General features: G+C 44.2%; 2 protein-coding genes across 2 annotated transcripts; both read left to right on the top strand.

Annotated features, from left to right (window-relative positions):
- The first annotated feature begins 5,606 nt into the window (after nucleotides 1-5,606).
- On the top strand, nucleotides 5,607-6,589 carry LOC126151494 (cuticle protein 19.8-like). Its single transcript, XM_049915945.1, has one exon. It carries the CDS (start codon nucleotides 5,607-5,609, stop codon nucleotides 6,396-6,398), a length of 792 nt encoding a protein of 263 aa, XP_049771902.1. The 3' UTR covers nucleotides 6,399-6,589.
- Nucleotides 6,590-23,163: 16,574 nt separating this feature from the next.
- Nucleotides 23,164-66,246, top strand: LOC126151478 (cuticle protein-like). The gene is made up of 2 exons (XM_049915944.1): nucleotides 23,164-23,834; nucleotides 65,297-66,246. The coding sequence occupies exons 1-2, from the start codon at nucleotides 23,164-23,166 to the stop codon at nucleotides 65,952-65,954; spliced, it is 1,329 nt and encodes a 442-aa protein (XP_049771901.1). The 3' UTR covers nucleotides 65,955-66,246.
- The last annotated feature ends 5,843 nt before the right edge of the window (nucleotides 66,247-72,089 follow it).

The following is a 72,089-nucleotide window of genomic DNA, read 5'->3' as shown; positions in this document are numbered from 1 at the left end:
CAGTTTTCGCCCTTTGGCACTGACTATTTTTAATGTCCAAATAGTGGTGTGATCTTATTAAAACATGATTTTTGAGAGGAGTTTCAAATAATTAGTATCGGTAGGAGAATCTTGGTAATTTTTTGTAGTAGTCAACCACTTGTCACTTTTCGAAAAAAGGATCGAAAGGTGGACAGACAAAGTTTTCTTCTGATTCCCTATTTAATTTAGCATTTTGAGTTTTTGTATCTTGAAACTGAAGGAGGAAAAATTTTTCAATCTTTGTTTGATTTCTACATTTATTACAGGAAATAATAGGAATAAAAAACCGGAAAACGATTATTTTAGAAACCGGTTATTTTGAGGGGTTTTAATAGTCCGGTTGAACTGGCTTTGAAGAAAATCGATATAACAAAAAACTGGATGTTTCAGCCATAACCGCTATCTCTGATAACAGTTGCGTCACGCTATGCGAGAGATATGGCGTGGTAGGTGGAAACGTGCTTCTAAATTGAAGTAGGCCAGACACTACGATTATTTCATGCAAAACTTCTACATTTCACAGAGATTAACCGTCAAATTCTGGATGTATACAGAGTGGTCAGAAACAGTCTGAAAAGCTTGTAAGGGTGTTGCAGGCGAATCTGTACTGAGAAATAACTGTCAAGAAATAAATTCGATACGTTGCGCCGTTTCCGAATTATTTAGCATTCCAGTTAGCCAGTGAGGTCTTGGAGCGCGCAGATTCAAGCACTTGCGTGTTCTAAAATGAGGTAATGTACAGACATCTGTGGATCCGTGAGTTACTATTTGTTAAAATGCAACATTTTTAATATGATGAATTTAAGCTAAATGAGAAAGAGCTACTTTCGTTAAGTTTGAGGAAATCAAACAAACAACACATCTGGCAACAGCGCCTCTGGCAGGCTGCTTAAATCTGCGTGCGCAGCGACCGGATTCATTAACTTCAATGTTAAATAACTCGGAAACAGTGCAACCTATCGAATTGTTGTCTTAACAATTATTTCTCAGCATAATCTCCCCTAAGATACCTTTACAAGCTTTTCAGACTGTTTCTGACCACCCTATACACAGGGTGATTTTTTTCCACCGTTTACAGACTCTAGAAATTGACCGATGAAAGGATACTTAAAGCCGGACGCGGTGGCCGTGCGGCTATAGGCGCTGCAGTCCTGAACCGCGGGACTCTACGGTCGCAGGTTCGAATTCTGCCTCGGGCATGGATGTGTGCGATATCCTAAGATTAGTTAGGTTTAAGTAGTTCTAAGTTCTAGGGGACTGATGACCTCAGATGTTAAGTCCCATAGTGCTCAGAGCCATTTGAACCATTTGAATTTGAAGGATACTTAAATTCGGAAATGCATGTTTCCATGCTAGAGACGAGTCATTCAATCGTACATTGTTACAGAGACTACGGTCTAATACGCGCTGTACCATGCACCTACAGTTACAATATGTGTTGAAAATGGTTTCCACGTGCCTCAACGCATGCGTGTGCGCGCCGTAGCATGTTCCGTCTCACACGTTCACATCGGCCACGCTGCATCCGAACTGTGTCAAAGGCAGCATGAATACGCTGCTCTAGTGTCTCCACATCTGGAATGGGCTCTGTATACGCGATACAATTTTGAGATCGCCCCATAACCAGAAATCGCGCGGGTTGAGATCCGGTGAATGAGCAGCCCACCACACAAGTGGACCCTCTCGTCCGATCCATCGACCAAGGAAGACACGATTGAGATGCGTCCCGACGTTAACGGTGAAATGGGGTAGAGCATCATCATGTAGCAGCCACATAACCCTTCGAATCATCAATAGCAGTTTTTTCCAGCAGGGGAAACAAAGTCACCCGCGAGAAACGCCGGTAGTTCCAGTCTGTTAGGCGACGTGGAAGGGAATCTGGTCCCAAAATACAGTCGCCAATTATGCCGGTCCACACATTCCTGCTGCACCGACGGTTACGATTCACTGTCACCATATCATGGGGGTTCTACATACTATCCTATGGATGACTTATGAAAGTTGAAGATACCACTCCGCGTAGAGGCGGTCTCATCTGTGAATGAGATGGATGACACGCAGTAAGTGATAAGGGTAGTAACAACTGTCATGGAGAATGTTCCACACCGTAGTCAGGCTTAGCCTGTACTGGCGGGCCGGCTGCCTGGTAGTGACACGGAGGTCGCCTTCCACAGTGTTAACCACATTTTTCTCCAAGTCTGGTGTCCGAACATTTCGGGTACGTCCTTCATGATTTCCGGCTTCCTGAAGCGACCCTGTCTCAGAGAAACGGAGAAACCCCCTTGCAAGCACTGAATGCAGGGGTTGTTGTCGGTGGGGGTAGGTCTCCTGATACAGCCTTGCTGCCCGCCGTTCGTTGCCATTTGTCTCTCCGTAAGTAAACACTATGTCGGTAAGCTCTCGATTCGATTACGAAACCATTGTGTATGTCGCTGTATCACATCCACTCCAAGGTAAGTCAGCAAGAGAAATGAATGTGACAACATTACCAATTACTAGGGCAGGAGAAGGCGCTAGGGCATGAGGAAAAGTACCACCCTGGGGGAGGAAACCATGCATACTCTAAGTCTGGGTGCAAGGTACAGCGCGTGTTACACCGCAGTGTGTGAAACAAAGTGTGATTCAATAAATGGTTTCTATCATGGAAACAATGCATTTCCGGAAGTAAGTTCATTAGATTTTTTTGTTCCGTATCCTCCTATCGATCAATTTCTGGAGTTTGTACACTGGAAAAAGTCACGCTGTAGCTCAAACGCAATAGTGCGTGCAGCCGAAGTGAAATGGTGCCAATAATTTGACGAACACCGCGAGGACGTCGGTGATGCAGAGCGGCAAGTAAGACCATTGACATCGACCACAGGCGACAATGCCTAGACAGTCGAGGAAATGATTCGCAGCAGTCACGGAGTACAGAGGTTTTCCACCGATGAGGACGCCCACACAGCGGTTCTCCAATGGCTGAGTGACCGAAGAGCAGATTTCTATCGTCGAGAAACTGAACGCTTAGTAGAACTTTCCACTGCGTGATCTGCTACTGTCGATTTATCAAAAATGTTCAAATGTGTGTCAGATCTTATGGGACTTAACTGCTAAGGTCATCAGTCCCTAAGCTTACACACTACTTAACCTAAATTATCCTAAGGACAAACACACACACCCATGCCCGAGGGAGGACTCGAACCTCCGCCGGGACCAGCCGCACAGTCCTTGATTTATCCGTATTCCGCAGACGACAATTGCTTTTGTGCTCCTTAAGTCGGGTGTTAACGCTCCATTTTGTAATTACTGTGAATGCTTTAAACCAAGAAGAAAGGTGTATGCATCTTTGAAGATATGCAACAGCACGAGTATATAAAATTCCTTGTCCTTGTCAGTGTACACAGGAAATACAAAAACATACTGTGGCTTTTCAAGAACTAATGATTGGTATGGTAGGATGTACAGAGAGGCCAAAGAAATTCAATAGGACAAAATCAACTTTAGCGGAAGAGAAGAAGGATTGAAATAAGACAAATTGTGGACCTTACAAGGGAACCTCCCCATCGCAGCCCCCTCAGATTTAGTTATAAGTTGGCACAGTGGATAGGCCTTGAAAAACGGAACACAGATCAATCGAGAAAACAGGAAGAAGTTGTGTGGAACTATGGAAAAAATAAGCAAAATATACAAACTGAGTAGCCCTTGCGCAAGATAGGCAACATTAAGGACAATCTGCGCACGGGAACGCCTGGTCCCGTGGTTAGTGTGAGCAGCTGCGGAACAAGAGGTCCTGGGTTCAAGTCTTCCCTCGAGTGACATCTTTACTTTATTTATTTTCGCAAAGTTATGATCTGCCCGTTCGTTCATTGACGTCTCTGTTCACAGTAATAAGTTTAGTGTCTGTGTTTTGCGACCGCACCGCAAAACCGTGCGATTAGTGGTCGAAAGGACGTGCCTCTCCAATGGGAACCGAAAACATTTGATCGCAAGGTCATAGGTCAACCGATTCCTCCACAGGAAAACACGTCTGATATATTATATACGACACTGGTAACGGCATGTGCGTCACATGACAGGAATATGTTGTCGAATGGGTAAAAAGATTCTTCTACCTTGCCCGATTTAGGATTTCTTGTGGATGTGATAATCACTCCCAAAAAAGTGATGAAAACATAACGAACGGACAGATAATAATTGTCTGAAAAAAGAAAAATTAAATTTTTCTCACTCGAGGGCAGCCTTGAACTGAGGACCTCTGGTTCCACAGCTTCTCGCGCTAACCACGGGGCCACGGCTCTCCTGGGCTCACATCCTCCTTGATGTTGCATATGTTGCACATGGACTACTCAGTTTATATATTTTGCTTATTTTTTCATAGTTCTACACAACTTCTTCCTGTTTTCTTGATTGATATGTGTTCAGTTTTTCAAGGCCTATCCACTGTGCAACTTATAACTAAATCTGAGGGGGGTGCGATGGGGAGGTTCCCTTGTTAGTGCTAAATAAAACAAACAGCCCCAAATTTTGCCCATTACAAGCTCCACGCAATACGTCGACGTAATTCCGCGATGTTAGATAGCGATCTGACGACGTCACGAACCGACCGCTGCGTGGATACGTGTAAACAGTTCGGTATGTTGCGCTTATTTGAGACTTTAACTGCTTTTTAAGTAGTTAAATCCTGTGAAGATATCACCAGCGTTGGAAGACGAAACGATAGGCAGAGAATTACGTCTTGGACCAAGACCTGATGGCCGTAAAACAAAAATCACCATGAACTATAGATGATTACTTCACACAATTAAAATTTCTACTTACACTTCCTTTTTCGACTACAGTTTGAACACTGTCGTACACAATTATGGAACACAGGTTGCAATTTACAGCATTCTGAATCTCAAAATTATACAGCTTGAATACTACAGTAACTGTCTAACTATTGCATTTTTGAGTTTCTCCTCTATTTAAAAGATTTCGTTTCCGAAGTTACACAGTACCAAGGAGGGCGAAACTATTTTAATTGATAGTAGTAGTAACAGCAGTATCGCTCATCCTGCCGCAAGTCTGTTCCGAAGATCACGTTACGAAAATAAATATGTAACTTATGAATGCCTCGACGGAAGACGTGGCTGAAAAGGATCGAAATTTTGTTTATGGAAATGAACATATATTTCACAAGTCTCCCGCTGCGATTATCGTTATTAACATTCAATTACTGCACACTGACATGTTCTAGAATATCCGTATAACATAAGCTTAAATATTCGTAAGTATGTTCTCATATCGCACCATAAATTTACAGAGTTACAACGTCTGTCTACTATTGTGCTGACCAGTACTTCTTAAAAAGGTTCTGTAGGAGACAATAGTTGTACTAACATGTCATGAGCTGGCTCACAAGAGGGTCACATTTACAAGAGTTACCTGGAATGGCGGTTGTTAACGTCCGTGTAAGTTAGTGCTTTGCTGTAATTTAATTCTGTGTGATTCCTTTGTCATTCTCAAGTCAGGTGACGATTAGGAAATTGCTACTACATCGCACGTTGGTGGCCTTCCTTGAGATCTCCGGTACAATCACCTTGCGACCTCTACACTCTCCTACAGCAATGCCGCCAAGGACGAAGGTTACGCGACGCCGAAATACTTTCTCCCGGCTCTGCCGGACGTTAGACACGTACTTAAGCGGGAGCAGCGACCACAGAGCCACACCACACCCACCTCCCCCGTTGCCAGGACAGCTGCAGCAGTCGCCCGAGATGCAGAGTGTCGCCGTCCTCGCCTGCCTGCTGGCCGCCGCCCACGCCGGGCTCGTAGCGCCGCCCCACCTCCCTGCGGCTCCAGCGCCGGCGCCGGCCCACCTCGTCGCCTACGACCACTACGCGCCGCCCAGCTACAGGTTCGACTACGCCGTGGCCGACTCGCACACGGGCGACGCCAAGACGCAGTTCGAGCACCGCGACGGCGACCGCGTGACCGGCGCCTACAGCCTCATCGACGCCGACGGCACGACCCGCATCGTCGAGTACACGGCCGACGACCACAACGGCTTCCAGGCGGTCGTGAAGCGCGTCGGACACCCGACGCCGGCGCCGCCCAGGGCCGTGGTCGTGGCCGCCCCCGCTCCGGCACCCGCCGCCCACGCGCCGGTGTACGCCGCCCCTGCCCCGGCTCCAGCCCCCGTCGCCCACGCCGCAGTTTATGCTGCCCCCGCCGCCCACGCGCCGGTGTACGCCGCCCCCGCCCCAGCCCCCGTCGCCCACGCCGCTGTTTATGCTGCCCCTGCCGCCCACGCTCCGGTGCACGCCGCCCCCGCAGCTGTTTCGGTCGCCCCCGCTCCCGCCGCCCACGCATACTCGTACCCGGCACCCGCGCACGGTCCCGCGCCTTACCACGGGTAGGCGTGACGCCCATCAGAATTCGTCGTTTTTCTCCGCATAGTTGTCCGTAAGAGAGTTGTATGTTTACATAAACGACCCGTCGCCATCTCGCATACCAACTTCAGCACTGTTGACTCATCACTCTTTTATCGTCCATTACCATGTATTTTCTAAAACGAGCATGTACTGTAAAATAAACTATATTTTCTAAATTCTGTTGTTAAAATTTATTTACTAATTTTTGCTGTTTTCTGTTTGATTTCTAAGCTATCATTTCTCTTACGCAGTCCGGAACAGCGAGAGCCGGCCGCGGTGGTCTTGCGGTTCTAGGCGCTACAGTCCGGAACCGCTGGACTGCTACGGTCGCAGGTTCGAATCCCGCCGCGGGCATGGATGTGTGTGATGTCCTTAGGTTAGTTAGGTTTAAGTAGTTCTAAGTTCTAGGGGACTCATGACCTAAGATGTTAAGTCCCATAGTGCTCAGAGCCATCTGAACAGCGCGACTGCTACGGTCGCTGCGGTAGGTATATTGATGTGCGGTTTTCACAGAAAGGGTTGATAGTTAGATGCTCGTATTTTTAGCCAATAAACAGATTGTAATAATGCTTCGAAAGTGTATTTTTTGTGCAAAGAGACACTTTTTCAAATGGAACAATACCTTTTGGCATTAACAAACTAAAAGTAGGTTAAATTAGAATTTCAGTGGTGTATGTTGTAGAATTCTAGTGCGAGTCGTTTACAAGATATTGTGTTTTGAAAAGTTTCCAGGTCGACACGTGTTTGTGCCATGCAACCTGCGTAACTGTTACGTATGATGTTACGTTTGCTTGCCGGCCGGTGTGGCCAAGCGGTTCTAGGCGCTTCAGTCTGGAACCACGCGACCGCTACGCTCGCAGGTTCGAATCCTGCCTCGGGCATGGATGTGTGTGATGTCCTTAGGTTAGTTAGGTTTAAGTAGTTTTAAGTTCTAGGGGACTGATGACCTCAGATATTAAGTCCCATAGTGCTCAGAGCCATTTGAACCATTTCTTTTACGCCAGCGTAAAGAGAGAATTTTTTACTACTTTATTCCCCTTTTTCGCTTTATCTAAGTAAAGGTAAGGAGGTTTTTCTTAGTTAGTCCTAAGTGTAACTCAATACAACAGTTAAACAACACAGTGCATTTGGTAACAATGAGCTACAGATTTTGTAACAACGGCCTGTAGATTACCCCACAGCGTAAATTTTCCGTTACATTGAAGTACAAGCCTTGTTAACGCTTTGTAATGAACAACATAGAATTCACAACATAGAATTCAAGAACTTGGAAAAATAACCATGTCGAAACGATTTTGACACTGTTTCTGTGCTGCTCATAAAAAGGGGGACAGCGTTACTGGTATTTCTCAAATGGATTTAAGTAGATCACTGCTTCCAGAAACCAAACAGCACCATTCGAGCAAAGAACGAAAGATGAATCTTCATTCTAAGTAGGGTAAATGAGTTACGTGGAAGTTCACATTACCGTGTGACGGACGAAGTCTGAGTAAAAGAGATTATGTATCTTATAACATTTATGTCTAATGTAAGATGTGTGTTTATGTGTAACAAAGAATAGTTCTTTCAAGTGATGTGCCGACAGCGTATCTGAATACGTGTATCTGTATATTTACCTGACCCTGTTTTAAACTGTCTGTCTACTTGGAAGACAGCAACACCAGTAAACCAAAACTACTTAAACCCTGTGTGTGATAATGACAAATTAGAGGTAAGTACATTTAGATCTGCTCGATCTTACTACGGCCCTGTAAATTTGAATAAGTGCAAAAGTGGTCCCTGTGCGAAAATTCATAAACTGTGGTGAAATAAATTTCTTCCATGATATTGGTATTGCCTCAGATAACGCGTTGTCTGCTCTCGGCACTACTAAACTAACTACAGCTGCAGAAGCCAAAATGCAAGCTATTTGACTGAGACACATTTAGAATTTGTTTAAATAAAAACGACTTGGAATTGGGAGGTGAACCATGACTGAGGATAATGACTGTAATATATTACGTGAAAATCTTATTATATTGTGAAACTGTCACGCAACTGTTAAGCCATATCATCAAAATTACATTTACGCAGACGAATGATCTTTACAAAAAAATACAATAAAAAACTTGAGTTTACATACAAAGCTGTTCTCATTAAAATTCGTTCTACAGGAAAAGCGCATAAATACATGAATATTGATTACCTTATTGTGGATCGATGTAACCATACGTAGAAAGATTCTCATCAAAATTTCATAATAATCTTTGTAGGATTTTCTTAATTAATTTTACTTCAAATCTTATTTCCTCCCTAAATCATTAAAACACAACACTGAAATCATTACACTGAATATTTAATGCTAAGCGACTGCCCACTCCGGAGCATCACAACACACACTGCCAGCCTCTGACGCGTTACTCCGGCTCCTCCTGAGCAACAACTGCCTACTACTGCGCGACCTAACATAAGCTCTTTGTTACACGTACTCTGTCTCAGCGATAGCTGCCTCGCAGCGTTCTTTCACTCGTACATCTTTGTAATCGAGATATCGCTTATGCTCTTGGATAATACGAGGTACATTCAAGTTCTAAGGCCTCCGATTTTTTTTCTCCAGACTGGAAAGAGATAGAAACATGCGCATTGTTTTAAAATGAGGCCGCGTTCATTTTCAATACGTCCCAGAGATGGCAGCACCGTACGGCAGATGGAATTTTACCACCAGCGGTGAGAATGAGAACTGTTTTAAATACTTAAATGGCGACGTTTTCCTTACTTGAACAGTGTGCAATCATTCGTTTTCTGAATTTGCGTGGTGTGAAACCAATTGAAATTCATCGATAGTTGAAGGAGACATGTGGTGACGGAGTTATGGATGTGTCGAAAATGCGTTCGTGGGTGCGACAGTTTAATGAAGGCAGAACATCGTGTGACAACAAACCGAAACAACCTCGGGCTCGCACAAACCGGTCTGACGACATGATCAAGAAAGTGGAGAGAATTGTTTTCGGGGATCGCCGAATGACTGTTGAACAGATCGCCTCCAGAGTTGGCATTTCTGTGGGTTCTGTGCACACAATCCTGCATGACGACCTGAAAATGCGTAAAGTGTCATCCAGGTGGGTGCCACGAATGCTGACGGACGACCACATGGCTGCCCGTGTGGCATGTTGCCAAGCAATGTTGACGCTCAATGACAGCGTCAATGGGACTCTCTTTTCGTCGGTTGTGACAATGGATGAGACGTGGATGCCATTTTTCAATCCAGAAACAAAGTGCCAGTCAGCTCAATGGAAGCACACAGATTCACCGCCACCAAAAAAATTTCGGGTAACCGCCAGTGCTGAAAAACTGATGGTGTCCATGTCTTGGGACAGCGAGGGCGTAATCCTTACCCATTGCGTTCCAAAGGAAACTATGGTAACAGGTGCATCCTACGAAAATGTTTTGAAGAACAAATTCCTTCCTGCACTGCAACAAAAACGTCCGGGAAGAGCTGCGCGTGTGCTGTTTCACCAAGACAACGCACCCGCACATCGAGCTAACGTTACGCAACAGTTTCTTCGTGATAACAACTTTGAAGTGATTCCTCATGCTCCCTACTCACCTGACCTGGCTCCTAGTGACTTTTGGCTTTTTCCAACAATGAAAGACACTCTCCGTGGCCGCACTTTCACCAGCCGTGTTGCTATTGCCTCAGCGATTTTCCAGTGGTCAAAACAGACTCCTAAAGAAGCCTTCGCCGCTGCCATTGAATCATGGCGTCAGAGTTGTGAAAAATGTGTACGTCTGCAGGGCGATTACGTCGAGAAGTAACGCCAGTTTCATCGATTTCGGGTGAGTAGTTAATTAGAAAAGAAATCGGAGGCCTTAGAACTTGAATGCACCTCGTAAGTTAAAATTTACAATTTTCATTATATGTACCTATTTCGAACTTAGAAGGCCAAAACTGACATAAATCCTGTCGCAATGACCCAGCATATTTGTGTTAGGAAAAAAAAAAAACAGCTCTTCATGAAGATGTGAGCTGAAGGAAGTCGCAAGCGTGATATAACCAGTGATCAGTCTTAATAGAAAGAACGTTGTGTAATGAATTTTTCATGCATTCCGTGTAATGCTTCAGTTATGCATCAGACATATTGCTTCAATTTGTTTACTGTAACAAAAGCTTGCGCTACTTTTATTCGACCCATTTTTAGCCATTTTAAGCTTGAGAGCCGACTTTAAAAGAATAGAGCATATTACTTCGAACGTTACTTTCTGTTGCATTTTTCTGTATGTGAGCTCTCCTTTCTTCATTGTCTGTCTTACGTGCACCGTATTTCACAACAATACCCGCTTCCGCAGCTGGGATCGCTAGCGCACGCCTGGCTGATGGCGCTGGGCTAGGAGGTAAGCTGGTTCGAATCCTTTGTGGCCAAAGAAATTTTCACTGCGTGTATTCGGCCGGCAAGGAAAGGAGTTGTGATAGCATTAACTCCCGATTACCAAACGTTACTCCAATGATCTGGGTTAAATTCCAGTCCCCACCTGGAGGGAGGACATGTGATACTGTTGATGGTGATCAGTTCGTCGAATGATAAGTCGGCGGGATCTTGGTGCTATTTCAGAGGAGTACACACACCACGACGAAAGTGGCCAAAGTACCCGAAGGAGGGAAACTCTTCCCGATTAGGCGGCTACACTCACCCGTACATTGTCTCAGCCAACAATGCCATATGGTTAATTGTTTCCGGGACGAAATTTTCACTCTGCAGTGGAGTGTGTGCTGATATGCAACTTCGTGGTAGATTAAAACTGTATATCGGGCCGTGCTTCACCGACTGAGCTTACTAGCGTAAGGCAAAGGTCCAGAGTTTGAGTCGCAGACTGGCACACAATTTCTATCCGACAGGAAGTTTCAACTTATTGTTTGTTTTCTGTCACAGTCTTTTCTATCGTGTCACTCTTGTTCTATTCATTTTGGAGTATTTTAAGTAATTACTATGGTCTTACTGCTTGCACGACTCATGGCTTCGTTCAGTTTCCCACTTTATGCTAATAAAACTACTCCATTACAAAATTAGTCTACACATAATACTTATTTGTGTTACACAGGCCGCTAACTTCGGATGAGATGGGAGACACAATGGTTAAGACTCTGGTCTTGAACAAACCAGGGACTGTTTTGTATTATTTCCACAAAATTATAGGTGACATGGGCATCCGTAGAATCTTTTCCAGGAGGAGGCAAGCTTCAAAACTTGCCAGTTTTTGTATAACTAATTCCACACACCTCTTCGCTGGTCGTGGGGCTCAGTTCAAAACCGGACTCATCACTGAAGACAATGATCCAAAGAGATTCTAGGCCGAAGACGTGTCTGGAGATGCCCCAGGCAGCGATGGGATACCAACCTGACTGTCGATAGCCATGCGGTCCGACAACCAAAATTGATGGCCCGGAGTATCATTTCTTTTCGTAGCAAGACTTCTTTGGTTGTCAACCGCCGTAATCTTACAGCCCAGCGGTACGTCGACAATATTCTACGTCCCGTTTTGTTGCCCTTCATGGCAACCCATCCTGGGCTTCCATTTCAGCAAGATAATGCCCGGCCGCACATGGAGAGAGTTTCTACTGCTTGTCTTTGTGCTTCCCAAACCCTACATTAGCCAGCAAGGTCGCCAGATCTCTCCCCAGTTAATAACGCTTGGAGCATTATGGGCAAGGACCTGGAGCCATCTTGCGCATCTGATGCGCCCACTGTGCAGAATTTAGCACGATATCCCTCAGGAGGACATTTAACAACTATGTCAATCAATGCTAAGTCGAATAACTGTTTGTTAAGGACCAGAGATAGGCCAACAGGTTATTGACCCGCTCAATTTGTGAAGGTCTCTCTCTCTTCAATAAATCATCCAGTTTCTCTGAAATTGTAATTATTTGTTTGTCTGTACATCACATCTATCGATTTCCGTCTCATTCGAATAATTCCTTCATGCTCCGTCTTTTTTTGTCTTGTGTCAGTGTGTCAGTGTGTATTTTTTTTCAGAGTGGACTAATACACACATCAAAAAAAGTTTTCCCTCACCCCAATTCCCAGAACTCCTGAAGATAGACACTGATTGTGGGTACTGTATCACAGAGGCAGTCCCTTTGAATGTTCAGAGATGTCACAAAACCCGCCCAAAGATGTAAACAACCATGCATGAGCAGCGCCTATTAGACCAATTCCAGTCATTCCACCAGGAGGGAGGTACACAGCTCGTGGTGTCTGTAGTTCTACAATGTCTAGACGGTCAATACCGCGGTTCGATCGCGTCCGCATTGCTACTTTGTGCCAGGAAGGGCTCTCAACAAGGGAACTGTTCAGGTGTCTCAGAGTGAACCAAAGCGACGTCGTTCGGACATGGAGGAGACACAGAGAGATGCGAACTGTCGATAACACGCCTCGCTTAGGCTACTACTGCAGTGGGTGACCGCTACCTGCGGATTATGGCGCAGAGGAACCCAGACAGCAACGCTACTATGTTGAATAATGCTTTTCGTACAGCCACAGGACGTCGTTTTACGACTCAAACTGTGTGCTCTAGGGTGCATGATGCGCAACTTCACTCCCAACGTCCATGGCGAGGAATTCCACATCCTAGATCTACAGGAAGCCTTTGACACAGTTCCCCGCTGCAGACTGCTGACGAAGGTCCGAGCATACGGTGTAGATTCATAGATATGTGGGTGGCTCGAAGATTTTTTAAGGGGCTCCGGAACGCCCTATACTTTCAATGTTAAAATAACGCTTAGAAATTACATCTTTCCTCACAAAGTATTTGAGGTAGTAAGTTGAACTTTTTACAGATTATTTATTGGAATATGGACTACAACTTAACACAGGGATTTTACAAAATTTTAGTTCAGTTGATAAAGATGATTTTTTTTCAATTCTAATGAAAATTCACAACATTTTTTTGCAATTTTTTATTTCTATATTCAAAAATATACAGTTTTTTGGAAAAAGGCTGTGTTAAATTATGCAGAAGGTACTGTGTAACATTTACTGAAAGTTTGAAACAAATATGTTTGGAAGATCCCTAGAAAACATGTTATTAGTATGAGAAAATAAAAGTTTTGGGAATCGAGCGACAAAGATTGGATTAACTTTTTAGTGCATTCCAGGTCCATAGGATGGATTATCTTCATCCTCTGCAAGCTCCTCCTCCAGCTTCCTCTTGTTCCTCCTCCTCTTTACTCTTGCTTGTATTTCTAGACTCTTTACAGCCCTGTCTGCAGCCCGAAGGCGTTCCTTGTCTAAAGCAAGCATCGCTCGTACCACGTTAGAACCTATCTTCATTCCCATATTTCTAAATACCTTGCACCTTACAATGTTGCCATCATTGAAAGTCGCAACAGCAACTTTACTTTTACTCATTACTATACTTCAACAAAACAGAGACTCAAGAAACAGAATTAATTACGAATATTTTCGAGATAACGACAGAGTAAATAAACATGAAACAATCGACAATCACACCAGCGGTATATACTGAACCATCACAGGTTAGCCATAACACATACTTTATCTCACATCACTAAAATGTACCTGATGAACACGGACGTTAATAATAACACCATTTGACAGCAGTTTAACAGCGCCACAGTGGGTCACGCCCATGTAGAACACATTTCAAAAAAAATTTAAAAATAGTTGTAGTCTTCGGAATTGAATAAATTATATACCTATTAAAAGGTAATAATCTGCAGATTCAGAAAACGCAAAAAAGTAAAAATTGAACTTTTCATGTTTTGAGCCTTTCCGGAGCCCCTTAAGTAACAGAACCCAGTGCGTGCACCCTGGCGGCGAGTGTTCATTGGAGACGAGGGTATCGTCTGGAGTGCGGCAGGGAAGCGTGATGTGACCGCTTTTATTTTCTGTAGATAGCCTGGTGGACAGGGTGAGCAACAATTTACAGGAGTTTGCTGATGCCGCTGTAATGTACGGAAAGGTGTGCCTGGTGTTGCAGTGTGGAAGGAATTACGGAAACGGCCGTCATTCAGACACTACAAATTGGAATTGTTGCAAACCTTAAGAGAAAGTGACAACGAAACTGAGTTTTGTGTAGAGACGATGAAACTTCCGGCAGTTACATTAAACACAGGTGTGTGCAGGGATGGCAACCTCGTTAAGAAGATTTGAAACGACAGACGATGTAAAAGAAAATTCGCAGTGCGCGATTCAGCAAAAGGCTTATCGAGACTGCTTTCGAAAGTGGAAACGGCGTTGGGAGCGTTGTATCAATTGTGGAGGAGAGTATTTAAGAAGACCACGCACAGCAAGTAAAAGCTAAGTGTAGAAAAGTTTTGTGGACAAAGTTCCGGAATTTTTTGAACAGACCTCGTACTCACTAGGGACAACAGGGTTTTTCCACAGTCCACTCAGGTTACCGCTTCTCTAAGATTTCGCGACAGGGTTTCACTGTAACAACGTCCCCTTTATTTGAACGATTCCCATTCAAGTTACAATAGCTTCTCCATTACACTTTCGTGAGGGTAGTACCTATCAGTTGCGATTTCAAACATGCATCTGCGAATTCGATCTGTGTCTTACCGACCTTACAAGGAGCGCAACCATACTGCAAAGAAATTAAGTTAATACGTTAGCCCACTCTTTACCCGCAAGTGTGTCACTAACGTGTGCGCAATCAGAATCCAGTAACTCACCGTAGGTGTCCTTCCTTGAGTTCTCGGGTACATTCACCTGGCGACCTCTACACTGTCTCAATGTGCAGCCACCAAGGTCTAAGGTAAGGCGACTTTCTCCTGTTTCAGCCGGACATTAGACACGTAATGAGGCAGGAGTAGCAGCCCCTAGCACTGTACAAAGCCACCTCCTCATTACCAGGTACGCCAACTGGTTTCCGACCAATCCTAAGCAGCAGTAACGGTGCATCCCGTAACTTGACTCGCGTGCCGAATTTCACCGAGAGTGGGTGAATCCGGCAGTCAGTGTGACGACAGACGAGAATGAACGTTTCGGTGTGTTATCAAGAAGCATAGTTTCCCGTGGCGACGTTCTATTAAATGCCTACCCTATTGTAGAAAGAAATATCACTAGTTCATACAATGTAAGCTTTCACGGCCGGTATTGTCTTCACTTAAAACTTCCACGCTGATAGGCCGTGGTCGAAGTATAAAACTCTCTCCTGACGTTTCGTCTCCGACTGCGGGAGACATCCTCGGAGGTAAAGCGGCAAAATGCGAACCATTTGGCAGACTGCCAGTAAGAGACCAGCCAGATGGTATCGCTATGTCGATGATACGTTCGTAGTATGGACACACGGAGCAGAGGAGTTGGATGCCTTCCTGACACATTTAAACAGCATTAATCCGAAAATCCATTTCACTATGGAGACGGAAAGGAATGGGCAATTGAATTTCCTGGATGTGTCTGTGATTAAACGACGGGACGGAACGTTGGGCCATAGGTGTATAGAAAGCCCACACATACTGATCGTTATCTACATAAAGATTCAAACCACCACCCTAGACAAAAAGGTGTAATGAAAACTTTGTGAACCTGTTTATTTAAAAGATGAGATTGAACATCTACGGTCAACTTTCGTGAAGAATGGCTATTCTAGCAAGGATATAGATCGAGCACTTCGCTAGAGCGAAGAGAACCAGGAGTAACGACGAACAACAGTCGCCCAAGGGCAAAGTTTTTCTTCCGTTCATTAGTAAGGTCACGGATCGCATTGGGAAAGTTTTAGGCAAGTATGGGGTGGAAACTATTTCCAGACCCACTACGAAAATAAAAGAATTTTTAAGGTCGGCAAAAGATGCACGGCACCCTGTGGCTACACCGAGGGTATATAAAATTCCTTTTAGTTGTGGACAGGTTTACATCGGTGCCACAAAGAGAAGTGTGAACACCCGTCTTGTTGAACATAAGAGGAATTACCGCCTGGGTCACACGGCCTTAGCGGAACATGTTTACCAGGAAGGTGATCATGAAATAAAATTCAGCGACACGAGCGTCATATCAAAAACCTCGCAATTATTATGCACGCTTGTATAGAGAGGCTATCGAGATTGATAAACATCCTAATAATTTTAGCAGGAAAGACGAAGGTGTTAAACTGGATAAAATCTGGATGTCATCGTTGCACCGCGAGCGTGACGGTCGATTACTTTCAATCGAGAATGCTGGCATTACCAGAGACAATCTCAAAGCCGACGCCACGTGATCGACAGTGGCGCCCTCTGTACTGCCTATATAATCAGCGCTTCGTCGAGTTCTCTTCGCAGTTCGCCACTGTACCTCCGAGGATGTCTCCCGCAGTCGGAGACGAAACGTCAGGAGAGAGTTTTATACTTCGACCACGGCCTATCAGCCCGGAAGTTATAAGTGAAGAAATATCACTAGATTCGACACGTAGATCCACTCCAGCATCTGCAGCTGCAAAGCAGAGTGAACTATTACAGTACATTATTCCTTACACTATCCCGAACTAGACCCGAACACCCTGATACGAAAGTGGTACGACAGTGGTATGTAATCAATACAATGTTGCGCAAAACTGAAGGACGAAAGTAACTTGCGCATGATGTGCTACTGCTAAGTAACATAGCTCGATGAACCTTGCAATGTACATAGAAAGAACTGTTACGCTATAGCACAGAAGATAACTGAAACGAATAGGCAATGAGACGAACAGAAATGACATATTTATTCAAAGACACCCCGATTTGTGATGGTCCCCTGGACATCACGAAAGGTGGGACATGGTTCTTAATAGGACGTGTGATCACCTTGGACGACAATGCATTCATTTACTGTACATCTAGTACGTACTCTGCAAACCACAGTACGGTGTATGGTGGAGCGTACTCGTATCACTTCTAGTCATTTCCTTTCCTGTTCCACTCGCAAACAGAGCGAGGAAGAAAAGACTGTCTAAAAGGTCTCCGTACGTGGCCTAATTTCTCGCATGTATCTTCACAGTCCTCGTGCGAAATGTAGGTTGGCGACAGTGGCATCGTTCAGCAGTCAGCCTCAAATGCTGGTTCTCTAAATTTGGGCAATAGAATCTTGCGGAAAGAACGTCGTCTTTCCTTCAGGGATTGCCAATTGAGTTCACAAATGATCTCCGTAACATTTGCATGCTGATCGAACCTACCGGCAACAAATCCATCAGCACGCCTCGGAACTGTTTCCATGGCGTCCTTTAATTCGACCTGGTGGGGATGCCAAACACTCGAACAATACTCAAGAATAGGTCACACTAGCTTTCCTTACGCCGTCTCTTTTGAGGATGAGCTACGCTTTCCAAAAGTTCTCCCAATAAAACGAAGGCAAGCATTCTCCTTCGCTACTACGAACTTGACGTGCCAATTCCATTTCATATAGCTTTGCAACGCCATGTCTACAGGTAGATATTTAATCTAAGTTACACTGCCAAGCTGCACCCTGCCAATGGCGTATTCAAATATTACAGGACGGTTTTTTCTATTCATCCGCGTTAACTTACATTTTTCTTCATTTAGAGCAACCTGCGAGTCATCACTCCAACTAGAAATTTTATTTAAGTCGTCATGTATATTCCTACAGTCGCTCAACGGCGATACTTTTCCGTACATCACAGCGTCATCAGCAAACAGCTGTAAATTGCTGATCACCCTGTCCGCCAAGCCATCTGCAGAAAATAAAGGCGGTCACATCACGCTTTCCTGCGGCACTCCAGACGATACCCTCGTCTACAATGAGCACTCGCCGTCTATGTGCACGCACTGTGTTCTGTTACTTAAAATATCTAGGAATCTAAACCGTATGCTCGGACCTTCGTCAGCAGTCTGCATTGGGGAACAGTGTCAAAGGCTTTCTGGAAATCTGGGATGTGGAATTCGCCTGCTGTCCTCCATTTATAGTTTGTAGGGTATCACGCTCAGTTTCGCACGAGCTCTCATGGTTCCATGCTGGTCACAATGTTGGTAATGAGCTCTTGTGGTATGGTGTACCATTCCTTCATCAGAGCGGTGGACAACTACCGAACGGACGCATCCCACAGGTGCAAGATGGGATTTAAGCCAGGGAACGGGCAGGCCAGTCAATTTGTAACATGCCCGGGAGTACAAACGGCGGGGGGGGGGGGGGGGGGGGGGTCTCTTTAACTGGTTGTCGCTTCACGTGACCGCGCTCCCTGTCCACACCACGTACCTGATAATCCTGCGGCGGTCGTATTGTTCTGCTCCACGTTGCTGACAGACCTGCCTGAAATTATGTATCTAAATATGCCAGCAGGTTAGGGGAGTCACTCACCATCAAACACAACACTGTCCTACGTCTGGTATGAACATCTATATTCTGAGACGATATGAAAATCACAGGTTGCATTGTTTACACTCTGAGTCACAAGTGTTTATGCCAACTTCTAGATAATTAACTGTCCACAATATCCCTTGGAGGAGGGTACGTGTAACCGAACACGGCGCGGATGATTGTTAATGATGCGGAAGACGAATGATCGAACAAAAGTTCTTACGCTCGCCACGCATACAGAGATTTCTTTTGGTACCAGTCCTCCTTGAAACTAGTAATGATATAACACTGCTTACTGCATAAATGTCACAATCTAGTTTAGGGACAACTTCACCTTCACAGCATTTATTTGAGTATCCAATTTGAGCCAATTTGAGTATTGTAAATGTTTCATGTGTTTTGTTTATTATTTTGAGTTTAGTCATAATACACTCCTGGAAATTGAAATAAGAACACCGTGAATTCATTGTCCCAGGAAGGGGAAACTTTATTGACACATTCCTGGGGTCAGATACATCACATGATCACACTGACAGAACCACAGGCACATAGACACAGGCAACAGAGCATGCACAATGTCGGCACTAGTACAGTGTATATCCACCTTTCGCAGCAATGCAGGCTGTTATTCTCCCATGGAGACGATCGTAGAGATGCTGGATGTAGTCCTGTGGAACGGCTTGCCATGCCATTTCCACCTGGCGCCTCAGTTGGACCAGCGTTCGTGCTGGACGTGCAGACCGCGTGAGACGACGCTTCATCCAGTCCCAAACATGCTCAATGGGGGACAGATCCGGAGATCTTGCTGGCCAGGGTAGTTGACTTACACCTTCTAGAGCACGTTGGGTGGCACGGGATACATGCGGACGTGCATTGTCCTGTTGGAACAGCAAGTTCCCTTGCCGGTCTAGGAATGGTAGAACGATGGGTTCGATGACGGTTTGGATGTACCGTGCACTATTCAGTGTCCCCTCGACGATCACCAGTGGTGTAGGAGATCGCTCCCCACGCCATGATGCCGGGTGTTGGCCCTGTGTGCCTCGGTCGTATGCAGTCCTGATTGTGGCGCTCACCTGCACGGCGCCAAACACGCATACGACCATCATTGGCACCAAGGCAGAAGCGACTCTCATCGCTGAAGACGACACGTCTCCATTCGTCCCTCCATTCACGCCTGTTGCGACACCACAGGAGGCGGGCTGCATGATGTGGGGCGTGAGCGGAAGACGGCCTAACGGTGTGCGGGACCGTAGCCCAGCTTCACGGAGACGGTTGCGAATGGTCCTCGCCGATACCCCAGGAGCAACAGTGTCCCTAATTTGCTGGGAAGTGGCGGTGCGGTCCCCTACGGCACTGCGTAGGATCCTACGGTCTTGGCGTGCATCCGTGCGTCGCTGCGGTCCGGTCCCAGGTCGACGGGCACGTGCACCTTCCGCCGACCACTGGCGACAACATCGATGTACTGTGGAGACCTCACGCCCCACGTGTTGAGCAATTCGGCGGTACGTCCACCCGGCCTCCCGCATGCCCACTATACGCCCTCGCTCAAAGTCCGTCAACTGCACATACGGTTCACGTCCACGCTGTCGCGGCATGCTACCAGTGTTAAAGACTGCGATGGAGCTCTGTATGCCACGCAAACTGGCTGACACTGACGGCGGCGGTGCGCAAATGCTGCGCGGCTAGCGCCATTCGACGGCCAACACAGCGGTTCCTGGTGTGTCCGCTGTGCCGTGCGTGTGATCATTGCTTGTACAGCCCTCTCGCAGTGTCCGGAGCAAGTATGGTGGGTCAGACACACCGGTGTCAATGTGTTCTTTTTTCCATTTCCAGGAGTGTAAATCATATTGTTATTTTGGACAGTACTTCCATTATGTTAATCGGTAGAGCAACCCTATCATTTCTCACTACATTAATGAAACTTTCCTTTATTTAACTTATTTATCAAATTAAATTATTGCAGGTGCCAAACTCTTTTCTACTCTACTTGCAGGGTCAATTACAGTCAGTTCGCGTTTCTTTTTAATCCATGTGCAACAGCAAAAGTCGGAGTTAGAATAGGGGGGGGGGGGCTTAGAGCACCATTTACATATGTAGATTCTAGAAGAATTTAGTGTTAAACACACTGCTAGCCCCGGCACCTCGCAAAATTACAGTTCACAGTTCACAATTGTACGAGCGTGCGCGTAGCCGTCGCGGCGCCGCCGATTGTTGATGATGCGGAACGCGATGACCGAACGCACGTTCTCACGCTCGCTACAAGACACTGGCACTTGATTGTACTCTTTTATGGCAACTAATCTTTCCTAATTCACCTTAGTTCATTCTGAGGGACCGAACACGGCGCGGATAATCGATGCTGTGCGACATGCAACGAGAGGATACAGAAATACGTTATCGGCGGCACCGCTCATTTTTAATTACATCATTACGCACTTTCCTCTGAATCACTTCCACATTTCATCACCTTACTGTAATAGCACTTGTAGTACCACTTGAACTTCCATAATAACAATGCCTCTCACATGCAGAGCTACCCAAGACACAACGTAACAGTTCCGTGTTCTGCGCTCGACTCTGCAAATGCGCTGCCCGCAAAGATACTCCGCAACTAAGCCAGCGATATAATACGCTTACACATTCAACGAATAGCCAGCTGTTCCATGAGCTCCTCAATCTGTGCTGTTCGGTGCGGTCGCTAATTGTCATCCATGAAAATGAAGTCAGCGCCGAATGTACCCCTGAAAAGACGCACATGGGGAAAGAGTAATGTGCCAAAATAGCGTTGGCCGATAACATGTTTAAAGATTTCGAGCTCAATAGCAGTATTATGCCTCCCCAGGCCTGGACCATGAAAGCGATCATATTCGACAATGCTGTATGTACCCTCATATGGCAAGAGGTGGCAACAACTAATACACCCAGGAACACTGTCCCTCATTTTGAAACTTCTGTTGATGCTGTTAGCTCAATTTAAATTTTGCTGCTTAAAATGATTAAAAATGCGTAATCTGTGAACCGTTCTGTGATGGGAGATATAGATACAGAAAACAGAAATATTCCAGCTGACGTATTTAGTATTCTGCAGGATCCCACTCCAAAGATATTATACCCTTCTTTTCTACATCATATATTCTTACAGATCCTGATTGTACCTTTGGGATTTGTGTCATGGATAGAGCGTATTCTCATGATTAAGAAATATGTTCTGTTGTATTTTTCAACTGATAATGATCGTTGGTATGTTTGTTGTATACTGAAATGGATGGAGACTAAATACTTTTATGCAGTATACTTTAAATAATTAAAGCATTAAATAAATGTGGAAACAAAGAAGTCCATTGTATGCAGTACTTCATTTTCCGTCGGTTGCTGTACTATATTCTTTCTTTCTTTCTTTCTTTTCAAATTCTTTTTGTGCTATTATTTTAATTCTGTTGCTTAAAACATTTATATTCTTTTTTACGACCATATAGTCCTCTCTTTGGTTTCGGCAGAACAATTGTATAAACGTTGGTGTCTGACTACAAAAATTACAACATGAATTAAAAATGTACTGAACTCGGCGAAAAGATATTAGTTATTACCTTTTGTTTATTATTTATCTTTCTGCGCAGGTAAGCGAATGTATATTAACAAATTCTTCTAAACGTTAGTACTTCAACATCCTGCCATATCGATAAAGTTGCACCTAATGGCGAATTATAGTTTCCATTCATTAAACTGCTGCCACTGGCGGACGAGTTGGTAAATGTTTCTTATCTAACTACTTTGCTTATCAGAGGTTGAAAATATCGCTTCAGTTGTTCAGCGCTCATAGGCAGAACACCGCGCCTGGTACACGCGGCGTTCGGGGACCATAGCACAGCTACGACACCTGAAGATGGGCTTATAACAGTCCGAAACCGGTCGTGTGAAAATAAAGAAATTTGCAACTGAAGCGGTATTTTCAACCTCTGCTAAAATGCTCAGTTGCGGATGTTCTTCCAAAAGGATTGTTTGTACTTTGGTTATATCTTCGTGAAGACGGAGACAATAATGAAAAATGAATCCACGGTGAATTATTTTTATGAGCTGTGGATTAGTTATAGCAGAATGTGTCAACTCATTCTTAAAAGCTTTACTTATTTCAGAATTACCGATCTGATTGATAAGAACTTCGGAGGCAGAAGGTGAAACGATATTGGAGCTACTGCTGCTGTGCAATATTCCATCGCTATTGATCGCACCGAGCGCAAACGGATATCTGAATCCTTAGCTATTGGCCTTTCTGGAAAATTTGGAGTATGTCTCGTACATTCTCTTCGGTGACCTCTACACTCTTTCACAATGCAGCCCCCAATGACGAAGGTGACGTGACACAGGATACTTTCTCCCGTCTCTGCCGGACGTTAGACACGTACTTAAGCGGGAGCAGCGACCACAGAGCCACACCACACCCACCTCCCCCGTTGCCAGGACAGCTGCAGCAGTCGCCCGAGATGCAGAGTGTCGCCGTCCTCGCCTGTCTGCTGGCCGCCGCCCACGCCGGGCTCGTAGCGCCGCCCCACCTCCCCGCGGCTGCAGCGCCGGCGCCGGCCCACGCGGCCGTCTACGACCACTACGCGCCGCCCAGCTACAGGTTCGACTACGCCGTGGCCGACTCGCACACGGGCGACGCCAAGACGCAGTTCGAGCACCGCGACGGCGACCGCGTGACCGGCGCCTACAGCCTCATCGACGCCGACGGCACGACCCGCATCGTCGAGTACACGGCCGACGACCACAACGGCTTCCAGGCGGTCGTGAAGCGCGTCGGACACCCGACGCCGGCGCCGCCCAGGGCCGTGGTCGTGGCCGCCCCTGGTCTGGCGCCCACCGCCCACGGTCCAGTGCACGCCGCCCCCGCCGCCGTCCCTGTCACCCATGCTGCGGTTCACGCCGCCCCCGCAGCCCACGGTCCTGTGTACGCCGCCCCGGCTCCCGCCCCCGTCGCCCATGCCGCTGTTTACGCAGCCCCTGCCGCCCACGCGCCGGTGTACGCCGCTCCCGCTCCCTCCCCAGTCTCCCACGCAGCTGTCCTGGCCGCGCCTGCTCCTGCTGTCCATGCGTACACGCACCCGGCACCAGCGCACGTTGCTGCAGCCCATGGCAGCCACCTCCCCTACCATGGGTAGAACAATAACGTCGTGCACAACGTCAAGTCAGCACCCTGTATCAAACCACTACGTAAAAATGACAGGAATTTATAATTTTTGTCATTGTTTATTTGTCATTACGTACTAATAATTCATATCTTGTACTGTACAAGCAAGTTGTGTAAAATAAATCATAAATTACAAAGTAACGTTCAATGTATTTCTTACTTGCATTATTTTCCTTCTTTTCAAATTCTGTTAGTCATTTGGGGAATCCGCAGCTCGTGGTCTAGATGCCGGCATGGTAGCTCAGGGTGTTGGGTCAGTGAGGTGGTGGCCCTCTATAAAAAAAAAAAAATAAAAAATAAAAAAAACATGGTTAAAGGAACCAACAACGATCAACTTGAACGGATGTCATGTGACGTCCGCCCTGACCAAACGCAACGAACAATGCCGAACAAATTAAAGAAAAAAAGTGGCTAGCGTTGCTACCTCTGGATCGCGGTGTCCTGGGTTCGATTCCCGGCAGTGTTTGGGATTTTCTGAGCCCAGGGACCGGGTGTTTGTGTTGTCATCATCATTCATGAAAGTGATTGAGCACCCCATGAACCAAACATCACAATCATTTTGGGAACTGGCTAGTAATTATCCATCATATACTGAAAAAAAATGGCTCTGAGCACTATGGGACTTAACATCTATGGTCACCAGTCCGCTAGAACTACTTAAACCTAACTAACCTAAGGACATCACACAACACCCTGTCATCACGAGGCAGAGAAAATCCCTGACCCCGCCGGGAATCGAACCGAGAACCCGGGCGCGGGAAGCGAGAACGCTACCGCACGACCACGATCTGCGGACTCATGTACTGAGTCCATCAATTTGAAGACATAAAGTCTATCTACGAGTTATCGATCATATTTTTCGCTTTGTAAGGCATAATTTAGAAGTATTGTGTAGAGCTGTAAAAGGACAATTATTAATAACCCACTGGGGGAAGGTGGAGGACAGAATAGTGAAATGAGAGTAAATCGAAGAAAGACGAAAATGATGAGAAGTAGCAGGAATGAGTACGGCGAGCGACATTGTATCAGAATCTGAGATCACAAAGTAGACAAAGTTGCAGAATAAACTTGACATTAGAATTGGAGGTCATAAAGTAGACGAAGTTAAGGAATTCTGCTATCTATGCAGCAAAATAAAGCATGATGGTTGGAACAAGGACGACATAAAACGCAGACTAGCGTTGGGAAAAAGGGCAATCCTGGCCAAGAGAATTCCTGTAGTGTCAAACTTTGGTCTTAATTTGAGAAAGAAATTTCGGAGATTGTACGTTTGGAACACAGTAGTGAAATATGGACTGTGAGGAAACAGGAAGAGAAAAGAATCAAACCATTTGAGATGTGCTGTTACAGAAGAATGTTGAAAATTAGTTGGACTGATAAGGTAAGGAATGGGGAGGTTCTCCAGAGAATAAGCCAGGAGAGGAATACGGGGAAAACACTGAGCAGAAGAAGGGACAGAATAATAGCACAACTGTTAAGCCATCAGGGAATAAGTTGCATGTTACTACAGGGAACTGTAGAGCATAAAAACCGTAGAGGAAGACAGAGATTGGAATACATCCAGCAAATAAATGAGGACGTAGGGATGAAAGAGCTACTCTAACAAGGGAACCTCCCCATCGCACCCCCCCTCAGATTTAGTTATAAGTCGGCACAGTGGATAGGCCTTGAAAAACTGAACACAGATCAATCGTGAAAATAGGAAGAAGTTGTATGGAACTATGAAAAAAAAAGCAAAATATACAAACTGAGTAGTCCATGTGAAAGATAGGCAACATCAAGGACAGCTTGCACTGAGGAGGTTCGTGGTCCCGTGGTTAGCGTGAGCAGCTTCGGAACGAGAGGTCCGTGGTTCAAGTCATCCCTCGAGTGAAAAAAATTTTATTTTCAGACAATTATCAAAGTTCAGGCACTCACACATAATCAACTTCGCTCTCCAAGATTCCAGGACATGTTTTGATTTGCTTGGACATATGCAGGATTTGACGGTCTACACACGGAAACATTTGAAAATGTAAAAAACATATGTTTTGACAGAGCACAGGGAAAACTGTGCGACTGCGAAACTGTTGCATTCATTTGTTGCAGTTTATGTGACAAACTCTTATGTTTTCATCACTTTTTTGAGAGTGATTATCACATCCACAAGGAAACTTGAATCGGGCAAGGTAGAAGAATCTTTTTACCCATTCGCCAGGTGTGCAAGTTAGGTGGGTCGACAACATATTCGTCATGTGACGCACATGCCGTCACCAGTGTCGTATAGAATATATCAGACGTGTTTTCCTGTGGAGGAATCGGTTGACCTCTGACCTTGCGATCAAATGTTTTCGGTTCCTATTGGAGAGGCACGTCCTTTCGTCTATGAATCGCACGGTTTTGCCGTGCGGTTGCAAAACACACACTGAACTTATTACAGTGAACAGAGACGTTAATGAATGAACGGACAGACCGTAACTTTGAGAAAATAAAGAAAGTAAAATTTTAACTCGAGGGAAGACTCGAACCAAGGACCTCTTGTTCCGCAGCTGCTCACTCTAACCACGGGACCACGGCGCTCATCAGCTCATGTTCTCCTTGATGTTGCTTATCTTGCACAAGGACTACTCAGTTTGTATATTTTGCTTATTTTTTTCATAGTTCAACACAACTTCTTCCTGTTTTCTCGATTGATCTGTGTTCAGTTTTTCAAGGCCTATCCACTGTGTCAACTTATAACTAAATCTGAGGGGGGTGCGATGGGGAGGTTCCCTTGTAAGATGAAAAGGTTGGCGCATTCGAGTAATTCGTGGCGGGTCTCATCAAATCAGTCAGAAGCCCGATGAGAAAAAAAAGAAAAAATCGATCGGAGTTATTCAAGTGGCTCTAAGCACTATGGGACTTAACATCTGAGGTCATCAGTCCCCAGGAACTTAGAACTACTTAAACCTAACTAACCTAAGGACATCACACACATCCATGCCCGAGGCACGATTCGAACCTGAGACCGTAGCAGTAGCGCGGTTCCGGACTGAAGCGTCCAGAACCGCTCGGTGACCGCGACCGGCTGCAGACGGGATATCCAGCGTCACGAGACACAGCTCTGTCTGTAAACAGGACGATCTGCTTAACGTGATTTTGCGCTCTCAGCGCTCTCCATCGGCAGGCGTGAGCTAAATTTGACTCACAAACAATACAGCCTGTCCAGGAAAATGAACGCACTTAAAATTCTCACGTTTGCCGATTGAAACGCAAGTTTCCTTCCTTGTCCATACGCTAACTATGCCTGTCTGTGGCGTATATAAATAAAAACTTGAGCGTCTGTCCCACAACCCTTCAGAAAACGCGCATGTGAAAAAAAATTAGATGTAGCAGGACTCGAACACTTCTGTCCCGTCTGTCCTGTACTTGGTTCTACACCCACTAAGCTAGGCTGTAGCTTCATGATGAGCGACTTTGAATTTAATATTATAGCATTACAGGCTTTAACTGCCGACATGTTACCAGTTTACATTTGATTGTAACACATCCCAACGACAACAAGAGGTTTTTCACGAATCTTCTATATGCCGTTACCTTAAAACGGCTTACTCTCATAATACGCCAGTTATAATGCGATAATAACTAAATACGAAAATTCCTCAACCGCCAATATGAGGTTCCCCGTCATTCTACCATAAGTACAACAAATCGTACAAGAAACGATTCGTTCTCAAGTCATTCAATGTGCTGGTGCTTAGGAAACAGCATATATTGCATGGGGGCTTAATTTTAAATACTACTGCAGATATTTTTTAGTAGCAGTAGCGATTACGCAAGTCTCGTAAACGGCTGGCCCTGACTAGTTTTAGTACGCAATCTGACTGCTTAGAATGACAACAAAGAATGTAAGGAAATTTCTGTTAGCACAATTAATTAATTAAGTCCCCAGCAACTATAAAACCTACGAAACAACAAACACAAGTGTAGCTGTTCTGTATGTGGTAGTATGACTCAACGCACATCTGGCACGGTTCTTCTTCAACAAGACAAGAATTTTTAAATAGCAATTATACTGACGTGATAAAAGAAAATTACAAGTACTATAACTGTGCAAGAAAACCAAAATTACACTCTAATACAAGAACACAAGCCAGATGCTTTGTTGACTGAACCTGTAATGACACATTATTCAGGACACACAAATAAATAAACAACATATTATTTATTACCTTCATATATATTGACGAAAAGCACTCAGATCATTACAATATCTCCATTGGAATAACATCTGCTATCTCTCCCATCAAACCACTGCATAAAACATGGAACAACACTCTCCACTACCACATCTCACTCTGACTTCACGACAAGCAGTGTCCACCACAACTTCTCGGCAAGAACTGCTTGCCGCTACGTCTCAATAATCACTGCCAGTGGAGGCGGCGGAACAATACTCTCTGGCGCTGTGGCTCAGTGTAGCCACCTTTCAATATTCATGGTATATACGGTATACCATAATTCACCGAATACGGACTTCCACTGAGGACGACAAATACAAGATGGTGTTTTGCTTTCTGCGGGCCTCAAGCTTACTGCTTTTGATGCAGGGAGCGTTCTTGCTTCCTATTGGTTCTACTTTACGTGACATGACCCATAGCCGAAATATCGCATAAATTATTTTGTGGTCTAGTCGACTTGTACGCCACACTTAGCGACCGCTCGGCCTCATGCAGGGCCCACAGGAAATCAGTATTTACTTCGAAAAGTACCCACTAAAGGTTTTAACTTTGTTGAGTGAAATCGGGAATTTGCATGCTTTTAAACACCCAGTCAAAAATTATTATCTTCTGAAGCAGTTACTCGCTCCCCGCCAGAGACGGCAGCTGTCATTCGTAAGACCTACAGTATCAGGTGCTGTGACGTATGCGCCACGGCCTGTCTTTCTCGCATAGCAGTGACGTCACAAACCTGTAGCGCGCCGCTTCAACGTTAGCTAACTCGTCCTGTGTACCGACGTATTCAGAACTGAGGTGTCGAAGAGTTCTGACGCAAAGGGCCGTATGTCTCGTAGGCATGGAGAGTGGGTCTCTTTTTGCAGGCACTTCCAGAAGAAAACAGCAGAGGGCGGCGCCAGCTGGACTCTCTGCCGGCCGCTGCGACCGAGCGGTTCTAGGCGCTTCAGTCTGGCACCGCGCTGCTGCTACGGTCGCAGGTTCGAATCCTGCCTCGGGAAAGTATGTGTGTGACGTCCTTAGGTTAGTTAGGTTTAAACAGATCTAAGTCTTGGGACTGATGACCTCAGATGTTAAGTCTCATAGTGCTTAGAGCCATTGGAACCATTTGACTGTCCTCTGAATGGACTATTGACCATTAAAACTTTTGCTGAGATATTTACTGCTTCGTCCAGTCTTCACACTATCACTATATCTTGTTTTATTTAGCTTGTCATGCCAAAAGGTTTTCTATAAGTAGATTGTACAGCACTTTTACTAATTTTATCGTAATTTTAAGGATGTAATTGTTGCTACATATTATATTATACCTTACGTCTTCCTGTGCGCCATGCACCTTAGCGACGTGAAAACCATTTGAATTAATGACCATGTATAACCTGTTTTAACCATTGACTTTCTAATAATTTTCCCCGTAGTAGACCCTACCTGTATTATTTATATTTATGAAAATCTCCATATTTTGTCTTACACACTTATCTGAGAATTATATCATTTTTTGGTAGGAATTGTTTATAAATCGATCCTTATTATTTTTTGAAGTGATGAGGAATGAAGATAATACTGTTTTAGAAGTTACAGGCAAGTGCAACGCCATTAGACATTTCTCACACTCATACAGTGTATCACTTCTCTTCTTCCTTGCTCTGCACACTACACAATTTCTGAAGTATGTTTTCTTGATGAGACTGGAGGGTATAAGGTTAAGAAAACAAACCGATTGCTTATAACTCGCAAAACATCAAAAGAAATCGTGTTATATAACAATAAACAGACAGATTTCTACATCTACATCTACATCCATACTCCGCAAGGGTATGCCGGAGTGTACCTTGAGTACCTCTATCGCTTCTCCCTTCTATTCCAGTCTCGTATTGTTCGTGGAAAGACAGATTGTCGGTATGTCTCTGTGTGGGCTCTAATCTCTCTTATTTTATCCTCATGGTCTCTTCGCGAGATATACAGCGTGTTACAAAATTTCCATGTTAGAGCTCATTTTAGTTTCGTCAGTATGTACTGTACTTATTCGATTCACCGCCATGATTTCATACGGGATACTCTACCTGTGCTGCTAGAACATGTGCCTTTACAAGTACGACACAACATGTGGTTCATGCACGATGGAGCTCCTGCACATTTCAGTCGAAGTGTTCGTACGCTTCTCAACAACAGATTCGGTGACCGATGGATTGGTAGAGGCGGACCAATTCCATGGCCACCACGCTCTCCTAACCTCAACCCTCTTGACTTTTATTTATGGGGGCATTTGAAAGCTCTTGTCTACGCAACCCCGGTACCAAATGTAGAGACTCTTCGTGCTCGTATTGTGGACGGCTGTGATACAACGCGCCATTCTCCAGGGCTGCATCAGCGCATCAGGGATTCCATGCGAAGGAGGGTGGATGCATGTATCCTCGCTAACGGAGGACATTTTGAACATTTCTTGTAACAAAGTGTTTGAAGTCACGCTGGTACGTTCTGTTGCTGTGTGTTTCCATTCCATGATTAATGTGATTTGAAGAGAAGTAACAAAATGAGCTCTAACATGGAAAGTAAGCGTTTCCGGACACATGTCCACATAACATATTTTCTTTCTTAGTGTGTGAGGAATGTTTCCTGAAAGTTTGGCCGTACCTTTTTGTAACACCCTGTATGTAGGAGGTAGCAATGTACTACTTGACTCCTCGGTGAAGGTATGTTCTCGAAACTTTAACAAAAGCCCGTACCGAGCTACTGAGCGTCTCTCTTGCACAGTCTTCCACTGGAGTTTATCTATCGTCTCCGTAACGCTTTTTCGATTACTAAATGAGCCTTTAACGCTGCTCTCCGTTAGATTTTCTTTATCTCTTCTATCAGCCCCTTTCTGGTACGGATCCCACACCTGTGAGCAGTGTTCAAGCAGTGGGCGAACAAGTGTACTGTAACCTACTTCCATTGTTTTCGGATTGCATTGACTTAGGATTCTTCCAATGAATCTCAGTCTGGCATCTGCTTTACCGACGATTAATTTTATATGGTCATTCCATTTTAAATCAAATGGTTCAAATGACTCTGATCACTATGCGACTTAACTTCTGAGGTCATCAGTCGCCTAGAACTTAGAACTAATTAAACCTGACTAACCTAAGGACATCACACACATCCATGCCCGAGGCAGGATTCGAACCTGCGACCGTAGCGATCGCTCGGCTCTAGACTGTAGCGCCTAGAACCGCACAGTCACTCCGGCCGGCCATTTTAAATCACTCCTAATGCCTACTCCCAGATAATTTTTGGAATCAACTGCTTCCAGTTGCTGACCTGCTCTATTATAGCTAAATGATAAAGGATCTTTCTTTCTATGTATTCGCAGCACATTACACTTGTCTACATTGAGATTCCATTGCCATTCCCTGCACCATGTGTCAATACGTTGCAGATCCTCCTGCATTTCAGTACAATTTTCCATTGTTACAACCTCTCGATATACTACAGCATCGTCCGCAAAAAGCCTCAGTGAACTTCCAATGTTATCCACAAGGTCAATTATATATTGTGAATAGCAACGGTCCTACGACACTCTCTGCGGCAAACCTGAAATCACTCTTACTTCGGAAGACTTCTCTCTACTGAGAATGACGTGCTGCTTTTTGTTATCTAGGAACTCTTCAATCCAGTCACACAATTGGTCTGATAGTCCATATGCTCTTACTTTGTTCATTAATCGACTGTGGGGACCTGTATCAAACGCCTTGCGGAAGTCAATAAACACGGCATCTACGTGGGAACCCGTGTCTATGGCCCTCTGAGTCTCGTGGACGAATAGCGCGAGCTGGGTTTCACACGATCGTCTTTTACGAAACCCATGCTGATTCCTACAGAGTAGATTTCTAGTCTCCAGAAAAGTCGTAATACTCGAACATAATACGTGTTCCAATATTCTACAACTGATCGACGTCTATAGTCTATAGTTCTGCACACCCGTTCCATGTCCCTTCTTGAAAACGGGGATGGCCTGTGCCATTTTGCAATCTTTTGGAACATTATGCTCTTCTAGAGACCTACGGTACACCGCTGCAAGAAGGGGGGCAAGTTCCTTCGCGTACTCTGTGTAAAATCGAACTGGTATCCCATCGGAGCCAGCGGCCTTTCCTCTTTTGAGCGATTTTAATTGTTTTTCTATCCCTCTGTCATCTATTTCGATATCTACCATTTTGTCGTCTGTGCGACGATCTAGAGAAGGAACTACAGTGCAGTCTTCCTCTGTGAAATAGCTTTGGAAAAAGACATTTAATATCTCGGCCTTTAGTCTGCCATCCTCTGTTTCAGTACCATTTTGGTCACAGGGTGTCTGGACATTTTGTTTTGATCCACCTACCGCTTTGACATAAGACCATAATTTCTTAGGATTTTCTGCCAAGTCAGTACATAGAACTTTACTTTCCAATTCGTTGAACGCCGCTCGCATAGCCTTCCTCACACTACATTTCGCTTCGTGTAATTTTTGTTTGTCTGCAAGGCTTTGGCTATGTTTCTGTTTGCTGTGAAGTACCCTTTGCTTCCGTAGCATCTTTCTAACTCGGTTGTTGTACCACGGTGGCTCTTTTCCATCTCTTACGTTCTTTTTTGGTACATACTTATCTAATGCATATTGTACGATGGTTTTGAACTTTGTCCACTGATCCTCAGCTTTGCAGTGGTATAGGAGAAGAAACACTAATAAGCTATTAGCTGCTAGGGCTGTCTCACTGTGTGGTGAATTATTTAACAAACCAAAATCAAAAATGCTTCTATCGTAGCACAAATAAGGCGAACTTCAAAGGCATTTATATGGAAACAAATATTCGCGCTTTTTTTCCTTGTTAGTATAGTGCCCATGTCGTGCAGTATAATGGATCGTTTCAAGTAAAGTAACATGATACATGATGTCATATAGTATCACATGACACTTGCCATCACGTCATTCAACAAGGCAATTGTCAGGCCATGTTTTTTTCCTTCTTTTTTGGTTCAAATGGGTCTGAGCACTATGGGACTCAACTGCTGAGGTCATTAGTCCCCTAGAACTTAGAACTAGTGAAACCTAACTAACCTAAGGACATCACAAACATCCATGCCCGAGGCAGGATTCGAACCTGCGACCGTAGCGGTCTTGCGGTTCCAGACTGTAGCGCCTTTAACCGCACGGCCACTTCGGCCGGCCTTCTTTTTTGTCACCAGCCTTCTGACTTGTTTGATGCGAACCTCCACGAATTCCTCCCGTGTGTCATTCTCTTCTCAGCTGCAACCTATGTCCCCAATTAAGTGCTGAATTTATTCCAATCCCTGTCTTCCTCTACATTTTTTACCTTCTACAGCTCCTTCTAGTACCGTGGAAATTATTCCCGATGTCTTAATAGATGTCATATCATCCAGTTCCTTCTTCTTATCAATGTTTTCCGCATATTCCTTTCCGATTCTGCTCAAAACCTCCCCTTCCTTTACCTTACCAGTCCACCTAATGTTCAGCACTCGTCTACAGCATCTATTCTTCGATTCTCTTGTGCTCCGGTTTTCCCACAGTTTTTGTTCCACTACCATACAATGCTGTGCTCCAAAACTACGTTCTCAGAAATTTCTTCCTCAAATTAAGGCCTGTGTTTGATACTATCAGACTTCTGTTGGCCAGGAATGCAATTTTTACCAGTGCTAGCCTGCTTTTGGTGTCCTCCCTGCTCCATCGGTCACTGGTTATTTTGCTGCCTAGGTAGCAGAATTCCTTAACCTAATCTACTTCGTGACCAGTCCTAATGTTAAGTTTCTCGCTATTCTCATTCCTGCTAATACTCATTACTTTAGTCTTTCTTCGATTCACTCTCAATCCATATTCCGTACTCATTAGACTGTTCCATTCAGCAGATCATGTAAATCTTTCTCACTTTCATTCAGGACAGTAATGTCAGCAACGAATCGTATCATTGATATCCTTTCACCTTGAATTTAACTCCACTCCTGAATCTTTCTTTTATTTCCATCATTGCTTCTTCGTAGTACAGAATGAACAGTAGGGACGAAAGATTACATTCCTGCCTTATATCCATTTTAATGAGAGCACTTCGTTCTTCGTCTTCCAGTCTTTATTATTCCCTCTTGGCTCTTGTATATATTGTACAAGTTATATTTTACCCGTCTCTCCCTATAGCGTAACAAAGGTTTTCTCAGAATTTCGAACATCTTGCACAATTTCTCACTGTCGATCGCTTTTTCGGCTCGACAGATCCTGTAAACGTGTCTTGATTTTTCTTTAGTCTTGCCTCCATTACAAACTGCAACGTCATAATTGCCTCTCTGGCGCCTTTACCTTTCCTAAAGCGAATCTGATCATCATCCGACACATTTTCAATTAATTTTCCATTCTTCTCTATATTATTCTTGTCAGCAACTTGGATGCATAAGCTGTCAGATTGATTGTGCGATAATTATCTTATTTGTCTCTCGCAGTCTTCGGAATTGTGTGTCTGATATTTTTCCGAAAATATCAGACACACTATACACCAACGTGAACAATAATATTCTTGTCACTTCTCGCAATGATTTTAGGAATTCTGATGAAATGTTATCTATCCCTTGTGCCTTATTTGATCTTAAATCTACCAAAGCTCTATTAAATTCTGATTCTAATATTGGACCACCTATCTCATCTGTATCGATTCTGTTTCTTCTCCTATCGCCGGCCGCGGTGGTCTAGCGGTTCTGGCGCTGCAGTCCGGAACCGCGGGACTGCTACGGTCGCAGGTTCGAATCCTGCCTCGGGCATGGGTGTGTGTGATGTCCTTAGGTTAGTTAGGTTTAAGTAGTTCTAAGTTCTAGGGGACTTATGACCTAAGATGTTGAGTCCCATAGTGCTCAGAGCCATTTGAACCATTTTTTTTTCTTCTCCTATCACGTCAGACTAAGCTTCCCCCTTATAGAGGCCATCAATGTACTCTTTCTACGTATCCGCTCTGTGAAATTCCTATTGCAGTTCTAATTTTAACACTTCTGCTTTTAATTTGACCGAACGTTGTTTTGACCCTTTCTACATGCTAAGACAGTCCTTCCGACATTCATTTCTTCACATTTTTCATGCAGCCATTTCGTCTTAGCTTCCATGAACTTCCTATTTATTTTATTCCCCAGCAACTTGTATTTCTGTATTCCTGAACTTCCCTCAATATTTTTGTTCTTCGTTCTTTCATCAATCAACTGAAGTAGTTCATCTGTTACCCAAGGTTTCTTCGCAGTTGTCAACTTTGTACCAGTGCATTTCTTTCCAACTTCTGTAACTGCCCTTTTAAGAGATGTCCATTCCTCTTCAACTGCACTGCCTACTGAGGTATTCCTTATTGCTGTATGTATAGCCTTAGAGAACTTCAGGCGTATCTCGTCATTCCTTAGTACTTCCGTATCCCACTTCTTTGCATATTCGTTCTTCCTGGCTAATATTAAACTTCAGCCTACTCTTCATTACCACTACATTGTGATCTGAGTCTATATGTGCTCCTGGGTCCACATTACAATATTGTATCTGATTTCGGAACCTCTACCTGACCATGACGTAATCTACGAGTAACTGGAATTTTCCCCTGTCTCCCGGCCTTTTCGTAGTATACGTCTCCCTCTTGTGATTCTTGAAGAGTATTGGCTATTACTATCTGAAATTTATTGCAGAACTCAATTAATCTTTCTCCTCTGTCATTTCTAGTACCAAGTCCGTATTCTCCCGTAACCCTTCCTTCTCTACATTAATCTACAACTGCATTCCAGTCCCCCACGACTATTAGATTTTCGTCTCTCTTTACGTACTTTACCCGTTCAATATCGTCATATGCTTTCTCTATCTCTCCGTCTTCAGGTTGCAACGTCGTGATGTTTATCTGAACTGTAGTTGTCGGTGTTGGTTTGCTGCCGATTCTGATGGGAATAACCCCATCACTGAACTGTTCACAGTAACGCACCCTCTGCCCTACCTTCCTATTCATACCGAATCCTAGTCCCGTTACATCGTTATTTGCTTCTGTTGAAATTACCCTACACTCATCTGACCAGAAACCTTTGTCATTTCACTTACTGACCACCACTATATATCGATTGACGCTTTGTATTTCACTTTTAAAATTTTCTACCTTCCCAAACACTTTCAGACTTCTGACATTCCACGCTCCGAGTCGTCCTTTTGTTGCTTTTCTGTGTTTTTCTTGTGGTCATCTCCCCCTTGGTTCTCTCCTCCTGGAGATCCGAATGGAGGACTTTCTAGAAGCATATAAATTTGTTCTTAGTCACTTTACTATTCATGTAACAGGTTGTGAGTCAAAAAGAACTCACTCCACTGGGAAAGTAGGGTTAACGCGTAAAGAAGTATGAATATGTCAAGATGTTTCGATTTAAACGTCTCTGAAGCTGCCAGATAAGTCAAAAAGTTAGCTTTCTTCTTTTAAGTCCCTACGTCTGCCCAATGTGCTATGATAACAGCATTTTGTACTATGGTTCGTAACTTCGACATTAAACGACCGTAGCTTTGCGACAGATGGTCATTTTTGTTGACTCGGGCGACGAGTGTTCCGTTGTAGGTTTCTTTCATTCTCTTTCGAACCATGTTGTTTATCGTGGGAACAGATAAAGCTTTCACAAAATAACAGGACAACTGTTAATTAACTTCTTATAAAATCCGAACTGGTTCGTATAAGTTTGAAACTTAGAACTGGCGCACGTAAAAAAAAAAAAAAAAAAAAAAAAAAAAAAAACACGTGTTTTACACGTAAAATACGAATGAAGCTAGATTTTTTACATCGATTTTTCAGTTTATTCGTAAGAATGCATTTTTTATTTCTTTGGTTCACTTTATACCGTTTCCGTGTATTCAGTTCACGTAAGAAAGAATTTTACGTGCTACATTTAGCTCGACTTTAAACCATCGATCTCGACAACAAATAAAGAATATTGGATAAAAAAAATTCGTTTTGACTTTATCTATTTATCTACCTTCGTGCAGAATTTCAACCGATTCGTACGGGTTTAAAATATAGTAGGGCCGCACTTCAAATACCTCCCAGGAAAACGAGCTTTTGTACGTAAAATCCAAACGAAGCCACATTATTTCAAATGATTAAAACTTAGTTTAAGATCCGAGACACCGGTGGACCAAAACCCTGGTAGAAATTCAAACACTCGAGCAGTACTCAAGAATGCGTCGCATTACTGTTCTATACGCTGTCTCCTGTATAGATGAGCTACACTTTCCTAACATTCTCCCAGTATATCGAAGTCTACAATTCCCTACTACTGACCTTCCGTGTTCGTTCCATTTCATATCGCTTTGTACCGTTACGCCAAGATATTCAACCAACGTGACTGTGTCAAGCAGCACACCACTGATACTGTATTCGAACACTGTGGGATTCCTCTCCTACTCATCTTCATAAAGTTATGTTTACCCACATTTAGAGTAAGCTGCCATTAATCAGACAAAATTTTTTTAAATCCAAGTCTTCATCCGCTGACACATTCACGGACAGTGTACCGTTGTCAGCAGTAAGTCGCAGATTGCTGCTCAGCCTCCGTCAGATAGTTTATGTACATAGAGAAAAAGAGGTATTCTATAAACTTCCCCAGGACAACGTACTGGTTTGTGTTACTTGCTAAGTCTTCGAGGCACTCACTCACGTATCTGAGAACTTACTCCGTTCGCTCGGTCCTACGTTAACAGTCTGCAGTGGGACACTGTGTCAAACACATTCCGCAAATGGACGAATATAGTATCTATCTGCTACCCTTTTTCCATCCTTCGCAAGTTATCTTGAGCGAAAAGGGCAAGCTGACCTTCGACCAGACGATGACAGGAACTTTTCTATCTTAAGAAAATTTATTACATTCGAACTTAAAATATGCTCAAGAAGTACGCAGGAAAATGCTGTTAAGGATACTGGTTTGCAATTTTGCGGACCTATTGTTTTAGTCTCCTGGCATACCGTCGCAACTCTACATCCGAATCACTTCAGCTAGAGGAAAAGAAATTCGTTCGATACGTTGTGAAACACTGTTCATTAAAAAAGAGACAGAATGCACATAAGTCCCATTTGCAATTGGTAAAACTTTCTAAGGGCTAGATCCCTCAAATATTTTTTTTATTTACAAGTAACTGGTTTCGACAGACTTTGCTGTCATCTTAAGGTCTTCGAAAATTTTTGTTATAAAATGTGTTCATTCGGAGTTGGACCTGACACAAAGTTGTCATGCAAATGTAGCACTTTATAGAAAATTTTGTCATAAATAACACATTTAAAATCAAAAAGTACCTAATGCACATGGCCATGTCATATGCGTGGCGCTCACAGATCACTGTTACGTCATAAAAAAAAATGCAGAATGCAAGACAGCTTGACATGAGGGCCAATTAAAAATGTACACATTTTATAAAAAAAAAAAAAATCGAAGTCCTGAAGAGACAGCAATGTCTGTCGAAATCGGTTGTTTGGGAATATAGAAATATTTACGCGATATTGGCTTTAGAAAGTTTTTACCAAGTAAAACAGATCGCTCCTTCTGATTTCTCAACATGAGAAGATTCAGCCATTAGTAATTGCTGTGGCGTAATCACTGAGTATTTCCTTCGGTGCTGCTACAGCTTGCTTCAGCAGTGTCGTGTACCGGACTGTCATTGTCTGCGAGCACGTGCGGGCTTTTTGCACACGTTACACCCCACAGACGACCTTCCTTCCATTTTGGACTGTCGCAGACACATTCACCTCAGAGACGACCTCGCGTGCTTCGCTGCAGTCACTAGAGGCTAAAGCCCTGTCCAACACTTTCTCAAGTCTGAGCGCGACGATAAACTTAATACAAAGAACTGTCAGTAAAATAACGATTAGTCGCGTCTCAAATACAATAAATGTGATTAGCGAAAGGGACGTTAGGAAAAAAAATCACGGAAAGACTATTGTAAGATAAGCCGTAATATAAATCTGAAATTACAAGTTAAAAGTAGACTCAATCCTCAGGTTCTGTCAGAGGTCTTCTTTGGATAACAGCAGAATAGCGGAACTGGAAATCTCCTCCTAAATACACTCTAAAACAAACAAAACGACGTGTCACGAAAGAATTGTTCGAATGGGACGGAAATCGGTAGATACTCTGTACATGCACAGAAAACAAAGGATTACAATTTCTGAAAACTGTGTGATTTACTCAAGACAGAGAGCTTCCAGAATTTAGGAAGTCAAAAACTTATTGGTCACCTTTGGCCCTTATACAGGGTGATCCATTGATAGTGACTGGGCCAAATATCTCACTAAATAAGCATCAAACGAAAACACTACAGAGAACGAAACTCGTCTAGCTTGAAGAGGGAAACCAGATGGCGTTATGGTTGGCCCGCTAGACGGCGCTGCCATAGGTCAAACGGATATCAACTGAGTTTTTTTGTAAATAGGAACCACCATTTTTTATTACATATTCGTGTAGTACGTTAAGAAATATGAATGTTTTAGTGGGACTACTTTTTCGCTTTCTGATAGATGGCGCTGTAACAGTCACAAACTTAAAAGTACGTGGTATCACGTAACATTCCGTCAGTGCGGACGGTATTTGCTTCGTGATACACTGCCCGTGTTAAAATGGACCGTTTACCAATTGCGGAAAAGGTCGATATCGTGTTGATGTATGGCTATTGTGATCAAAATGCCCAACGGGCGTGTGCTATGTATGCTGCTCGGTATCCTGGACGACATCATCCAAGTGTCCGGACCGTTCGCCGGATAGTTACGTTATTAAGGAAACAGGAAGTGTTCAGCCACATGTGAAACGTCAACCACGACCTGCGACAAATGCTGATGCCCAAATAGGTGCTTTAGCTGCTGTCGCGGCTAATACGCACATCAGTAACAGACAAATTGCGCGAGAATAGGGTATCTCAAAAACGTCGGTGTTGAGAATGCTACATCAACATCGACTGCACCCGCACCTTATTTACATGCACCAGGAATTGCATGGCTACGACTTTCAACGTCGTGTACAGTTCTGCCACTGGGCTCAAGAGAAATTACAGGCCGATGACAGATTTTTTTGCACGCGTTCTATTTAGCGTCATTCACCAACAGCGGTAACGTAAAGCGGCATAATATGCACCATTGGGCAACGGAAAATCCACGATGGCTGCGACAATTGGAACATCACCGGCCTGGGGCGGGTTAATGTATGGTGCGGCATTATGGGAGGAAGGATAATTGGCCCCCATTTTATCGATGGCAATCTAAATGGTGCAATGTATGCTGATTTCCTACGATTTCCTATCGATGTTACTACAAGATGTTTCACTGCATGACAGAATGGCGATGTACTTCCAACGTGATTGATGTGCGGCACATAGCTCGCTTGCGGTTGAAGCGGTATTGAATAGCATATTTCATGACAGGTGGATTGGCCGCCGAAGCACCCTACCACGGCCCGCACGTTCACCGGATCTGACGTCCCCGGATTTCTTTCTGTGGGGAAAGTTGAAGGATATTTGCAATCGTGATCCACCGACAACGCCTGACAACATGCGTCAGGGCATTGTCAATGCATGTGCGAACATTACGGAGGGCGAACTACTTGCTGTTGAGAGGAATGTCGTTACACGTATTGCCAAAAGCATTGAGGTGGACGGACATAATTTTCAGCATTTATTTCATTTATGTAGTATTTACAGGTAATCACGCTGTAACAGCATGCGTTCTCAGAAATGATAAGTTCACAAAGGTACATGTATCGCATTGGAACAACCGAAATAAAATGTTCAAACGTACCTACGTTCTGTATTTTAACTTAAAAAACATACCTGTTACCAACTGTTCGTTTAAAATTGTGAGCCATATGTTTGTGACTATTACAGCATCATCTATCAGAAAACGAAAAAAGTGGTCCAAGTAAAACATTCATATTTCTTTACATACTACACGAATATGTAATAAAAAATGGGGGTTCCTATTTACAAAGAAACGCAAAAAAATGGCTCTGAGCACTATGGGACTTAACTTCTGAGGTCATCAGTCCCCTAGAACTTAGAACTACTTAAACCTAACTAACCTAAGGAAATCACACACATCCATGCCCGAGGCAGGATTCGAACCTGCGACCGTAGCGGTGTAACCTCCCCACAAAATTTCACGTGACAATATTATATAGAAATGGAGCCAAGAAGCAATATCGTCCCCACAGAAATATTTAAATAAAATATAATAATAAATGGGACCCAAGAATAACCTCCTTGCAATGAAATGTGCTGACAAACGCAATAAAAATGTGAAATTCGCAATCTGACTCTGGTGTAGCTTCCGCAAAATAATGAAAAACAATTCAGTACTAATGAAACTTCAGTGATAATGATAATTCAATTAAACCGAAATATCGGTCTTTGGCCCTGTGCACATCAGAATTAAATTCTTACCTCATTGTAACTGCTAGTCAAATTTCTGCTCTTATTCTTGCGCACAGCTTGGAGGAACTGCATTGCAAATAATAATATTCCTTTTTTTTTTTTTTGTAATTTAACTGAAATTTGTTTAAGGGAAGTGGAACGAAATTTAGTTCAATAAAATTGCTTTTGAAATCATAATTATTATTGGGGCACTTGTTGGAAATTAATTACAATAAATGAACTTTAAATTATGTGATGATTACCTTAATTAACAATATACCTCATTCAGCATCTTGACCAGTGTTGCCGACAGACTACATCACACAACCGCACTGGGCTGCTACTACTGACCGACTGCTCTGCATGACGGCTACTACAGAACTGCTCTCAACGACAACTAACTGAGTACTGCCCTCAACTAGACAGAGCTACAGACTCGCAACGACTGACCGACAGACTGAGAACCGCTCGCAACACTCGCGCGGTCAAGCGCATACTCTCTGGTCACAGATGCTACAATGCCTCGCCATCGCTGCTATGTTACATACGTGTTTCAGCGGTCGCGCGGCTCCAGACTGTAGCGCCTTTAACCGCTTTTTTTCTATAAAAACTGTCTATTTCCAAATTTCTAGTATAAGCCAATAATGCACCTTTAATGTTTTGTGTTTTGACACTATTTCGACACACAATCTCAATGTCACATAAGTTCTGTACATTAGCTTATAAGTTGCAAAAACTACTCTCTGAAGTAGAAAAAGTACACATCATAAATATAGTGTAAAATCTTAAATAGTATCCTTAAGGTAACTACAATACATCACTGTCAACACAGTCTTCTTTTTTATATTAACCAACGCCTATTCCTTCAAATACAATTTTTAACATATTACCGAACTTTTTCTTGTGATTCGAATAGCTTCTAATTTTGTGAAACTCACACAGCATGTGTACCTTGAACTCTATGATACTATCGGATCCCAATTTGTTAAGGACGTAGTTAACAAAATTTCCCAGCAACCAGTGCACAGCGTTATTTTTTGCTTCTGGGAAATAGCGTGCGTGAGGCCTGTGTATCAATGACAGCGATATATATTCAGGGGATGTTCTTGTAATCAGAGCTATTTGCTCTCTGACCCACTTCCAACTATTCATGTGACCACTGCAAGTATATCTGTGAATTACTGTGTCAACTAGATGGCATTGTTGACATAAATTTGTTTCACCGAGTCCGGTTGCGTGCAGTCTTTCATTGGTGCTAACTATGTTGTTAACTGTCTTGTACCATGCCGTTTTTACGTTAGACGTGAGCACATTAGAACTAATGTTTTTCCAAATCCCAGTCCACTCAATGTTTGGAAACTGTCGTTCTATTTTGTTTCTTCCTTCGCTTTTCTTTCGTTCCCGCATTATGGCTCTCGATGTTAAGTGTCGTGAATGCCTGAGTTCGACACTGACATAACTAAACTCAACATAGAAAATCCTCACGTGCTGTAAGCGACTGTTGATATTCTGCACGTCAATCGGGGGAAGCAGGCTTGGCCACCACGGCCGGCAAAGAAACGGAGTTGATATCCGTTTGACCTATGGCAGCGCCATCTAGCGGGTCAACCATAGCGCCACCTGGTTTTCCCTTTCAAGCTAGACAAGTTTCGTTCTTTGTAGTTTTTTCGTTTGAGGCTTATTTCGTGTGATATTTGTCCTGGTCACGAACAATGGACCACCCAGTATAAGCAATTAGTCGACTTGCCGTTGACTGAGTTGTTAGATGTCCTCCTGAGAGATATCGAGCCAAATTCTGTCCAACTGACGCCATGGATTGTCAAAATCGAGCTGGTTAGCAGGCGCTGCCCATAATGCTCCAAACGTTCTCAACTGCGACAGGGCGATGCAGCTCGTGTACGGGCGGACATTACCTCGCTGTAATGTAAGCCTCGTATACTTGCCATGAAGGGCAACAAAACTGGGCGTACAATACTGTCGACTTACCGCTGTGCTGTAACGGTGACAGCTAAATGGGTCCTGCTATGAAAATAATTGGCTCCCGAGATCTTCATCCCTGGTTATTGGGCCGTATGGCGGACGACAATAAGGTTGGTATCCCACCTCCGTCTGGGGCGTCTCCAGACACGTGTTCGGCCTGGAGTCTTATTGACTCCAGTAGAATTTGTAAGTAGGTTGTTTATGTTTTTATGTTGGTAACACCACGTAGCGCTCTGTATGAAAATACCTGACTGTGCTGTGTGCTGTGGCTGGTTGGTTTTGCTAGAATATTCGCTATTGTCGTGTTGGGCCGTTATATATATATATATATATATATATATATATATATATATATATAGTAGCAGCGATAGCGAGCCATGACAATCTCTGACCAAAGAGCTGTAGCGCGAGAGTTCAGTTGCATGTAGGGAGTCAGTAGTTGCGAGTTAGCAGTTGTGTGTGAGGAGTCTGCGGGCGTCGACACGGCTCTATGGTCGGGATTCAGGACGAGGTATATTGTTAAATAAGGTAATGAAGCAGCATTGCGCTCATCTGATAATGTAATGGATCTTAAGTGTAATTAATTTGTTCAAGAATCGCCCCAATAATAATTTTGTTTTCAAACCAAGTATTTTAACAAAACAAACATTTTATTGAAAGAAAATTTCCTTTGCTTTTCCTCCAAGAATCAATTTATCACGCTGGTTATTGCACAGGGCGTAAGGTTAGCGCAGCTGGCCTTATAAAATTTATCAGGTTTAGCATAACGTTAATTTTGTGGGGACTTAACATTTTTGCACATTTTTATTATCATTGACTTTTATTACTGTGGGAAGCTAACATATGAGATTATTTGCATTTTTTATTCAATTCATATCATTTAAAAATAATTACCGGGAGGTTACACTTGGCTCTATGTCCATTAACATTTAAAAAATATCTTCATTTACATTTTTGTGGGGAGGTTACAATATATATATATAATTAAGGTAAATACATTGATTGTTCTCTATCAAAATCTTTCATTTGCTAACTATGCCTATCAGTAGTCAGTGCCTTCAGTAGTTACTAATCTTCTATTTAGCTGGCAGTATTGGCGCTCGCTGTATTGCAGTAGTTCGAGTAACGAAAATTTTTCTGAAGTAAGTGATTCATGAAAGGTATAGGTTATTGTTAGTCAGGGCCATTCTTTTGTGGAGATTATTGAAAGTCAGATTGCGTTGCGCTAAAAATATTGTGTGTCAGTTTAGTGATTATCAGAATAAGTAAAGAGAGAAATGTCTGAGTACGTTCAGTTTTGCTCAGCTGTTTGAAAATCAAATGACGTAAGAAGTTTACCAGCACAGTAATTTTTCTAAGGGGACGTTTCACATTGTCTTCAGTGCAGCGTCCCACTTCGAACTGACCCCCGAGGAGCAGTAAAAACGTATCTAGAGATGCCCCAGGCACCGGTGGTATACCAGTCTGACTGTCGCGTACCGTAGCGTCCGACAACCAGAGTTGACAACCTGGGTGCCGTTTCTGTTCAGGTAGTATAGCCCTTCGGATCTCTTCCGCGCCATCGTTACAGCACAGCAGTATGTTCTACGCCCCGATTTGTTGCACTTCATTGCAAGCCATCAGGGGCTTACATTTCAGCAAGATAATGCACGCCCGCACGTGGCGAGAGTTCTATACTGCTTGTCTTCGTGCATGTAAAACTCAACCTCGACCAGCAAGGTGTCTGAACCTCTTCCCAATGAAGAACGTTTGGAGCATTAGGGATTTTGAAGATATAACACGCCAATTGGACAGAATTTTGTACGATATCCCTCAGGAGGAAGTCCAACAGCTCTGTCAATTGATAACAAGCAGAATAAATTCTTACGTTAGAGCAGGGGCGGTCAGGAATCCTGCACGTGTGCGGTGCACTTGCACGTGTGCAGTAAACAGGTGTTCTGCGTGCACACAGGGGCAAGCTGGCCACCCGCTTCTCTCCCCTCCCCACCATACCGTCTCTCCGCTTCTTCCTCTGTAATGCGTTTTGTTTCCTGGCCTGCTTTATTGAATGAAGGAATAAGGTTAGTACGAGTGCTTGAAAGAAATCATGGTTTGAAAGAGTACCTATTACCTACGATACGTTGTATTTAATTATCACAGGTGGAGTTTACAATACGTTTAATGTCTGGAACAAAATTTCTACATACAGACAAACGCAAACAGTTACGTAAATTTTCATTACTGATGTTTACTCTTAACCGAGACTTATTAATTTTCATAACAGAAAAAAATCTCTCGCAAACGTATGTCGAGGCAAACATATTATCTTCGCGGCTTCACGACGGAGACGAGGAAACTCTTGCTGTGGAAAGTTGTGATAAAAATCTGTTACACGTCTTGCCAAAAGGAACTTGTCTCTCATACGAGAATTACGCTGTAGAATCTACATTTGCAAACTGGGATGAATATCATCTACAGCAACAGCAAATTGTCTCGAGAACTATTCAAAACCTTGGGATAAGTATGATATATCCCCAAATCGCTTGAGAATTTCCTCTTTTATTGCACTAAGTACGGGAACATATTGAAATTTATTATAATGGCGTTCAATATTAAACTACCGCTGACCAGCGAGAATACTGTTATTTCGAATTTTCACCTTTTTGCACAAAGAAAAAATGATTCTCTCATTCCTTTTGAAAAGATAGCAATTCCTTTTTAAAAGGTAGCAAATCTCCACTTCTCAGTTTCCTTGATTCACTCTGCATTTTCCGGTTCTTGAAATACAACGTTCACTACGTAGTGGTTGCTTCGCTTCAACGTCCACAGCTTAGCCTGGTACTACACTGCCGCACCCTGCCAGCTGTCACCACAGTCCCATTCGACGCCTGCACGCGAGCAGCACACGTGCAGCGCTGTGTGCTCATGAGCCGCGTGCAACGTTTGCCCGCCCCTGCGTTAGAGCCAAAGGTGCACCAAAGCGTTTTTGATTTACTCAAATAGTGACGCTCTTTTTCTTGGGAAAAAAAATCATCCAATTTCTGTGAAACTGTTATCATTTGCTTGTCTGTACATGTAAATCTCATCTATCAATTTCCGTCCCTTATGGTTAATTCCTTCATGGTGGGTGGTTGTTTATTTTTTAATTATTATTCTTTAGAGTGTATTTCCAATAGCGATCCATTTTCTTCATTCTCAGCTCACTGGGAGCCTGGATGAAAGTAGCAAAGTTCTGCAACAGTTCTCTCATCAGTATGGACCGTAAGATTTAAAAGATGTGCATAGTAACCGGTAATAATAGTAAAATTTTTTATTGTATTCTGCTTCTGTCATTTTAACTGGTGGCGTGAGCAGTTACGTAAACTACTCCGCAGTAAAAAATGGCTCTATTACGCTGGGCTAGGAACGCCACCACGGTACTGCTCAGTTAGAGACGTCTGCTTTCTACCACAAACGCGACAATGGGAGGAACGGGGGCACTCAGCTGCCATGGCCAGTTTTCATGAACATTGTATCACTTCGTGGTAGTTCTTGGGAATAAAACCCATTTTTCTCTGAATCCTGGCATTTATCATGTACAAAAAGCAAGCTTAAGGACGACGGCACTGCTGGAGCAGACAAATCGGTGCCGAACGAGAAGCAGCGCTGACCACTTGCATCGACTCCGCATCGAATTCTCGAATTATGGATTCTGGCTCTTTGCGCTAGTCTCGCCGGAACGTTGGTGATAATTAAAATTACTGGGGCAGCGTATTAATCTAGACATTGACGGCTGTGGATCTGGTTTCTGAGGGTCTTGTGCAACATTTATGCCCTTGTGCTTTATCAATAAATGCCGTGCTCTGTTGCCAACTGGCTTCGAGCTAACCAGTTCTACAAATATTGGATTTATAAATCTCAAAGACTGAGTGCGTTCGAGAGTCAACATACGGAGCGACTGAGTAAAAAATGGCTCGAGCACTATGGGACTTAACTTCTGAGGTCATCAGTCCCCTAGAATTGCTTAAATCTAACTAACCTAAGGACAACACACACATCCATGCCCGAGGCAGGATTCCAACCTGCGACCGCTCGGCCACACTGGCCGGCGCAGCGACTGAGCATATTAAATGTATGCTCCCCAAAGGACCGCCTTCAGCGTTTCGAGGGACCTCGTAATAGACTTTTACCATAAGTTTTTTTTACAACTCTGCATCCGCTTGTGTGTTCAATTTCCCAAATGCGAAACAGCACACTTCTTAGAAAACTGTTTATCTGAGTTTTGCTCCTCACGTCCCATACCGGGTGAACGTCCGAGCTCGCGAACTCCGTCAAAGAGGCGAGAGGCGCGAAACGTTTGTAGGAGCCGGTTCCGCCACGTGCCGAGACAATGACGGCCAGCGTAAACCAGAGAACAATGCAGCGGCTCACCGCGGCGGCCGCGCTGAACAATAAAAGCGGCCCGTCCCACGACCCTGGGTCTAAATCAAGGAGCAGTTTAGCAGACCTGTCACTCTGTGGACGGACCGCCGACTATGTTACCACGCGTGCCAACGAAACGCCAGCACGGGCTGTAATGGACAGCGGCCAGTGCGTTCGACAGCCTATCCCCCAAGAAACGCTTCGTCCTGTTGACTGGACCCCTAAACAAACGTATTTCGTAGGTCAGTCGTAATAGCAGTGGCTGAAGCCCATCCAGATTGGCTTATCTCACTGGTCACCAACGACAAGACGTTGGCGTTATCAGTAACCTAGTTCGTCTAAATAGTGTGAACGTCAGAACCATACAAATGTACGAGAGACTGTGAGGCAAAGTTCTACAGTTTGATGCCTCATTTCTCCTATATCATCACCAAATTATTATTATTATTATTATTATTATTATTATTATTATTATTATTATTTTATACGTAGAGCATTTTGTGCAAATGGCATACACAAGTCAAAGGGGAATATAACCTGACACAGCGGATGCGGAAATAAATACATTTGTATGTTAAATACATAGAAGTACACTGAATAATGTCCTAATCCTATCAAATAATTACATCTAAGCTAATTTATGCATACAGACACAGTCCTTAAATCACATTAGTTCAGCGCCATCACTTCAGGTTATCTTCTTCGCCAGGCTCTCAATACAACTGGCTGATGAGCGCAGGATAGTGCTGGAACAATCCGAACAGAAAGCAGCAGAAGGAAAATTTTTATAACTGGCGTTTCAACTCAACGCACACGTTGTTTAACGAAGAGGTAGATTTAAGCCAGACAGAATGATTTGCTAGTCTGCTTACTATGTCAACCACTAGACATTACAATTTTTTAAACTCTTTGTAAAATAAGCCGAATTTCTTATAGTTTTAAGTTCTTCTGGCAAAGCGCTACAAATTACTCTCAGCTAAGTTGCTTTTCTGTAATTACCAAATCACAACTGAAAGGAATCTTTATTTAGGTAGGTAATCATTAGAAGGGTTACACCTTGTGCAGAGTTATGAACGTAGTTTATTTTATTATTTCTCAGAGACGTTTGGAATGAGTTATGATTTTTTAAATAGAACGTTATTTTTTTGAATCACGTAACTAATGTATTTGAACCAACAGTGTCAATTTGAGCCCGGTATATATTAATTTTAGTGAGGGAGCTAGAAACGTTTAAAGTTTTAGAGGCGGATGAAACACGCTGTGTATACACTGGTCAGCCAGAACATTATGACCAACGACCTACTATCGATATAAACCCGACCAGGCGATAGCAGCGTCACCCGGCGAGGAATGACTGCTGGTCAGACATACGAACGGTTCGTGTAGTATCAGTTAAGAGTGCTGACCGTGTGTACAATGGGAAGGCACGTGATCTGCCTCAGTCTGACCGAGAGCAGTTTGTGATGGCCCGGAGGCTCGGCACTAGCATTTCGGAAACTGCACGATTTGTCGTGTGTACGAGGAGTGCTGTGGTAAGTGTCTTCAATACGTGGCAAAACCAAGGTGTTAGGCGGCCATTCTTCATTATACACTCCTGGAAATTGAAATAAGAACACCGTGAATTCATTGTCCCAGGAAGGGGAAACTTTATTGACACATTCCTGGGGTCAGATACATCACATGATCACACTGACAGAACCACAGGCACATAGACACAGGCAACAGAGCATGCACAATGTCGGCACTAGTACAGTGTATATCCACCTTTCGCAGCAATGCAGGCTGCTATTCTCCCATGGAGACGATCGTAGAGATGCTGGATGTAGTCCTGTGGAACGGCTTGCCATGCCATTTCCACCTGGCGCCTCAGTTGGACCAGCGTTCGTGCTGGACGTGCAGACCGCGTGAGACGACGCTTCATCCAGTCCCAAACATGCTCAATGGGGGACAAATCCGGAGATCTCGCTGGCCAGGGTAGTTGACTTACACCTTCTAGAGCACGTTGGGTGGCACGGGATACATGCGGACGTGCATTGTCCTGTTGGAACAGCAAGTTCCCTTGCCGGTCTAGGAATGGTAGAACGATGGGTTCGATGACGGTTTGGATGTACCGTGCACTATTCAGTGTCCCCTCGATGATCACCAGTGGTGTACGGCCAGTGTAGGAGATCGCTCCCCACACCATGATGCCGGGTGTTGGCCCTGTGTGCCTCGGTCGTATGTAGTCCTGATTGTGGCGCTCACCTGCACGGCGCCAAACACGCATACGACCATCATTGGCACCAAGGCAGAAGCGACTCTCCTCGCTGAAGACGACACTTCTCCATTCGTCCCTCCATTCACGCCTGTCGCGACACGACTGGAGGCGGGCTGCACGATGTTGGAGCGTGAGCGGAAGACGGCCTAACGGTGTGCGGGACCGTAGCCCAGCTTCATGGAGACGGTTGCGAATGGTCCTCGCCGATACCCCAGGAGCAACAGTGTCCCTAATTTGCTGGGAAGTGGCGGTGCGGTCCCCTACGGCACTGCGTAGGATCCTACGGTCTTGGCGTGCATCCGTGCGTCGCTGCGGTCCGGTCCCAGGTCGACGGGCACGTGCACCTTCCGCCGACCACTGGCGACAACATCGATGTACTGTGGAGACCTCACGCCCCACGTGTTGAGCAATTCGGCGGTACGTCCACCCGGCCTCCCGCATGCCCACTATATGCCCTCGCTCAAAGTCCGTCAACTGCACATACGGTTCACGTCCACGCTGTCGCGGCATGCTACCGGTGTTAAAGACTGCGATGGAGCTCCGTATGCCACGGCAAACTGGCTGACACTGACGGCGGCGGTGCACAAATGCTGCGCAGCTAGCGCCATTCGACGGCCAACACCGCGGTTCCTGGTGTGTCCGCTGTGCCGTGCGTGCGATCATTGCTTGTACAGCCCTCTCGCAGTGTCCGGAGCAAGTATGGTGGGTCTGACACACCGGTGTCAATGTGTTCTTTTTTCCATTTCGAGGAGTGTAGATGTCGGACGTCGTAGGTTGGGCAGACTGGTAAAACAGGACAGGCGGTGAACTGTGGCGGACTTTAATGCTGGGCAGTGCACCGAACACTCTTAATAATGGGCCTCCACAACCGACGACCTGTGCATGTGCCAATGTTAACACAGCATCGGCGATTACGACTGAAATGGGCACGTGACCATCAGCACTGGACAATGGCGCAGTAACAGAGCGTTGCATAGTCTGACTAATACAGATGCCTTGTTCGTCACGCCGGTGGGATGGCGTGAATCCGTCGTCTTGCAGGGGAACAGCTCCTTCACACCTGTACTGTGGGTCGGAGACAAGCTGGATGCGGCTTCATTATGCTTTGGGGAATATTCACGTTGGCGTCCGTGGATCCAGTGGAACTCGTGCAAGGTGCCATGACGGCCAAGGAGTATCGTACAGTGGTTGCAGGCCACGTACACCCATTCTTGACGATCGTGCTTCGCATTTGCAGTGGCATTTTTCAGCAAGATAATGCATCATGGCACAAGGCCAGGAGTGTGATGGAGTGGTTCGATGGACACAGTGGTGAGTTCTAATTGACGTGGTGGCCACCCAACTCGCCAGATCTGAACCCAGTCGAACACATCTGGGATGTGATTGAACGTAATGTCAGAGTTCGTCTCTCCCCTTCCCGGAATTTACGAGAATTAGGTGACTTGTATGTGGGGATGTGATGCCAACACTCTCCAGCGACCTACCCAGGCCTCATTGCTTCCATGCCACGACGCGTCGCAGCTGTTATCCGTGACAAAGATGGACATACCGGCTATTAGGCAGGTGGTCATAAAGTTCTGGCTGCTCAGTGTAACTGACTGTTCAGATAAGCGATGTCGTGTACGTTCATGTAAGTGAGGTGTTCAGACGAGTTCCCACTATGCTCAATGCACAACTCAATGTACTTTTTCATCAAAATTTCAATTTTATGTCACTGATGCACATTATAATTCTAGTTCTCATTCTCGAGCAAAATTAGTACTTAGTGTTTAGCACGCAAACACTTTGCCATTTCTGTTTCGTTTGTTTAAATATAGAATTTTGCAAAAACAGATATGTCTTATGGGATAACAGCAATCAGTGATTTTTTAATGTTACTTAAAATCCGTCTTGATTGCAAAAGAATTTTTTATTATTCATATGACCGGTTTCGGTTCATTCAGAACCATCTTCAGATCTGTAAAAATAATTATACTAATTTACTATTTCACGGAAGCAAATGTTTTTCATCCTATCTAATCAACATCAAATGTACCAGAACGTACCTGATATTTCAGTTACAGGAGTAACCCGTCCAAATCCAGCAACTTTCACATGCTACGTCACATGAAATTGGTTGGCAGAGTGCACGTCATTTATATTAATTATAACACTATAACCGACAGGTGGCGTCTGGTACATCTGTTACATTCCATTTGTACATACTGTATTCAGTAGATCTTTTTTATATTCCCGCCACGGGAACCACGGAAGCAGACCGTAGAGGAAAACAAGTTCACACCAGCACCATAGATATATAAATCGCCCCATGCTTTTAGATCGTATAAAAATGATAATTTTACTGTTTTTTAATCCTGACAAGTACAGATTTTAACTTTGACATCTACATATTTTAACCAAATATTTTTAATATAAAAAAGATCTACTGAATACAGTATGTACAAATGGAATGTAACAGATGTACCAGACGCCACCTGTCGGTTATAGTGTTATAATTAATATAAATGACGTGCACTCTGCCAACCAATTTCATGTGACGTAGCATGTGAAAGTTGCTGGATTTGGACGGGTTACTCCTGTAACTGAAATATCAGGTACGTTCTGGTACATTTGATGTTGATTAGATAGGATGAAAAACATTTGCTTCCGTGAAATAGTAAATTAGTATAATTATTTTTACAGATCTGAAGATGGTTCTGAATGAACCGAAACCGGTCATATGAATAATAAAAAATTCTTTTGCAATCAAGACGGATTTTAAGTAACAATATAGAATTTGTAGATGTTTTCCCAGTTTCCAATAAAAAGAAAGTTAGATTACGCAGTTACTAACTAAAGTGATCGCTAGTCTCGTACGTGGGAAGAAATAAACGATCAACCTTCTCAGAATATTCTCCATGTTCGTTGGAGCTTCTCAGGATTTAATATCGCAGTCATAAGGAGGAAACACGTAACATATTTTTCATGTACTCTTGTGACGGTACGACCACAGTTAACTTCATGCATGAAGGCATCGGTATTTTCTTTGTAACAAACACATGAAATACGTCCATTATTGTTGTTTAATTAGTCTGCTGATTGGATCTATCAAATTACTAGTACATTTCTTTATTGTAACATCAACTAATTTCAAGCTTAAAAGGAGTCTCCGGCTTTATACCGTCACAGCTATTCAGAGTCACCCCAAGCTCAGGAAATGAGCTTAGGGAAGCCGATGAGGAAATCAGGTATTGCCGTTCTAGGCAGGTCCCAGTGGAGGTGGTTTGCTGTTGACTTCCTACGACCTGTCAAAGTGTCAACTGTGTGTCGGAGTTGGGTGTATGTGATGAGTGTTTGTACCTGTAGTGTCGGGTTTGAGTTTTTATGGATGAAGGGAAGGGAGTGGTTGAAACCCGATATCGGCACATAGCCTGCTCCTCTCTAATATCACTGAGGGACCCACGAAGCTTAACATCCCCATTCCAGGGATGAATCATATTCAACACATATTCCCACACTTCATGATAAAGTGCGGAAAGGTTTGGAATTTAATCCAGGACGTTGGTGCAAGACTGGTGATCAGGAACTTTACAGCATCACCTCAACTCCACATGCTGGCCAGATATTGGCTGCTAAAATCTGTAATCATTGTGATTCGGACCCGTGTACCTCCGAACCGAGGACCATTGCACAAGCACAAGCATGGAACTCATTCCACGATATCTTAAACACGTGTCCTGTCATCCTGTCTCTTTCTGTCAGTGTTTTCCGTGTGTTATTTTCACATTCTTCGCAGAACCTTATCTTTCCCTGCCTGATGTCCGCCCCGATAGCTGAGTGGTCAGCGTGGCGGATTGCCGTCCTACGGGCCCGGGTTCGATTCCCGACCGGGTCGGAGAGTTTCTCCGCTCAGGGGCTGGGTGTTGTGTTGTCTTCATCATCATTTCATCCTCATCCAGCGCGCAGGTCGCCCAATGTGACGTCGAAAGTAATAAGACCTGCACCAAGGCGACCGGACCGGCCCCGCAAGGGGCCTCCCGGCCAATGACTTGTTGTTGTTGTTGTTGTTGTTGTTGGTTGGTTTGGGGAAGGAGACCAGACAGCGGGGTCATCGGTCTCATCGGATTAGGGAAGGATTGGGAAGGAAGTCGGCCGTGCCCTTTCAGAGGAACCATCCTGGCATTTGCCTGGAGTGATTTAGGGAAATCACGGAAAACCTAAATCAGGATGGCCGGACGCGGGATTGAACCGTCGTCCTCCCGAATGCGAGTCCAGTGTCTAACCACTGCGCCACCCTGCTCGGTCCGGCCAATGACGCCAAAGGCTCATTTCCCTGCCTGATCAGTCAATCTGATGTTCAACATTTTTTGTTGCATCACATCTCACTTCCATGTAATGGTTTTCTCCAAACACATAATTTGAGAAATTTCTTGCTCAAGTTAAGGCCTACGTTTCATATCAGTAGGAGTCTCTTGGTCTGGAATGCCCTCTTTGTCGGTGCTAGTCTGCTTCTCACATCGTTCTTGCTTTGTTCAGCATAGGTAATACTGTTTCCAAGTTCTCAGAATTCCTTATATTCGTCTGCTTCATGACCATACATTTTAATGTTAAGTTTCTCGCTGTTCTCATTTCACCTACTTATCGTTCCTTATGTCAGCTTCCGGTTAACTGTCAGTTCGTTTCTGTACTCATTAGACAATTCATTCCATTCAACAGGTCTTGTAATTCTTCTTCGCCTTCACTGACGACAACAATGCCATCGGCGACTCTTATTATTGGCATCCTTTCGCCCTGAATTCTAATCCCACTCTTAAGCCTTTCTTTTATTTCCATACTGCTTCTTCCATGCATATATCGAACAGTAGGGGTGAAACACCGCATCCCTGTCTTACAACCTTCTCAGTCCGAAAACTTCGTTCTTGGTCTTCCAGTCTTTGTGTTCTCTCTTGTTTCTTATACATATTGTATGTTACCCATCTCTCCTTATAGCTTTCTACTATTTTTCTCAGAATTCCTAACATCTTGCACCAATCTACACTGTTGAACGCTTTTTCTAGGCTGACAAATCCTACGGGCGTTGGAATTCTTCGGACTATACTTTTCCTAAATTCTGATGGTATGTCTCCAGTCTCATACATTGTACACACCAACCTCAATAGTCTTTTTGTAGCTGTTTGCCCCAATGATTGTAGTTTTATTTCATCTCACGTCTTCGAAAGCTCTTTAAAATTCTGACTATTATTTGGATCCCCTATGTCTTCCATACCTAGTTCAATTTCTTCTTCTATCACGTCCTCCATTAAGTTCATCTTCTTATAGAGGCTTTCAGTATACTCTTCGCTCTCTTTGCGTTTAACAGTGGAATTCACTCTGCACTCCTAATGTTGCCGCCTTTGCTTTTAACTGTAATGAAGACTGTTTTGACTTTTCTGTATGTGAAGTCAGTTCTTCCGATGACCATCACTTTTTCGGCTTCTTTGCATTTTTCCTGCTGCCTATTTGCCTTGGCTGCCCTACGCTTAATATCTCTTTTATTCCTTAGTGACTCTGAGCACTATAGGCCTTAACATCTGAGGTCATCAGTTCCATAAAATTAGAACTACTTAAACCTAACTAACCTAAAGACATCACACACATCCATGCCCGAGGCAGGATTCGAACCTATGAGTAGCAGCAGCGCGGTTCCGAAGTGAAGCGCCTAGAACCGCTCGGCCACAACGGCCGGCTGATTTGTATTTCTGTATTCCTGTTCCTGATCATTTCTGTGCTTCCTTCTTTCGTCGATCAGTTGAAGCATTTCTTCTGTTACCCGAGGTTTCTTCGTTATTACCTTCCTTGTGCCTGTGTTTATGGATGCCACATTTCTGATTATTCTAGACATCTACGCTCCTCTTCAACTGAACTGCCTATTCTTTACCACAGTATTCATATCCTTAGAGAACTTCAAACGTGTCTCATCATCCCTAGGACTTCAGTGCCCCACTTCCTTCCACATATCTAATTACTGATCATTTTCTCTGACGCTGGCGTTGATTATTAAACATAGGTAATTTAACACATAACCTCAAATGCGATGTTCATCACCCATATCGCAATCAATCAAAAATGCTTTTGAAGTGCTCATCACACGATGGCCCTAACATTCCCTTTGTCTATCATTAATTTAAAGAATATAATAAATTCCGAAAAATAACCAAGTGTTTTGAGCGATAAATACGAGTTATTAGTTGCTATCAAGGAGGCAGTAACAGACAGGTTGAATTAATTGGTGATATTACACGATCTAGTATGAAATGTCCCACAAAAAGATGAAGTATTGCCCATAAAAGTAAGGCATTAAGCACTGCTGCCACAATTAGTACCGCTAGTTTCAAGTTAAAGGGTTGAAATTACATTTTTTCTGAATAATTAAATACTAATAGAATCTGGAATTTATTTTTTTATTTTTGTTTAGGACGCTAACGCAGCAATTTAATTTACAGGCAGTTTACACAACTTTATAACTCACTATTTGTTTCACGTTTCATGGCCCAAACGTAGTAGTGGTAGGAAATCTTACCAGAAATGGTTTTGTCTCCATCTGAAACAAAATTATATCGACTGTGGGAGTCATTAACAGAAATATGTGACAGGATCATTGATCAGTTAGTACTATTTTATTTATTTATTTATTGCTTGTTTAGCCTGATCAGATTAGAGCTTACAGCCCTCTCCTACATCTGATTAGGAACAACACATACAAAATATACTACAAAACAGTCACAAGAGTAATAATAATAATAATAATTAGAACTAGTAATAATAATAATAATAAATGAAGTTAAGAAAGATACTGATTAGCTTAGCACACTTGACGCAGTGTTTAGAAGTGGAAGGGATAATGAAGGAGGACAAGACGTTAATGACAGTGAGAACAGCTTTTAAAAAATATATTGGCGTGGTGCGAGGAGGACTTGTGCTATGGGAATTGTTTACAAATTTACAGTCGATAGGCAAAATAATGTGAACACCTGTACTTACTTGGGAATGGTTTATTTAATGAGGGGCTATACCCCTATTTGCGATTTTCTTGGAATACTGGCATGTAATTATTGTATAGTCTCCAGTGGAATGCCACACTTCAATCAGAAACTCTTCTAACTCCTATAGCAACGAGGGAGGTGTAAATCTGCTCCGGAGTCTGCGCTCCAATACCGCCCACAGTGGTTCGATAATGTATAAGTCTGGGGACTGTGCTGGCCAGGGAAGACGCTGCAGTTCAGTCACATGCTCCTCAAACCACAATTGTACTGTATCGTCCTGAAATATGTCATCATTGTTGGGGAACAACGTTTGAATCATTGCTGTGCACCTGATCACCTAAAATGTTCACATAATCGTTGACTGTAACACGGCCTTTGAGAGTAATGATGGGACCAGCAGAATACCACGATATGGCTGCCCACAAAATCACTCTTCCATTTCCATGCTTAACCGTTGGAATCAAGCAATCAGGATTGTAGGCTTCTTTTGGCGTTCTCCAGACGTAAACCCGGCCCGATGTTGGAAATAACGAAAACGCTGATTCGTCGGACCATATGACGTGTTCCCACTGATCTGCCGTCCAGGATTTATGCTCCTGACACCATGTTTTATCCTTCTTTGTGCTGGTTGTCGTCACTAATGGTTTCAGTATATCAGCTCGTCCATGAATATTCGCTTTATGGAGTTCTCGGCGGACAGTGTCGATAGATACGAGGTCTCGAAGATGGTTACTGGTCTCTGCAGTCACTTTAGCCGCCGTAGTTTTGTCGTGTTTTTACACAATTCGTGTTAGCGTACGACGACCTCTGTCGTTTAGTTTTGATTTGCGCCCATGAACCGTGATTTATTTTCAAAGAATATTCTTAAGAATCTATTTTATTTACTAACGATTCATCAAGACCATTAACACATTTAATCACACTATGTAAGCATGGAAGTAGTTGCCACGGAGTAAGTGATGAAAACATAAGCAAATACCTTTTAACAAATGGTAATTTTATTCACTTTAATAGTGGCTAAAAGCATTTTTTAAAAGAAACAGATTTAAAATTATAATCAGAAAGCACCCTTTAAATATCAAGTTACAATTTATTCACAGGCAGAAAGAAACAAGTTTTGACTGTATGAGCTTTCGGGCATAGAACCTTGCCGCTCTCTTTTAAAACGGCCGTAGTTACGACCGCTCACAACAGCCTCTGAAAGACTACACTGGTGCAAATCTGCAACACACCAGATTATTTTAAACTAAAAGTTTTAACAATTTACACAAGCACACAACTACGCGCCCCCGTAGGAGGGATTGAAATGGTACAAAACACTAAAAATTAAAATATAAATTTTTGCCACCGAAGGTGCAACTTGATTTTAAATTCTAAGAAAAGTTTTACGGTGAAAGGGTGGCAACTTTATTTACTAAAATGATCATTTAAACAGAAGCACATAAAATGCAATCTTATAAAAAAATCTACAAGGTTGACCAAACAAGTTAAGATGCTCACAGATACCGCCTCTCAAGATGATAGGCAAGATCAAAACAATTTCAGGTGTCAGGCTGTTACACTGCAAGCAATAAATTCGTTAACACACCAAATCCGACAAACATGACAGAGGCAGCTACTAACGTACGGTAGATTGATAGGGAGATTACCAAACAACCCGAACCGCAGGTTGCTCTAATCTGCCCCTACTCCACAAGGGAAAAACGGACCACCCAATTTATAAACAACCACCTGCCCGCGGGTAGGCAAACGGAGAAGAATGGTGGGACAACCCCAAAGCAAAACGGCTGGGGACCTCACCAGGAAAACAAGTAGAATTTAAGAAGAGTAAATGAAACAACGTATCACTAATCACTTAACTTCTAAGAAACTGTGATTTCTCGAGAAGACCTGGTACAGCACCCCCAAATCGCTCTCCCGAACCGTCCGCTGCCAGCCGCTTCAACGGACGCAGGAAGGCGCGCCGATCTCCCGTCTCACGGCGTCGCAGCTCGCACCGGCCAGACTGATGTCGTGGGTTGACTCCTGTTGCTCTCGTGTCGACCGCGAAGTCACTACCCCTCGCTATACGCCGTGGCCCACTGGACTCACGTGGCGACCTCACCTGCGCCGACGCTCACGACGGACAAGTCATCTTGTGTCTCAGTGCGCGACCGACCAACCGATCGAGCCAACCTCCAATGACCATTGCCTGAGCAAACTCGAGCAGACTGGCGGCCTAACGCGCAGACTCAGATGCAGGAACTGAGCCCCGACCGGGCGACCATTCAGAGAGTTCTCTTACCGGCGGAGTCGAAAGACTCTCATTTTGCCGGCTTTAAAGGTTGATCCGAACGACACATACTAACACTCCGAACGACAGACAGACACTAACTGCCTAACGAATGCGGACGAGGGACAGACTAGACAGAGAGACTGACCCCAGACTGACTCACTAGCGAGCTCATAGCGCCCGCCGGCAGGAGAGGCCGAGCGGTTCTAGGCGCTTCAGTTTGGATCCGCGAGACCGCTACGGTCACAGGTTCGAATCCTGCCTCGGGCATGGATGTGTGTAATGTCCTTAGGTTAGTTAGGTTTAAGTAGTTCTAAGTTCTAGGGGACTGATGACCTCAGATGTTAAGTCCCATAGTGCTCAGAGCCATTTGAACCATTTGAGCCTCATAGCGCCCTTTAAATGCACGTGAACAGGTAACCTTTCCCCTTTCCCACCAGAGGGAGACACTAAAGCTGAGAGTGCCACAGCGGCGACACCGCCAGAAACGGAAGGCGACTATTTCACACTACGCGCTGTGGCGCGCTCTTCAAAACAGCAATTTTTACCACGGCTCAACCCACAATTGGGTTTACAAGATAATGTCTTTCCGTCTTTTGTGTAGGTGGTCATGACTGATGAAACAGTTGCTTTTGAAACATTCAATAAGTTGCTGATGCTCCAGCTAATCGGGCCCCCGCAATCTGCCCTCTTTGGAACTCTGTTAGGTCTTTCATTGCACGTCGACGTCGGTCTCTGACTGCAAATACGAACTGTGCGTTACTCGTGAACAACCTGCACCGATGCCTAGTCCGAACTGAACACGCACAGTCCAGCGCGACACGTGCCTTGAATGTCAAACACAACCATTCCATTACTATCACTGGTCACATTATTTTGCCTATCCCCAGTAATTAGGTGTACAGACAGCTCATCCATCACGGGAATCGAGAATCTCGACAACTTTTGCCTTTAATCGGCACTGATACTGACGAGATATCGGTTCCGGGAATTCCAAGACTTTCGAGAATGTTTTGATTTTAGTTGTGAAGTCAGTTAACAAATGATGAAATAAATATGTTTTGTGTGATTAAAATTCACAATTTTATGCTTTTTTCCTTTAATTTTACTGTGGAACTTTGCTTTTTTGGAAATGTCATGACTGTAGGGCAACGAGAAGTAACCTCTAGCCTATTACGAGTGAGTTTGCGAGTATCAAAATATGTGACATGAATAGCCGCATCTTTTGACTGCTTTGACGTAGAAGCTCAACCTTCTTACACAACAAATGGACCACAGAACTTAGTATGTGACATAAATTTCAATTTGATACATCTACTCGTCCCTGAGAAAAAGGGGTCTTAACAGGCGGACACTCAGACAGTCTAATAACAAATGGCGAAAAGGCTTTTTTTTCTTGTAATAGAGTTACAGGTTAATAATTTTCGGGCTTTTCCCTTTGCTTCTACTGTGAAACCTTGCTTCTTGCCTAATTTTATAATTCCAGATAAACGGGAAGTACTCTTTAAGTTCTGACGAAGGTCTGCGACCATCAGAATATGTTAAATAAACGCCTTATCTTCAGATTGCATTAACTTAGAAGCTTCAGTTGTTTACAGTGCCAAGGGACCGTGGACCTTCGTATGTGATATACATTTCAACTTGATAGATCTACCCGTTACTGAGAAAAATGGTTTTTAACGCACAGGCAAACGGTCAACAAAGTGATCCTGTGAGGGCACCATCGTTACAGATTGATATACGAAACCCAAAAATGAGTGGAATTACATAGAGAACTCTGTAGACAATGGGGAGGGAAAAGTTTTGGAAGAGGGTGAGGGTTGACAAGAGTGAGCTGCAGACAAGAATATGGGAGATATAGCTATAGTGACAGGTTGCCCAGTAGTTGCTTGCTGGAGTTTGTAGTATTATTCCTCCCCTAGTATGAGGAAGAGCGTTCTACAATAGAGTTCGTAAGACAGAAAATGATTTGAAGGACGTGGCAGTGTGATGCAGTGGTACACAGTGTCAAGCAAGCTTATCGGCACTTAGCCATGATCGTAAGCAGGAGTGATGTGGCCGAAATAGCGTATATCACAAATGATCGTATATAAGCATTCATCGCCAGATCCAGCCGGGTCTCTTACGACAGTTTCTGTTACTGATAAGTCAGATGTATGTACAGTATTTAACAATCATTTTCTGAGCATTGCTGCTGAATCAAATAAAAATTTAGTTTCTAAAGGAAGTCATATAACTTTCTTGGCAAATGCCTTTCCGAGCTTGATATCTGAAATCTCTTCTGTGATACAGACAAGAGGGAAATTGAGTCAGTAATTAAATCACTGAAGACTAAGGACTCTCATGGTTATGATGGAGTCTCTAGCAGAATATTAAAGTATTGTGCTGCACATGTTAGCCCTGTATTTAGCCATATTTCTAATTTTTCCTTTAGGAATGGTCAGTTTCCTGAGCGATTAAAGTACTCAGTAGTAAAGCCGCTTTATAAAAAGGGAGAAAGGGATAATGTAGATAATTTTAGACCTATTTCTATGCCATCAGTGTTTGCAAAAGTTTTTGAAAAGGCTGTGTATGTGAGGATAATTGATCATTTTATGTCAGACGATTTGCTATCAAATGTACAGCTCGGCTTAAGAAGTCGTTTAACAACTGAAAATGTTATATTCTCTTTTCTCTGTGAGGTACTGGATGGGCTAAACAAAAGGTTTCGAACACTTGGCATATTTTTTGATTTAACTAAGGCATTTGATTGTGTTGATCACAAAACATTGCTCCAGAAGTTGGACCATTACGGAATACGGGGAGTAGCTCACAACTGGTTCACTCTTACTTTAGCAACAGGCAGCAAAAGGTCATTATTCACAATGTTGACAACGGCTGAGATGTGGGGTCTGAGTTGGGTACTGTCAAGTGGGGGGTGGGCTGCCCCAGGGATCAGTGTCGGAGCTACTGCTGTTCCTTAGTTATATAAATGATATGCCCTCTAGTATTACAGGTAACTAAAATATTTCTGTTTGCTGATGACACTAGTAAAGGATGTTGTGTGCAACATTGTCTCGGTTTCAAATAGTGCAGTTCATGACCTAAGTTCATGGCTTGTAGAAAATAAAATAACGCTAAATCAGAGTAAGGCTCATTTTTTACAGATCCTAACACACAATTCAACAGAACCTGACGTTTAATTTCACAGAAAGGGCATATGGTTAGTGAAACTGAACAGTTCAGATTTCTAGGTGTTCAGATAGATAGTAAACTGTCGTGGAAAGCCCACGTTCAGGATCTTGTTCAAAGACTTAATACTGCCATTTTTACTATTCGAACAGTATCAGAAATGAGTGATCGTTCGACACGAAAATTAGTCTATTTCGCTTATTTCCATCGCTTATGTCGTATGGTATTATATTTTGGGGTAACTCTCCCATTCTAAAAGGATATTTTTGGCTCAGAAAAGGGCGGTTCAGGCAATAAGTGGTGTAAGTTCACGAACCTCTTGTCGACCCCTGTCCACGAGTCTGGGTATTTTGACACTGGCCTCTCAATATATACACTCCTGGAAATGGAAAAAAGAACACATTGACACCGGTGTGTCAGACCCACCATACTTGCTCCGGACACTGCGAGAGGGCTGTACAAGCAATGATCACACGCACGGCACAGCGGACACACCAGGAACCGCGATGTTGGCCGTCGAATGGCGCTAGCTGCGCAGCATTTGTGCACCGCCGCCGTCAGTGTCAGCCAGTTTGCCGTGGCATACGGAGCTCCATCGCAGTCTTTAACACTGGTAGCATGCCGCGACAGCGTGGACGTGAACCGTATGTGCAGTTGACGGACTTTGAGCGAGGGCGTATAGTGGGCATGCGGGAGGCCGGGTGGACGTACCGCCGAATTGCTCAACACGTGGGGCGTGAGGTCTCCACAGTACATCGATGTTGTCGCCAGTGGTCGGCGGAAGGTGCACGTGCCCGTCGACCTGGGACCAGACCGCAGCGACGCACGGATGCACGCCAAGACCGTAGAATCCTACGCAGTGCCGTAGGGGACCGCACCGCCACTTCCCAGCAAATTAGGGACACTGTTGCTCCTGGGGTATCGGCGAGGACCATTCGCAACCGTCTCCATGAAGCTGGGCTACGGTCCCGCACACCGTTAGGCTGTCTTCCGCTCACGCCCCAACATCGTGCAGCCCGCCTCCAGTGGTGTCGCGACAGGCGCGAATGGAGGGACGAATGGAGACGTGTCGTCTTCAGCGATGAGAGTCGCTTCTGCCTTGGTGCCAATGATGGTCGTATGCGTGTTTGGCGCCGTGCAGGTGAGCGCCACAATCAGGACTGCATACGACCGAGGCACACAGGGCCAACACCCGGCATCATGGTGTGGGGAGCGATCTCCACACTGGCCGTACACCACTGGTGATCGTCGAGGGGACACTGAATAGTGCACGGTACATCCAAACCGTCATCAAACCCATCGTTCTACCATTCCTAGACCGGCAAGGGAACTTGCTGTTCCAACAGGACAATGCACGTACAATGCACGTCCGCATGTATCCCGTGCCACCCAACGTGCTCTAGAAGGTGTAAGTCAACTACCCTGACCAGCAAGATCTCCGGATCTGTCCCCCATTGAGCATGTTTGGGACTGGATGAAGCGTCGTCTCACGCGGTCTGCACGTCCAGCACGAACGCTGGTCAAACTGAGGCGCCAGGTGGAAATGGCATGGCAAGCCGTTCCACAGGACTACATCCAGCATCTCTACGATCGTCTCCATGGGAGAATAGCAGCCTGCATTGCTGCGAAAGGTGGATATACACTGTACTAGTACCGACATTGTATATGCTCTGTTGCCTGTGTCTATGTGCCTGTGGTTCCGTCAGTGTGATCATGTGATGTATCTGACCCCAGGAATGTGTCAATAAAGTTTCCCCTTCCTGGGACAATGAATTCACGGTGTTCTTATTTCAATTTCCAGGAGTGTATATTCCTTACTGTCATTTCTTGTTACCAGTATTAGCTTATTCCCAAGAATAAGCAGCTTTCACTCGGTTAATACTCGGCAGAAATCCAACCTGCATTTGGATCGAACTTCTTTAACTCTTGTGTAAAAAGGTGTGCAGTATACTGCTGCATCCATTTTCAATACCACTCGAATACAAAAATCTTAGCAGTAATCGACGCGCTTTCAAATCGAAACCGAAGATTTTCGTCATGAGTCACTCTTTCTGTTCTGTCCAGGAGTTCCTTGAAAAATTAAGCTGATCCTTACTGTATTGTTGACTGCGTTTACTTAAACTTATGGACTGACTTTTTTCGGGTTCATGAACATTTAATTTTATCTGTTATTACTTTTATGTTGTAATTTCATGTACTGACACGTTCCATTACCTAGGAGATTTGTTCCTCAATTTGGTCCTACGGAACTTGACGTGTAAATAAATAAAAAATAAACAGTCCTTGGGGAACAGGATCACCATAATCAAGTATGGGAAGCATAGTGACTCCACGAGTTTTTTTCATTTCTGTAGTTAAATGAAGTGACGCTGACACCTTCTAGTACATAGTTGTGTACTCTCTCCAGAATTATCCCCAAGCTCTTTGCAAAAGATGCAGAGCTTATGAAGGCGTCTGTGAGCGACTTTAGACGTATAGATTGCTGCTACAGCAAATGTGTCTACCGCAGTTATCACAGAAGTTTAATTTACAGATATACCGAGTAACAGTTATATCCTTCTCGGCAACAAGGCTGTATTTCATAGTCGTATATATCGAGAATTTGTTTAAGATTCAGATGAGTATCCAAATCCCTGTCAAATGGCCTTCCTGGTACCTTCGGCAGGTTCACCTTGACAGGCTTTACATTCTCTCGGGACGCTGGCGTCAGCGATGAAGGCGAGGCGACGTAGAATGCTTTCCCCTTTCTGTGCCGGACGTTAGACACGTACTTAAGCGGGAGCAGCGACCACAGAGCCACACCACACCCACCTCCCCCGTTGCCAGGACAGCTGCAGCAGTCGCCCGAGATGCAGAGTGTCGCCGTCCTCGCCTGCCTGCTGGCCGCCGCCCACGCCGGGCTCGTAGCGCCGCCCCACCTCCCCGCGGCTGCAGCGCCGGCGCCGGCCCACGGCGTCGCCTACGACCACTACGCGCCGCCCAGCTACAGGTTCGACTACGCCGTGGCCGACTCGCACACGGGCGACGCCAAGACGCAGTTCGAGCACCGCGACGGCGACCGCGTGACCGGCGCCTACAGCCTCATCGACGCCGACGGCACGACCCGCATCGTCGAGTACACGGCCGACGACCACAACGGCTTCCAGGCGGTCGTGAAGCGCGTCGGACACCCGACGCCGGCGCCGCCCAGGGCCGTGGTCGTGGCCGCCCCTGCTCCGGCGCCCGCCGCCCACGGTCCAGTGTACGCCCCCGCTCCCGTCGCCCACACCGCGGTGTACGCCGCCCCTGTCGCCCACGCGCCAATGCACGCCGCCCCAGCTCCCACATCCATCGCCCACGCAGCTGTCCTGGCCGCCCCCGTTCCCGCCGCCCATGCATATGCGTACCCGGCACCAGCCCAGGGTCCTGCACCCCATGCCGCCCACCTGCCTCACCACGGGTAGACAGACCTGAAGATCCGACACAGGCTTGGCAATGAACCGTACACGTCCATCAACGACAACTGCAGTCTCCCTCCTCTGCCATTACAGTTGCCGATACATTACCACGAACTGTTCATCTATTTGTTGCTCAAACGATCTGCATCGTAAAATAAAGTATTTACTATAAAAATGTCCTCTTTTATCTACTTATTCTGTTCCTACATGCTTCACGTTAATGTAGCCTTCATCAACTCAAAGAAGAGGAGATTATACAATTTCATGCGTTACTTAAATTTCGCACAGCTTACAGTGTCTTTTTATGCAGATTATCAATATTGATGTACATGTAAAAGATATCGAGGAAATAACAACAGAAATATTTACTCTCATTATTTGCAGTGTTACGCACTCTTCTACGTACTGTACAGCTGTAATGTATCAGTTTCAACAATCTGTCAAAGTATTAGCCACCCTAGTTGAACGTCGTAGTACCACTAGTTGCTCAACAAACTACGTACAATGAAAGTGTGGAGTCCTTGTTTAGGGATTATAATAATGAACGATTATTTATACATAGGTAACCTTTAATTGTGGAAAAGGCAAATAACTTACAAAAATTGTCTGACACAGCACTGACTGCAGTATATTTCTAAGTTTTATTCCTGCCTAATATTGTCAGTTCCGTAAATTCCCGCTAGGTGACAGGCGCTAATGAGTTTCTCCAACAGTCATCACGAAGTCGTATAACGTTGCAGAGCGAGCACACTATTGTTTATGGTTTCATTAACCCAAATTCGCTGCTACAGTTCAGAGACAATTCAAGACTATATCACAAGCCTCCATCTCAAAGACAAACTGTTATTAGTTGTTGTAGTCCTTTCACCGAAACTGGCTGTGTAACATGCATGACGCTGTGTCAGGGTTGGCCAGCACTCTATGACGCAGCAGTTTACAAGTTCGGCAGTCTTACATTCGTAGTCTGGGTAACGAGACGTGCCAGATTATAACTGAATATGCCTGGTGTTACAGTGGGGAAGGAATTACGGAAATGGCCGTCATTCAGAACTACAAATCGGAATTGTTGCAAGCCTTAAGAGAAAGTGACAAAGAAAAATGAGCTGAGTTTTGTGTAGAGGAGTTTAACAAAACGCAGACTGAAGATCATGTTCATTGACAAAGTCACCTTCCGATCCTGTGGTAAAGTGAATCAGCATAGTGTTCGGACATGGGGTAAGCAGAAACCACGTACAGGACTCGCCTAACGTAAATGTTTTTTGCGCTGTAAGATTTACGATCCTTTCTTTTTTGCCGAGTCAACTGTAACTTATATCGTACCTGAAGATGCTTGAACATTTTCTAATAACTCAGTTACCACAGGATATGGGCACAGAATTTATTTTCCAGCAATATGGCTCACCACCATTATCATCGTGATGTTGTTGCGTATCTACATAGGAAAGTGCCAGTTTGGATTGGACGTGGTGGAACAATATCCTGCCTACCACAATCTCCTGAAATAACCCCAATTGTAGGATACCGCTGTGTTTGCAAACCAATGCGAATATATATTTGTTCTTGTAATCCCAGAGTCTGGAGATGGGTGTAGAAAAAAGCAAGCAGGGAAGCAGGTCCAGACAAGAAACAGTAATGCATTTGTGTCTAGGGGGAAATGGGCCAGGCTTTGCACAAAAGTTCTGAGAGTGACTTCGATCCACTGACGGCTTTCTGATGTAAAAGGGATGATTTTGTATGGTAGAGGATATGAATTGTACGTTTACAACATCGACACGGTACACGGTGATATATTGCTGCATTGGAGATCGGTGTCACGCACTAATATTCAGTCTCCTGGTTCCAGTGTGAGGACAGTGTAATTGAGTATGTGTCTTTCCGTATTTGACGATAAGTATGGCACTTTGCGAGGTTTAGTTGTCAGTGCAATATGGCGATCAGAGTAAAATAGCTTTTTTGCCGCTGATTGTCATGTCTGTAGAAAGAAAGAAAGAAAAGGTGGACAGTGCTTCCCTAGGACTGAGGAGCATGGTGACATATAGTTGGTGTGAGTGTAGCCATCCAATACGTTTTTGGGTGCTGTACAGATTGGACTGTTTGTGTAAAATGTGTATATATTGCACTGTAAAGTAACTGTAGCTTATGTTGTGTAAAATGTGTATGTATTGCATTGTAAAGTTACTGTGGTTTATGTTGATGCATGACTAGAGTGGATGACTGTGTGTCCTATCGTGAGGGACGTATAGATTCAGCACAATGATAACAGTGAGAGATTTCTTATGTGGAAAATTATGTGCGCTATGAATATTGAGATTCATTTCACAAGCACAGCCATCAAGAGGAGACATTATCTGTACATGGATCGGTGTCAGACCATAGCAGCAATCGTAATATTTAATTGTGGTTACACTGGTAAATACATTCCTGGCTTCCAATACCCTTGTGAGTCTGGTATGTATTTGATGATCTGTAAACAACTTCGCGGGTTTAACTGTCTATGCAATTTAGCGATCTGTGCAAAATAATTTTACCGCTGAAAGTCCCAGAAAGAAAAGGTGGATGGTACTTTGATACCGATGATAGCAGTAATTCGGTGGGTAAATTCGATGAGAGCCAATCATAATGCTCGATTGATTCACACCCTTTGTGCTGGGATATAGGAGCCTCTACATAGCAGTGAGAACATTTGTGTGTGTTGAGAGCAGGAAGGGTAGCACGTGATGGAGTGGGTACCACGTCTGGTCCGTGAGGAAGACTGCATTCGACGTTATTATGTGTTATTTTCGTAAACAGGTTCTGTTAGGGCAGGAATTTTCTTGCATACAAGCTGAGACATCAAGAAAGCGAGTGTTAACTATTTCTGTGACACTATACAATTTCCGTGAGGTCGACTAAGTTCTTGTTTTTTACATAGTCATGTGACATGAGTATAAGATTGAGAACATTGTTAGATGGGTTTGCAAAGGTTTGTAGCTACTCTGTCATCAATGGTAAAGACAAGTGCTGTCTGGAGGTGTGTCGCATATGGGGGGCTGCACCTTGGAGTCCTGTGAGTATAACAGTGGCTGTACCTGAAAATAGATGCAACTTCCAACTGTGTTCTGTGGCGGCTAGCAGCTGAACTCCCGCCAGATCACGTCAGCACCTGTGTCTAGGTCAACACATTTTTGGATAGGAAAGTCTCAGAAATCAAGTATGAAAGGGATGTCCCCGCCTCATGTGTGCGGGCATCTGTGCATGGTTTGACAGCTGATGATTGCGTCACTTCATGGTCCAGTGAACATGGTGTGGGGAGGGGGGGAGGGGGGGGGGTGGTGCTTGCTTGTGTTGATTGCATTATTTTGCGAGCAGGCCTATAGGCTGTGCCATGCGCTATTTGGACAGTTTACGAGTACTGAGCTTGTCTACACATCACTGTGCTGCATTATTTAGGAGCAGTTTGCAGGTCTGTACCGAAATTATTTCGGAAAATTAGGAGTTGTTTGCGTGTCTGTAGACTGTGTATTGTGACCCCAAGCACATCAGGGGGAGTGTTTCGTATCAGTGTGATAAATATACTCCATCCCTAAATAAAATGTTCCAAAATAAATAGAGTGCACTCCTTCCTTACTCTCCCCAGCAGCCCAGTGCAGCCTGAGTAATTTTCACGCCATTTTCCCCAAAAAGACCACCATCTGGGATTACTTCACAGGAGGGATGACAGTACCTTCTAGTGGCAGTAATGTATACTAGGTCATTTGGAGTCTAGATCTCATGGTGGAGTCATTGCTTGCAAAATAAAAACTTATGTCCATCATAGGCAGAGTTGTTTTCCCGCCATTTCCCCACACCATCTTGGATGACGCCATGTGCTGTTCACGTTAGTACACGTCAGTGCATGTTAGTACATGTTAGTCTAGGTTAGTCCGACAAATTGGTTGGTAAGGGAACCTGGCAGTCAGTTGAGGATCGTGGTGGACACTTTAACTATTTCCTTCCAAGTCCAGGTGGGCGTGGCATTCGCGAAAATTCATTCCAAGTTCACGGTAGCGCTCTCTGGAGGTGTCAATATGTACTAGGCGTCGTGGTGAACACAATGTACGCCACCATCTTCATAAACAGTAGTCGTGTCATCAGATGACATCACGGACGACAGCACTCTCTGGTGCCGGTACTGTGTACTAAGTCAGTTGGAGTCTGGAGCTCTTGGTGAATACAATGTATACCACCTTCTTGGATTACGTCACAGATGAGAACGCCCTCTGGTGGTGGCGCTGTGCTAAGTCAGTTGGAGTCTGGAACTCATGGTGAACACACTGGATAGCCGTACTGCATGAAAATGATTAATTAAAGACTTATGTCGAAGTTCTTTCCCCATGTATCCTTAGGAGGAGGTGGTGGTCAGGTGACTGAGGTTAGTACAAGTGTCATTTCTTTCCCGCCATTTTCTTTGCTTAGTAGAGATATGCAAATTGACCTTTGTTTACCACCAAAATTCAAACTTGGTGCCAGATCATAGGAAGAAGTGGCAATCGGGTGACTTAGGTTAGTGGAGATAGGCCAAGTGAAATATCTTCCTGCGATTTTCTTAGCTTGGTAGAGATAACTTGTGTGTGACGCATTATCCTGATGTAGTTTGAACTTCCCGCCATTTTTTCTGGGGTAGGTGGCTGTCGGGTGACTGATGTTAGTACAAGTGTGCTTTCTTTCCCGTAATTCTCTTATGTTCGTAGAGAAAGCCAAGTGTCCTTTGTTTACCACAAAAATTCAAACTTGGCACCAGTTCATAGGAGGAAGTGGCAGTTGGGTGACTGGTTAGTGGAGGTAGGCCAAGTGAACTATCTTCCCGCGATTTTCTTTGCTTATTAGAGATAACTGTGGTGTGATGCATTATCCTGCTGGAAGCTGAACTTGCCGCCATTTATCCACCATCTTGAATGACGTCATTGGCGCAATCTTGGATGACGTCATACGCTGTTGCCAAGTCTACTCGCCGCCATCTTGGATGACGTCATCGCCGCGATCTTTGATACATCTGGGATGCAGTGGTGTAGAACCAGCCTTGTCTCAATACTGCTGTGGCCACTGCTTCCACTGATGAATCAATTCATTTCCTCCCTCTACCAGGCTACCCCCCAACAGCACCCGTCTTTTCGAATTTCCAAATCATTTTCTCCAAACCCAGGGGAGTTATCGGACCAACGCCTTTTTTCAAACCCTTCAGTGTCCGGAACTTCTGCAGAGTGACGTGTACACAGTCATCATCCTTATAATACAGCTTTACAAGCAGAGTGTGATCCTCCACTGAAACAGTCACAGCGAACGCCACTGACATGAAAGGAGGAAAGTCATGTACCCGGCGTGTTTATACCAACTAGAATGGGTCGTGTGCATGATAGGTGTTTTCATTTATGAATTATGACATAGAGCGCCATCTATTGATCAAATTTCTCACTATTTTTTCTTCTGCCATACGTTTTCCCCTTCCCCGATATTGCAATTTGACGTCATTCTGACCAGTGGTGTTATTTCTACTGCGTTCTGAAACTTTAACTTTAATTATAATCATCCTGTATTTAGTGCTATCTTCTCTTGTTAGACGAAATTTAATTACATTACTTGTAAAATGTTTGTGTGTGATTCTCAAATGTTGAAAATGTGATTTATTATGAATAAGAACCATCATGAGGTAGAGGTGAGCAGGCAGTCATCATAGGCAACACCACCCCTACCTTCTGTCTCCTAGATATTTACCTAACCATATACGGCCACCCCATTAACCTCACCCCCACCCTCAAGTACCTTGGTGTCACACTCAACTGTCACCTTTCCTGAACCCCCATCTTCAGACAGTCCAAGCTGAGGCACATACCCGTCTCCGTCTCCTTAAACTCCTCTCTGGCCAAACGTGGGGTTTGGACCCCTCCACTATCCTCTGCACTTATCAATCCCTCATCTACCCCATCATAAACTATGCCCATTCTGCCTGGATTTCCACCCCTCCCACCTACTATAAATCCATCCAAATCCTTGAACGCCATGCCCTCCGCCTCACCTATCGCATCTGCCTCCCATCCCCTATGGAGATCATTTACAACTTGATTCCCTTCCTGCACCTTCTGCTTTTCCTTGAATGGATATGAATCCTTTACACCTCCAGCAAGC

This window comes from Schistocerca cancellata, chromosome 2 (genome assembly GCF_023864275.1).
Source record: "Schistocerca cancellata isolate TAMUIC-IGC-003103 chromosome 2, iqSchCanc2.1, whole genome shotgun sequence".
Taxonomy (NCBI): Eukaryota; Metazoa; Arthropoda; class Insecta; order Orthoptera; family Acrididae; genus Schistocerca; species Schistocerca cancellata.
The sequence above is the reverse complement of the archived record's forward strand: the minus strand, read 5'-3'. Positions and strand labels throughout refer to the sequence as shown.

Coding starts and splice junctions, on each gene's coding strand:
- LOC126151478 (XM_049915944.1), top strand. CDS start 23,164: ATGCAGAGTGTCGCCGTCCTCGCCTGTCTGCTGGCCGCCGCCCACGCC. Junction 23,835..65,296: donor AGCCACCTCCCCTACCATGG/GTAGAACAATAA, acceptor AAGCGGGAGCAG/CGACCACAGAGCCACACCAC.
- LOC126151494 (XM_049915945.1), top strand. CDS start 5,607: ATGCCGCCAAGGACGAAGGTTACGCGACGCCGAAATACTTTCTCCCGG.